At 39.7% G+C, this 72089-nt stretch overlaps 5 protein-coding genes and 1 pseudogene across 5 annotated transcripts; 3 read left to right on the plus strand and 3 right to left on the minus strand.

Annotated features, from left to right (window-relative positions):
• Positions 1–1189: 1189 nt before the first annotated feature.
• On the minus strand, positions 1190–2134 carry LOC125079184 (olfactory receptor 51I2-like). The gene has a single exon (XM_047692643.1). The coding sequence runs from the start codon at positions 2132–2134 to the stop codon at positions 1190–1192; it is 945 nt and encodes a 314-aa protein (XP_047548599.1).
• Positions 2135–16906: 14772 nt separating this feature from the next.
• LOC125079250 (olfactory receptor 51I2-like) lies at positions 16907–17851 on the minus strand. The gene has a single exon (XM_047692737.1). It carries the CDS (start codon positions 17849–17851, stop codon positions 16907–16909), a length of 945 nt encoding a protein of 314 aa, XP_047548693.1.
• Positions 17852–35849: 17998 nt separating this feature from the next.
• On the plus strand, positions 35850–36806 carry LOC125080117 (olfactory receptor 52D1-like; annotated as a pseudogene).
• Positions 36807–49679: 12873 nt separating this feature from the next.
• On the plus strand, positions 49680–50747 carry LOC125078815 (olfactory receptor 52D1-like). The gene has a single exon (XM_047692014.1). It carries the CDS (start codon positions 49736–49738, stop codon positions 50690–50692), a length of 957 nt encoding a protein of 318 aa, XP_047547970.1. The 5' UTR covers positions 49680–49735; the 3' UTR covers positions 50693–50747.
• Positions 50748–64291: 13544 nt separating this feature from the next.
• LOC125079753 (olfactory receptor 52D1) lies at positions 64292–65248 on the plus strand. The gene has a single exon (XM_047693520.1). The coding sequence runs from the start codon at positions 64292–64294 to the stop codon at positions 65246–65248; it is 957 nt and encodes a 318-aa protein (XP_047549476.1).
• Positions 65249–69102: 3854 nt separating this feature from the next.
• On the minus strand, positions 69103–71017 carry LOC125080155 (ubiquilin-1-like). The gene has a single exon (XM_047694017.1). The coding sequence runs from the start codon at positions 70816–70818 to the stop codon at positions 69190–69192; it is 1629 nt and encodes a 542-aa protein (XP_047549973.1). The 5' UTR covers positions 70819–71017; the 3' UTR covers positions 69103–69189.
• Between the last annotated feature and the right edge of the window lie 1072 nt (positions 71018–72089).

Here is a 72089-nt window from a genome sequence, read left to right on the forward strand (position 1 = left end):
AACGGTTGGTTAATTTGACATCTAAGTGTTCACAGGAGATGCAGATCTATATTGCTGCTGTTTAGGGCAATATCATGTCACTCAGTCCTTATGGCTTTATTTTAGAAAAGCTATTTCATGATCTTTTGAGGGGTAAAAACATGGAAAAGGATATTTCTTTAAAATTGATACGTTTCTGCTTCAGTGTCTGCTTTTCCCAATCATCCAACAGAGTCAAATTATGCGATAGCCTGTGTACTATCCAATGAAAGCCGCCATGTTTGTGTGTACCTCTGCCAACTGGTCATATGGCCTGTGTGGGCTGTGCTATGTATGTTTTGCATGACTCTGCCGAGTATTCCTCTCACCTCATGGCTGTTACTCTAAAAGGATTGTGCTCTCTGAATGTCCTGATATTCCTCAGCCACTGTTCTCTATCTAGCAAGTGCTAAAGTCTCTGGACTTGGGTGCTTACTACAGGCCATGAAAATCCATATTCCAGTAAACTGTGGACCAAACTGGCTTTGCCACTGAAGCAGACTCACCCCACCATCCATCACTGGTTCTGTTAGCCTTCCAGTTAGAGGGCTTACTGGCTTCCTAGAAGACAGTCATCCCCTCAGTCTACCCAAGGGATGACAGCATATGATTTTTTCCACGAAACTTTTCTCCTTGTTTGAACTTGTAAGTTTCAAGTATTAACATCACTTATATTGCTTAGTCAGAATGGAGAGCATATACATTCCTTTTTAGAAGACTCGAGAATATTCGTATTTATTTTAATAGTGAAAAGTTGGTCACAGTTACTGTGTATTTTAATTTTTCAAGTTTAAAGATACTCAAAAGAATTACTTCTTTAAAATATATTCAGTTATACCTTTGATCTCAAGTAACATAATCTCCATTTATAGTGTGGTTTACATAAGTTTTTCTCTGTTTTGAGAATTACTGGAAAGCATAGGTGTAATTGGTTATCGGGACAAATAAAAGAGTCTAACTGAAGACCCTTGTTAGCTCTGACAGAAGTCACCTATGACAACCTGTGACACAGTTAATTACAACAGGCTGTACCACACAACTAATGGCAGGCACCTAATCATAGGTCCATTTACAGAAGGGGATTAAAACCCTCCAGGGACAAGTATACCCAAGAATCAGCAATAACAACAGATTCCTAGGGCACCTGGCTTTCCAGAAGATCTCTCCCTGATCAGAGCTTAGTCTTCAAAAACATTTTGTATAGCCTCTTACGAATTTCTTTAGTCTTAATGGAATAGATAATTGGGTTGAGCATTGGAGGCACAAAAAGATATACCAGGGACATGAACTTGTGCACATACTCAGGGGCATGCTTCCGAAACCGATGAACCATGGACACACTAACCATGGGTACATAGAAGATGAGCACAGCACAGATGTGGGACACACATGTGTTGAGTGTCTTCAGCCTCTCCTCCTGGGAGGCAATGGCCAATACAGAATGCAGTATAAGCACATAGGAGATTAGGATGAGCACTGAGTCTACACCAAAGGCAGAGATAACAATGAACAGTCCATACATGCTGTTGATCGTGGTATCTCCACAGGGCAGGCGGATCAGGTCTGGGTGCAAACAGTAGGAATGGGTTAACACGTTGGCTTTACAGAAAGGTAGCCTCTTCAGAAGGAAGGGCAATGGGAAGACCATGCAGAAGCTGCGGATGATGATGGATATGCCCATGTGAGCCACACGGATATCAGTGAGCACTGAAGAATAACGCAAGGGGTTACAAATGGCCACGTAGCGATCGAAACTCATGGCCAGAAGGATCCCAGATTCTGTCCAGGAAAAAAAGTGGATGAAGAACATCTGGGTCAGGCAGGCATCAAAAGCAGTCTCTGGGATATGAAAGCACAAGGCAGCCAGGACAGTGGGCAACGTAGAAAAGGATACACCCAGGTCATTGACAGACAACAGAGACAGGAAGTAGTACATTGGCTGGTGCAAGCTTTGCTCCTCCTTTATGATGAAGAGAATTAGGATGTTGCCCAGGATGGAGATAGCATAAAGCAGCAAGAGGAGGGCAGCTAACCAGTGCTGCAGGCCTTCCATCTCTGGGAAGCCTGTTAGTGTGAAGCTGATAGTGCTAGAGACGTTAGTCCCAAAACTTCCCATGAGGGTCCTTGAGTAGCTTTTGAGGAAATAGAACCAGAGTAAAGTGAAGTCAAACCTTGGAAGACCAGGAGTGGTCACTGCCCTCAGGATAGAAAGGGCAAGATACTTAGCTTCTATGATTGTTAGATCATGAAAGGGTCAGGAAGGAACAGATTAAGGCTGTTTGTTACATCTCAGACTTTCTGCACTTTGACCATATCGACAGATGTGTCTTGGGGTCCAAATCCTTCCCCACAGATATCCTTTGACTCATTTTTTGGGGGGAAGGGGAAATTATCCTCTGTTCATCCTGCCTCTGTGTTCTTTACAGAAAGATTCAAACATTTCTCCATTTGTGGAAGGTGACTATGCCCTTTCTCCCTACCAGTTCTTAGCTATCACCTTCTTCAAGAAGTGAGGTGTGGTATGTCCTTCCATACTCTCTGCTTACTGATGGATTCATTCCTGTGCAGGTGATGACATCTCCATCTAGATGCTGAGCTGTCTCCTCTTTTGCCTGCATTCAACCATCACTCCACATCCTCATCCTCTCTTCGTTGCTCAGGCCCCTCACTTATTCACCAAAGGTCCAGAATCTCATGCTCCTCTACATCTGATTGCTTTAGGTTTTCCTCTCCTGCATGTTCACACTTTTTTGTCCTCTGTTTAGATTAAGGATTCGGAAACTCTGAGATTCACTTGAAGAGGCTTAGAAAACTCCTTTGTCTGGGCCTCACTCATATCAATTAAATCAGAATCTGTCAGTAGGACTCAAGAAACAGTATTTTTTTTTAAATTTCCCAGGTGATTCTGATAGGCAGCCAAGTTTGAGAATCAGGGGTTTTGATCACTCCCATAAGCTTCAGATATGTCCACCTCACACCAATTTCTTTTTTATTATTGAGGAAATATTTCATGATCCTTCATAAGAAATAAACAAGCAAACAAAAACCCTCTCTGTATTGTCCCCCCACAATCTCCTAGTAACCGCCCATTTTTCTGTTTTCTTTCATAAATAATATTTTCAAAATTATTTTCACTCATAATGTTCTTCTTTATCACTTTTCTGTACATCAGTGATCCCAAATTTATTTCTCTAGCTCAGATTTTTTCTAGCTATAGACACAAGCATTCAATTCTCTACTGGAGAATTGTAAAATCAATTGTAATAGCTCATCTGTATCCCAAACATAACATGCAAAGTTGAACTTCTTGTTAATCACCATACTTGATCCTCCAATATTTATCATCTCATGGAAACCCATTGCTATCTATTCATGCACTTAAGCCAGAGCAACCTAGGAAATACCTCTCACCCTCTCCCATTCTGAGATCTAATTAATCTATTACCGTCTTTCCAAAATATACTTAACGTTGCTTCTCCTCTCCAACTCACTTCCAACTGTCATTCACCCATCAGCATCTTCAACAAGGATGTCTGCAGAACCTTCCTTGATGATTACCCAGCTAGGTGTCATGCCCCTTTCTGTTCTCCACAAAGCAGTCAAATTACTTGTTTATAATATAAATAAATAAAATGGTGCTACATTCTCACTGAAAATCTTCCAGTGGCCTCCCTTACTTTTTGAAATAAGAATTCATACGTCCTGGGATGCCTGGGTGGCTCAGTCGGTTAAGCATCTGCCTTCGGATCAGGACATGATCCCGGGGTCCTGAGATCGAGACCTGCATTGGACTCCTTGCTCAGTGGGGAGCCTGTTTCTCCCTCTCCCTCTGTGGCTTCCCACTGCTTGCTCTCTCACTCTCTCTGTCAAATAAATAAATAAAATCTTTAAAAAAATGAATTCATACATCCTTACTGTGAAGCAGCATCAGCATCACCAGGAAGTTGTCATCTTTCAGTTATTTGAATCACTCATTACTTCTCTGCTCATGGTAGTGTGTCACTGTGACACTATCTCATACATAGTTTTCTTCATGACTCATCACACTTCAGAATCATAGTGAATTATTGTGCATCTGTTTGGGTATTTGATTAGTATCTTTCTCTCCCCATATATTATAAGTTAACACAATTGTCTCTTTTACTTTTCTTCTTATTCTCAATGCTTAGCCAAGTCACTGAGCATAGAGCCCTAGGTTAGGACTCAAAGATTACCAGTTCTAGTTCTAATCAGTATTAATTAAGTAGATAAATAAACTATCTGAAGAAGAAGGTATTATAAGCTATACATTCTTAAGTGTAAAATGAATTTGATAAGTTAAGTAACTCACCTAACATCAATAACAGTTTTTATCTCAGCTTTGCCATGTACCAGCTGTGCATGTAGTTTATGTCTTTGTGCCTTATTTTGACATCTACAGTATAGAAAAAAAAAACAACAGAATAAAACACTTAAAATTCATATTCAGGGCCCTGGTAAAAATTATGTACTGAATAAATGGCAACCAAGATAGTGGTGATGAGAAGGGTTCTTAAGGGGGTAACATCCTCTGGTCCTCTTTCCACATTGTTTTTCCATTTTTGGGTTCCCAGACGAAGGCTCTCGCCTTTTGTCTCAGCCTTTATCCACCACTTAATTAGAATATTGGAGTATGAATTAATTACACTGAAGCATTTGCATTGAAAAAGTTTTAAAAGCTGCCTGGTAGGTCTATACATGCTAGGAACCATTGAGTAACTCTGTAAGAAGGAGGCCAAGATAATGGGATTTCAGACATCAAGGGCTACAGATGGGAAGTATGGGTTTGAGGAAGAGGAATGCAGGTAAAATCTCTAAATGTAGATCATAGCCTCTCCTTCTTCAAGTATCTGTATCCTAAATGACTTAGGATTTTAAAGCTTGTAATGAGTGAGGTTCTTACAGACCTCTGTGTGGGAAAAGCTCAAGTCCCAACTTACCTCCCCAGGGCAGCTCTGCTGGAAGGGACGAGAGAGGTGGGTGAAGTATTTACCAGGGAGAAAACACCAAGGACTCTGCACACTCTGCACACAACCTCCCAGACTTGATCTCTATAAAGCTGCCTCTTAAGATTCCCCTGGGCCCAGTGAGTCCTGGGCCTCGGTGGTGGCTGGGGCGGCAGACAATGCAAAAACTCTTGAGAGGGTGGCCCCTCTGTGCCCTAGAATCTCTCTCCTTAGAGGTTTCAAAGAAATTAAGAGTTAGAACTGTGTTGCTCTTTATTTTAGAGAAGAGGAACTGAAGCCCAGAAGGAACCCATTCAGTAAGCCAACAAATAGCCAGATTCTGAACCTCTGACTGACCTTCTGACTCTCACTGCTTCTCAAATTAGAGCTTTTTGTACTAACTATCCCACAACCCAAATAGATTGCAAGAAGCAAAATAGCATAACCACTAAAAACCTAATGATCTATAGTCAGCAAATAGAGTGACCATCCTGGTTTGGCTTGAACTATACAGGTTTTAGCACGGAAAATCCTGCATGGGGGAAACCCCTCAGTCCGGCAAACTGGGACAGATTGTCACCCAACATCTAGTTCTAGATTCAAAACTACCTTCTTCCCTGCCCAATTGCGTATTCTTCAAAAAAAAAATTATTTAATTGGTTCAAGTGCCTAATTCCTTATTTGTAAAATTACAGTACAGATGCCTGTGATTCAGCTGACTATGACACTTAATATCACAAGCTTAGAGTTTATAAAACAAGAACTAGTGTGATGACTTGTCAGTGTTTCGTCTGCCAGGAAAGAACTGGAGTAGAAGATGGGATAACAATGAGTTCTGGAGGCTCTGAGGGCTGTGAGGACAGGTTGATTCCTAAGACACTAACCAAAGGTCTTAAACTAAGAGAGTCTTTGGCCGTCTTGTGTCACCCCCAAACTTCTGCAATGAAGAAATGGAGGCTCTAAGGGGGAAGAGGCTTGTTGTCATGCCCAGAAAAATAGTTATAGAGTCAGAACTTGAACAGATTTTTCCTGATCCAGACCCAAAGTCTATGCCCACTGCCCATGCTGTCTCTCATTACCAGGTTTGGAGAGGGACAGAAGAATAACTCATATGTTGTAAGCTTTCACCAAATGTCTGGAACTATGATAGGTTATTTGATATAGGCTGACTCATTTAATCCTTACAGAAAACCTGATGAATGCATTTTATTATGCCTAAAATCAGTACTGGACTTTTCTGTAGGCAGACTACACATACAAAATACAGCAGTGAAGAAAACACTAAAAATTCTGTCCATCCTAAAAATTATACTATTACACATATTTTAAATAATAAATAAACATTACATTAACATATATTAAAATGTAGTGCTTGCTTCAGCAACACATAATAAAATGTATAAATTTATTTCAAATAACAAATAAATGCATAGGGCTTTATATATATAAAAATCACACATGGCTCCAATGGGGATCTAGAAAATTAGAATAAATGTCTGTTTCTTGAAAGTAAACACTAAGAGAGCAAGAGAGGACATGTTTGTCAGTTTTACACCCATAGTCTCCAAATACTCTGTCATTTGTTTTAAACTAATGATCTCATATGATCCTTTGGCCACACAGTAAACATTTGGGTTAGCACAAGCTTCTGGTGAAGTGGGGTGCAGAGAATGGAAGTTCCACATGCTCTGGGGATATACCAAGTGGGGTGAGTCTCTCGGGGCCACATCAGGTCTCCATAGGTAGTGATGGCATGAGCACTCCACCACCTGGCCCATAGCCACATCTGGAAAGGAATGGCTCCCCTAGGAAAAGGAAGTGGTTATCCCTTGAGATGAGCAGAGCAGAGCATTCGGAAATCGCCTCTGTGGGGATCCAGCAGGGGAACCTGGGCTCAGATTCTGGCCCTGGGAGGCTCAATGCCTCTGTGGACTCTCAGATCCGTGGGACACTCAGATTATTTTCACCTGCCTGCATCTCTCTCTCTTTCCTCTCTCCTTCTTTTTACTAGAAACATAAACATAGATTTTGTAGAAAAGTAGAAGATATAGATAATTAAAAAATAAAGCTTCCCAATTCTCACTAACCAGAGACAACTACTACTATAATTTATTATAGTATTATTATAGTATATTATAAAGTATTATTCTTTCCAAATACTTTCCAAATGTATGAATGTTTAACAGTAATATTACATCAGTGTTTTTACCAAGAAGAAAAGTGCCAGCATGCCATAAATTCTATTTGATAAGATGCTTTATTTGAAATACTACTTTACAGTGGCTTATATATTCTGCCAAACCGTACTGTGCTAGAAATCTGGTGTCCCAACCATAGCCTCTATTTCAAGTAGTATAGCTTTCTAATTTTTTTTTTCCTTCGTGTTTTAACATTTGGGGGGTTGACTCAATTCCTGTCTCATTTGCCACTTTTAAAAAAGATTTATGTATGTATGTATGTATGTATGTATTTATTTATGAGAGGGAGAGAGAGCACACAAGTGGGGGAGGGGCAGAGGGAGAAGAAGAAGACTCCCCCCTGAGCAGGGAGCCCATGCCGGGCTTGATCCTGGGATACCTGGATCATGACCTGAACCTAATGCAGATACTTAACCGACTGAGTCATCCAGGTGTCCCCACACCCCTACCTCCCCCACCCTCCCCAGTTGTTTCCCATATTTAAAATACTCTGTATAAAGTAATCTCCATTGTGTAAAAATTCTAAATGAGCTTTAAAATCATCTTGTTGTATTCCCCAGAATACTCAGAATTAAGTAAATTGAATTGGGAAGAAATGACACTTTCAGTATTTGTTTAACCTTTCAACCTAGGCACATGCTTTTGTGTCCATTCACCCAACTTATTTTTTTTTTTATTTTATTTTACTTTTTTAGGGGGGTTGGGGTAGAAAGAGAGGGAGAGAAGGAATCTTAAACAGATCCCACCTGCAATATGCAATCCAACCCGGGGTTCGTCTCACAACCCTGAGATCATGACCCAGCAGAAATCAAGAGTAACTGACTATGCCACCCAGGCAACCCTCAAGTTTATTTTTAAACACATCAATCATACATGAAGTTTTGTTCCATAACATAGACCATTGCAATATTACTGACAGAAATTAAATTTTTAAGTTCGAGAGTTGAATTAAAATATTTGTTGTTTTTGAAATTGCCAGTTTTGTATTACTATATTTGGCAAATTTTTTCAATTTTTAGTGATTTTTCTCCTCAGATCTTTGTGGGGTTTATAAATTTTTTTAATTATTATGTTAGTACATTATTAGTTTTTGATGTAGTGTTCCATGATTCATTGCTGGTGTATGACACCCAGTGCTCCATGCAATACATGCCCTCCTTAATACCCACCACTGGGCTAACCCATGCCCCCAAACTTTCTCCCCTCTAAAACCCTCAGTTTGTTTCTTGGAGTCCATAGTCTCTCATGGTTCATCTCCCCCTCTGATTTCTTCCCCCTCATTTTTCCCTTCTGCCTCTTAATGTCCTCCATGCTATTCCTTATGCTCCACAAATAAGTGAAACCATAGTATAATTGACTTTTTCTGCTTGACTTATTTCACTTAGTTTAATCTCCTCCAGTCCCATCCATGTTGATGAAAAGTTGGGTATTCATCCATTCTGATGGCTGAGTAATATTCCATTGTGTATATGGACCACATCTTGCCCATTCGTCTGTTGAAGGCCTACTTGGCTCTTTCCACAGTTTAGCTATTGGGGACATTGCTGCTATGAACATGGGTGCATATGGCCCTTCTTTTCACTATATCTGTATCTTTGGTACAATTGCTGAGTCATACAGTAGCTCTATTTTTAACTTTTTGAGGAAGTTCCGTACTTTTTCCAAAGTGGCTGTACCACCTTGCATTTCCACCAATAGTGTAAGAGGGTTCCCCTTTCTCCACAGCCTCTCCAACTCTTGTTGTTTCTTGCCTTGTTAATTTTTGCCATTCTAACTGGTGTAAGATGGTATTTTTTTAAATTCACTTTATTTTTTTATTTTTATATATACACTTTGTATATATATGCATTTTTTAAATTTCTTTTCAGTGTAACAGTATTCATTGTTTTTGCACCACACCCAGTGCTCCATGCAATACGTGCCCTCCCTAATACACACCACCTGGTTCCCCCTATCTTAATGTGCTTTTGATTTGAATTTACCTGATGGTTAATGATGTTGAAAATTTTTTCATGCATCTGCTAGCCATTTGTATGTCTTCCTTGGAGTGTCTGTTCATGTCTTCTGCCCACTTTTTGACTTGAGTGTTTGTTCTCTGTTTCTCAACGGAGTTTGAGAAGTTCTTTATAGATCTTGGTTATCAGCCCTTTGTCTGTAATGTCATTTGCAAATATCTTCTCCCATTCCATAGGTTGCCTCTTTGTTTTGTTGACTTTCCCTTACTGTGCAGAAGCTTTTTATCTTGACGAAGTCCCAACAGCTCATTTCCACTTTCCCATGCCTTTGGAAACGTGTTTTGAAAGAAGTTGCTGTGGCTGATATCAAAGAGGTTAGTGCTTATGTTCTCCTCTAGGATTTTGATGGATTCTTGGCTCAAATTGAGTTCTTTCACCCATTTAGAGTTTATCTTTGTGTATGGTGTAAGTGAATGGTCAAGTTTCATTTTTCCCTATACAGCCATGCAATTTTCCCAGCACAATTCATTGAAGATACTGCCCCCCTCCAAATTGGATATTTTTTCCTGCTTTGTAAAAGATTAGTTGACCATAGAGTTGAGGGTCCACTTCTGGCCTCTCTATTCTGTTCCGTTGATCTATGTGTCCATTTTTGTGACAGTATAATGCTATCTTGGTGATCACAGCTTTGTAATAGAGCTTGAAATCAGACAACGTGATGCCCCCAGGTTTGTTTTTCTTTTTCAACATTTTCTTGGTGATTTGGGTCTTTTCTGGTTCCATACACATTTTAGGATTATTTGTTCCAGCACTTTGAAAATGTCATTGGTATTTTGGATGGGATGGCGTTGAAAGTATAGATTTCTCTGGGAAGCATAAACATTTTAACAATGTTTATTCTTCTGATACATGAATGGATGGAATGTTTTTCCATCTGGAATGTTGGAATGTTTTTCCATCTCTTTGTGTCTTCCTCAATTTCTCTCATAAGCGTTGTTTAGTCTCTAGAGTATAGATCTTTCACCTCTTTGGTTAGGTTTATTCTAAGGTATCTTAAGTTTTTTGGTGCTATTGTAACTGTGATCTATTCCCAAATTTCTCTTTCTACAGTTACATTGTTAATGTATAGGAAAGCAACTGATTTCTGTGCATCGATTTTGTATCCTGCCACATTACTGAATTGCTGTATGAATTCTAGTAATTTAAGGGTGGAGTCTTTTGGGTTTTCCACATGAACTATCATGTCCTTTGCAAAGAGAGAGAGAGAGAGAGTTTGATTTCTTTGCCAATTTGAATACATTGTATTTCTTTTTGTTGCCTGATTGCTGTTGCTAGGACTTCTAGCACTATGTAGAACAATAGTGTGAGAGTGGGCGTCCTTGTCATGTTTCTGATCTTAAGGGAAAGGCTCTCAGCTTTTCCCTATTGAGAATTATATTTTCTGTGGGCTTTTCATAGATTGTTTTTATAATATTGAGGAATGTTCCCTCTATCCCTATGCTCTGAAGACTTTTAATCAGGAAAAGATGCTGTATTTTGTCAAATATTTTTTTCTACATCAATTGAGAGGACTATATGGTTCTTCTATCTTCTCTTTTTGATGTGTTCTGTCATATTAATTGATTTACTAATGTTGAACCACCCTTGCATCCCAGGGATAAATTTCACCTGGTCATGATGGATAATCCTTTTCATGTACTGTTGGATCCTATTATCTAGGATCTTGTTGAGGGATTTGGTCTGAAATTCTCCTTTTTCATGGGGTCTTTGCCTGGTTTGGGGGTCAAGGTAAATGTGGTCTCATAGAATGAGTCTAGAAGTTTTCCTCCTGTTTCTGTTTTTTGAAACAGCCTCAGGAGAATAGGTATTATTTCTTCTCTAAATGTTTGTAGAATTCCCCTGGGAATCCGTCAGGCCCTAGACTCTTGTTTTTTGGGAGATTTTTGATCACTGCTTCAATTTCATTACTGGTTATTACTCTACTCAGATTGTCAATTTCTTCTTGTTTCAGTCTTGATAGTTTATAGGTTTCCAGGAAGGCATCCATTTCTTCTGGGTTGATTAATTTATTGGCATATAGTTGTTGATAATAATTTCTGATAATTGTTTCTATTTTCTTGGTGTTAGTCATGATCTCTCCCTTTTCATTCATAATTTTATTAATTTAGGTCTTTCTCTTTCCCTTTTGGATAAGTCTGGCCGTGGTTTATCAATCTTATTAATTCTTTCAAAGAACCACCTTCTAGTTTTGTTGAACTGCTCTACTGTATTTCTGATTTCTAATTCATTGATCTCTGCTCTAATCTTAATTATTTCTCTCCTTCTGCTTGGCTTATGCTTTATTTGTTGTCCTTTTTCCAGTTCTTTAAGGTGTAAAGTTAGCTTGTGCTTTGGGGATTTTTCTATTATTTTGAGTGATGCTTGGCTGGTTATGTGTTTCCCCCTTAGGACAGACTTTGCCATACCCCATAGGTTTTGAACTGATGTGTTTTCATTCTCATTGGTTTCCATGAATTGTTCAAGTTCTTCTTCAATTTCCTGGTTGATTCAAACATTCTTAAATAGGATGGTATTTAGCTTCCATGTGTTTGAATTTCTTCCAAATTTTTTTCTTATGATTGAATTCCAGTTTCAAAGCATTGTGGTCTAAGATAATGCAAAGGATAATCTCAATCTTTTGGTATCAGTTGAGCCCCGATTTGTGTCCTGTATGTAGTCTATTCTGCAGAAGAATGTGGTCTGTTCTCAAGAAGAATGAGTATTCTGTAGTTTTAGGGTGGAATGTACTGTATATATCTATGAGGTCCATCTGGTCCAGTGTGTCATTCAAAGCTTTTGTTTCTTTATTGATTTTCTGCTTAGATTATCTGTCTATTGCTGAGAGTGGAGTGTTGAGGTCTTCTACTATTAGTGTATTATTATCAATATGTCTCCTTATTATGGTTAACAATTATGTTAACCATAATAACTAATGTTAACTTACATAGTTGGCTGCTCCCATGTTGGGAGCATGAGTATTTACAATTGTTAAATCCTCTTGTTGTATAGACCTTTTAAGAATGATACAGAGACCTTCTGTATCTCTAGCTACAGTCTTTAGCTTAAAATCTAATTAGTCTGATATTAAAATTGCTACCTTAGCTTTCTTTTGAGGTCAGTTGACATGCAAAATGGTCCTCCCAGATCTTTGTGTTTTCTTAATCCACAAACTATATCACTTGCAAATAATAATAATATGATTGCATTCATTCATTTACCCAATCAATAAGCATTTATCAAAATGTGTACTATTTTACAAGGTTAAGCTCTGAGAGTAATTTGGTTATTTTAATGTAAGATTTTTCCTTTTTGAGTACTTATTATATGCAAGCAATGTACCAACTATCTTGCAAACATTATCTCTAAACTTTACAAAAATATAATCTGGTTATTTTGGTAACGATTTACAGATGAGTAAACTGTGAGGTTCAGAGAAGTTGGGATTTTTCTAAGGCTATGATCTGCCTTGTACAAAGTTCACATTGTTTCTAATGTTAAACAATTCATTCTTTCAGGAGGCTTATGATTCAAATAGGAGCTATATATGAAGTAGTACAGAACGATATCTAGCTGCTGTGGTGTAATTCTACACAAATACATTAGAAATATAAAAATAATAAAATCTCTATTTTATCACTATTAGAGACGAGGGGACCAGGTAGCTAGAAGGCAGGTAGTAAAGGAATTCCTTAAAATGTTATACAGAGCAGATAACTGAGAAGCTGAACCACTGTCTGGCTCATTGTATCTGTCTAATACATATTTTTAATAAACAATTAGAATGATATGCAATTTCTAGGCAGATAAAAATGGACAAGATTTTCTAAGTAAAAGTTTTCAGAACAAAGGTACAGAGGCATAAAGCAGCCTGTTGGTTTGGGAATCACATATAGTTCCATATGGCCAGAGCAAAATAACATTGTTTGGTGGGTGGGGATGGTTGAGATATTAAGACATCAGAAATACAGGGGTGATATTATTAAGAGACATGCTAAGGCTTTTGGACTTTACCCATAGACAGTAAGAGCCATTGAAGGCTAGAGGGTTTTGTAATCAAATAGAGTCTTTAAGAAGATTGTTCTGGCTGCAATGTGAGAAAACAAGAGAAAAGATCATTAAACAATAGATCAGTTTGGAAGATATTGCCAAGTGAAGTGAAGATGATACTGAAAGCCAGAATTAAGGTAGCAACAGTTGTTAGGTAGAGGTAAAGATTGGAAAAATCAAAATCTAGAGTTGTCGGGATTTTGTATCAAGTTACAGATACAGAGTAAGGTAAAATACTCATTTCCTTCTTTTTTTAATTTAAAGATTTTATTTATTTATTTGACAGAGATCACAAGTAGACAGAGAGGCAGACAGAGAAGCGGGGGGCAGCAGGGTCCCTACGGAGCAGAGAGTCCAATGCAGGGCTCAATCCCAGGACCCTGGGATCATGACCTGAGCCAAAGGCAGAGGCTTTAACCCACTGAGCCACCCAGGCGCCCCAAAATAGTCATTTCTATTTCAAGTTTCACTTCATCGCTTAAAGATTCCTCCAAAAAGTGGTAAGTGATGACAAAAAAAAAAGCTATATATATATATATATAGCTATATATATATATATATATATATATATATATATATGGCAAATTTCTAAAATTTTAACCAGAAAGTATACAATATAACACATTAAGAAAATATATGGAAAAATTTATTTTATTTTTATATAGTTTTGGGTTTTTGGTCTCATTAGGTACCCTTTCTGGAATCTACTATTGCTTACATATTTTTTTCATGATTCCTCTCATTAATATGATGAATTATATTGATGAATTTCTGAAAAATGAGTCATTCTTTTAATCCTAGAATAATGTTGATTATTCTTGGTTTATATTATTAATTGTACTCACAACTTTCAGTATTTACACATATGTTCCCATTAATGTGTTTGTCTACAGGATTGTTTGCTGACATATGTTTTTTTCTATATTGTTTATCAGAATTATATGTGCTATTTTGTAGTTTTCTAATTTTATTTATGACAAGATATATAAAAAGCATGATCTATTTCTTGAAATGTGGGGAGAAAAGCAAAGAAAAAAGATCTTGTACTATAATATGTTGGAGATGTGAGAGTGTTATTGTTAAGTTTTCATTTCTTCCTCAATTATCAGTTAAGTCTTCATGGGTTTACATATTATAATTTTCCTTGAAACACCCATTCATCCAAGACTTCATATTACTTATAGGACATGCTACTGTAATTTAAAAAGATACCTCTAATCTAGCATTATATATGATTCTTAAGTTTATTTTTCATTTCATTAGATTTTTGGAGGTTGGTCTATTTTGGGAGTTTGTTAAAGATTGATTATTGGACTATTTTTAGTATTTCTTTTTCACTGTCATTCAGCCCTTTTAACATTTTTGTTTTAAAGTAATTTTATGTAATATTTTATTCTTTTACAATGTCTTAAATTAAATGCTTAATTTCTCTTTTTTTAAAGATTTTATTTATTTATTTGACACACAGAGAGAGATCACAAGTAGGCAGAGAGGCAGGCAAAGAGAGAGGGGGAAGCAGGTTCCCTGCTGAGCAAAAAGCCTGACACGGGACTCGATTCCAGGACCCTGAGATCATGACCCGATCCAAAGGCAGAGGCTTAACCCACTGAGCCACCCCAGCACCCTGAATGCTTAATTTCTTATCTTCCTCTCTTTTTTTGTCATAAAAAGTACCATTAACATTTATAAGACCATGGATTTAGGGAGAATATATCATTGCATAGGTCTCATGTTTTGCTATGCAGTGTGCCCTCTTTCATTGTTTCTTTATTGTTTGTTAATAAATGCATTTCTATTGTTCATATTTATATGAACATATATGGTGTGTATGTGAACATATATGGTGTATATTGTAATACACACTTTACTAAATTTTATTTTTGAAACCTAGGTTACTTAGTACAATTTATATCACAATTGTCTCGATTTTATCTTAAACGTTGGTAAGTAGGGGTGCCTGGGTGGCTCAGTGAGTTAAAGCCTCTGCCTTTGGCTCGGGTCATGATCTCAGGGTCCTGGGATAGAGCCTCACATTGGGCTCTCTGCTCGGCAGGGAGCCTGCCTCCCCTTCTCTCTCTGCCTGCCTCTCTGCCTACTTGTGACTTCTGTCTGTCAAATAAATAAATTAAATCTTTTTTAAAAAGTTGATAAATAGTGTGTATTTTATGGAACAAATGCTGACATGAAGAGCTACAACATATATAAAATTTTAACTAATATTCTTTTGCATAATCTTTGTAAAAACCTTTATTTAAACACTTAACATGAGATCTACCCTCTTAACAAATTTTTAAGTTCACATTATATTATTGTTGACTATGGATACAATGTTGCACAGCAAATCTCTACAGCTTATTCATCTTGCTTAACTACAATTTTATGCCCATCAATTAATAACTGGTTATTTCCCTCTTTCCCCAACCCCTGGCAACCACCATTGCACTCTTTGATTCTATGAATTTGACTATTTTCTGTAACTCATGTAAGTGGAATCATGCAGTACTTGTCTTTCTGTGACTGTCTTATTTCACTTTAGGGTAATGTCCTCAAGATCCTCCATATTGTCACATAGTGCAGAATTTCCTTCTATGGATGAACAGTATTCCATTTTATGTATATGACACATTTTCTTTATCCCTTCGTTGGCTGATGGACATTTAGGTTATTTCCACATCTTGGCTATTTTAAATAGTGCTCTGACACAGGCATGGCAATATCTCTTTGACATCCTGATTTCAATTCTTTTGGATAAATATCCAAAAGTGAGATTGCTGGATCATATGGTTATGACAGCAAAAGCACAGGTAACAAAAACAAAATAAACAACTGAGACTACACCAAACTAAGAAGCTTCTGCATAGCAAAGGAAAAAATCAAGTGTAAAGGCAAATGTGAAAATATTTGCAGACCATATATCTGATAAGGGGGGGTTAATCTCCAAAATATATAAGGAACACCTACAATTTAATAGGATAAAAACTAATAGCCTGATTTGAAGATGGGCTATGGAGTAGCATAGGCATTTTTCCAAATAAGACTTTACAAATGGTCAACAAGACATACAATGGCTCAACATCACTCACCATTAGGGAAATGCAGATTGAGACCACAATGAGATATTACCTCACACCTTCAAAATAGCTATTAACAAACAGAACAAAACAAAACAACAATAACAAAAAGACGACACATGTAGAGAAATTTGGACCCATACACACCATTGGTGGGAATGTAAAATAGTGCATCCATTATAGAAAACAGTAAGAATATTCCTCAAAAAAATTAAAAAATAGAACTACGTTTGATATAAACTTGGGGAAACAAATTCCTTTACCCATTATGACAGAGGCTCCACAATTTCTTTTGTGCTGATTCAGTTTCAGCAAAGTTAAGACAAATATACCAAATGAGGGACTAGTTATGAGAATACATATTTTTGGATTAAAAAGGGAAACTGAGCAAATGTTGTTTTGTTTTCTTTATTTGTTTTTGCTAAATTATGACCCAGTTTACCTGGTCAAAACCTGTTGGCTTGGGTCATAACTATTGTCAGGCAGAAATCCTAATATTGCTTAGTGACTAAAAAGAAATTTAAAAAGCTTTGTCAAAGCAGTTTTTAGAAACTCAAATTTGTGGACTAACAACATATATCCTTGGAATCTTGGAATTTTAACATTTCTCCTGCTTAAAACTTTTTTCCTAGTAGTATTTTGCAAAGCTTCTGTCGAATCTCTTTGGTTTTGATGGAATAAATGACCGGGTTGAGCATAGGAGGCACAAAGAGATAGAAAAGGGACATGAGTGTGTGCATGTACTGTGGGGCATGCCTCCCATAGCGAGCAGCCATGGACACACCAACCATAGGCACATAGAACATGAGCACAGCACACATGTGTGACACACATGTATTGAGTGTCTTAAGTCTTTCCTCCTGGGATGCAATGGCAAGTACAGAGCGCAATATGAGCACATAGGAGAGGAGAATGAGTGCAGAATCCAGACCAAAGTTAGAGATGACAATGAATTGACCAAAAATATTATTGATGGTGATGTCACCACAGAGTAAGCGGATCAGATCTGGATGCAGGCAGTAGGCATGGGAGAGTACGTTGGCCTTGCAGAAGGGCAACCTCTTCAGAAGGAAAGGCAGTGGAAAAACCATACAGAAACTGCGGATGATGACAGCCGTGCCCATGTGCACCACACGGGCATCAGTGAGCACTGTGGCATAACGCAATGGGTTACAGATGGCCACATAGCGGTCAAAACTCATAACCAGCAAAATTCCAGACTCCATGAAGGAGAAGAGGTGGATAAAGAACATTTGAGCCATGCAAGAATCAAAACTGATCGTTCTTAAGTGGAAGCAAAATGTAGCCAACACCGTGGGCAGTGTGGAAAAGGACACACCTAGGTCATTAACTGATAGCAGGGATAGGAAGTAGTACATAGGCTGATGCAAAATCTGTTCCTCCTTGATAATGAAAAGGATAAGGGCATTGCCCACAATGGAGACAATGTAGAGGATACCAAGGAGCAGAAACATCCAGTGTTGGGAGGTCTCCAGCCCTGGGAGCCCTGTCAGGATGAAGGGAGGCAACTCTGAGCTGTTGTGGGGCTTACCTCCCATATTGGCACTACTGCTTGGGTTCTAGGACCACTAGTCTGTAAAGAAGACAAACATACAGTTTAATTCAAGGCATAGACCTAATATTTTAAGACTCTCATGTATCATCCAACCCCTTACTTTAGAGTATTAATCAATCTTGTTCACCAAATCACTTATCCCTGTCTCTCTTTGTCACCAGGATTTCTGGAATTGTCTGAGTTTTCTCAGTTTATCCAGTTGGCTAAATAGGTCACATTGCCTTCCTTTACACCTATGCCTACTGCCACAATTCTCCTTCTCATATTTAAAGCGGTGAATTCTTTTCATAGATCTCTGGGCATCACTTTATTCAAGATCTGCGACAAAATGGACCTGATCACTACTTCCTTGCTAATGCAGTCCTCTTTCTTAACATGTCGTTTCTTCCCAAACCATAATCTTTTCCTCGTTCCACTCTCTCATGCTACTGAAACTTTACTACCTTATTTTGGCTCTCCAACTTCTCTACTCTTCTAAAGTCTGTCAGTTCTTCTATCCATTCATCCTGACAGAAGATAAATGGGTAGAAATATATCCATCCATAGAGATAACCTTCCACACATTCAACAAGATGCACTAGACTCCCATATTCCCACTCATCTTTGCATTCTTCTATCCAGTTAACTTGTATCATCACTTTTCTCCCTGGAAAATTTAATTTACTAAAAGTTAGTTCTTAATAATGTCTTTCAGAACCAAATAGCACCTGACTTTTGGATCAATAATCATTTTATTTATTCCATGAAGTTGCTTCTTATCTATGTTCTCCATCTCTTTGCATAATACCATCATTATGCCTAAGATTGAGACTCGAAATCCAAATATCATTTTGACTTTCTTTCTTGTATCTACTGCATTAAACCAGGTAAGACCCAAGGAAAATACTGACCCCAAAAATGCCTCTGTCAGTACCTTCCTCTATTCCCTTTCATCTGCAGTCTCCCCTGCAGACCCAAGCAATCACATTCTTGTACCATAATAACAGCCTCCTAATAAAGCTCACGCCACTCTCTGTTTCATTCTGGAATAGGACTACTTTAATCTATAGTAGAACTAAACTAATACTTTTAAAAGGTAGGATCTGAAAATGGCACCATTCCCATTAGAAGCCTTGAATGCTCCCTCATTGCCAAAGGATCAAATCCAAACTCATTAGCCTAGAAGTTGAAGTCCTTTGTAGTCAGTACTAAATCAGTAGTTCTGGCCTCAATCCTCAAAATTTCCTTCCTTGTACCTCAAGGAAACCAAATGGATAAGAACTGCAGCCCCTCAGCTCCCAAAGGCTGCCCTGAGCATGAGATCATACCCATTCAGTCCATCTTCCATGGTCAGGACCAGCGATGCCCTCTGCCATGAAGACTTGCTGGTCATGGCCAGCAGTAGTAATTTGTCTCTCTGCCACAGCTCTTGTAACTGTAAGTTTGCATCTCGTTTTGTGCCATTTCCCTGCCTGGTCTCCATGAAAGCTTTGTGAATTCTATCTTATCGTTTGACTCGCCAGCTCCAAGAACTCAGCCCTGACTCTCTTTTGTCGTTGAGCCCCTCTTGCACTTTAGTGTAAGGTCTCACACAGGAGACATACCCCCTGAGTCACTGATCTCTCCTGGGTTTTTTGGTCTCTTTGTTGTAAACTAGAGATACTAAGAAACTGAGCTAATGGGGTTGGGAGGATCCAAAAGCGGAGAGGTGTGAAAACTTTCAGGGCTTTGCAACTCTGAGTTCTAGAGCTGCTCTCTGCCCTCACCTCCAGCCATTCATCTACCTTTGCCAAACCTCCATCTGACTCAGGACTCCTCTAACCTTTCCTGACAGGATGCATTTTCCCCTCTCTTCATATTTTTAGGGCTTCTTTGTCTTCCCTACCTGAAAACTCTTCCTAAACATGTTTGTTTGTCTCTGCATGCAATATTTAGATGCCCTTGATTGATCATAGGGTCTTTTAGCACTAAGTTAGGTCCTGCCAAGTGGCTTCCAAAGCAGCCAGTATCTTTTTATATATGCCCCTTGTGCCAGATATTTGGGGGGTGCTTGTTCACATCAAAGCATCTATATCCAGGTATAGCCTGATAGGAAAGTCATGTCTAAAGCAGAAAGCATGGCAAGATTTAGAGAACAAGAGCAACATCTAGCAAATGTAGAACTGGGAAGGTGATGAAAGGAAACATGTGCAGGAAATAAAAAACCTGACTCAAATTAGGGACAGGCTTTCCTCCTTCAGACAGTCATATTATACCACTCAGGGGCAGAGCACCTTAAGGCTTGAGACTGTAGTATCTGACCCTCCCATTGACGTACCTGCGAGAGCTCCACAGACAGAAGGTGCAGAGGAAGGAAGAGGGTAATGGGGGCTCTGCGTGCCTTGCCCCAACCCCCACCCGATTATGTCCACCAACTCCCTGGCCTAAGAATATAAGGCCCCACCCAGGAAGTCCCTTGAGCTTCTATCAGCTCAGGTACTCATGGACTGCTGGGAATATGGAACATCTACATTTGTTTTCCTGGGAGGACAGTAAAAGAAGTTGGGTTTAGAAAGAAGCCCTCAGATTACCTAATGATTGTCTGGGATGAACCAGACTGAAAATACAGTCATCACTTCCAAAAACTCCAACTCGTAGATAAGTCAGACCAAAGGATTCAGTGTGTCACCTAATCCCCTCCTGCACCTTCTGGCAGTCACACAGATGGTCATGGGAAAAGGTCAGGAAACCACCCAAACCCCAATCAATATGCATGAATTTATCAGTATTCTGTGTCTACTGGACTTTTGTCATAACTCTTGCTCTTTAATTTCCCATATTAAAAAAATGCTGTCTTTTCATTTAAACAAAGTCACAATTCTTACCCTAAATTTAGGTCTATGGTATAAGGTATAAGGTGTATGGTAACAAAAGTGATTATAAATCAAGTCGTTTATTCAATGGAAGACATGATTTTAGTCTTGGGGAATGTGTAGATAAATAAGCATAAGAGTTCATAGCCCAGTTAGGAAGACTCCTAAGGAAACACTCATGTTTATTTCAGTGACTGAAGATAAAAGACACAAGGTAGGACAGAACAAAGGAGGGGGATTTGTAATATTCTAGGGCAGTCAGAGATTTTCAGGTGCATCTCTTGACTCTCAAATTATGAGCAAATATTATTTAAGGGAATGTGGTAGGCAGATGCCCCCCACAAAGATGTCCAAGTTTGTTACCTATGAACATACACATCTCATGGCAAAAGGACTTTGAAGATATAATTAAGATTATGGACCTTAAGAATTTTCTTTTCCTTTTAGATGATCCATGCAGACCTAATTGATTTACATGAGTCCTTAAAATTAGGGAACTTTCTCAGGCTGGAATCAGAGAAATATGGCAGAAGAAGTCAGATTCAAAACGAGAGAGGTGGTCTGTCCACAATGACTGGAGGGGGCAGAATGAACAGCATGAGAGTGGTGTGGACAATGTTAAGGAGCATCTGCAAGCCCCTAGCTAATAGTCAGTAAGGAACTTGAAATGTCAGTCCTACTTTTATGAGGCACTGAATTCAACCAACAGCTTAAATGAGCTTCAAAGCAGCCTCTTCCCCAGACTCTTCAGTAGGGAACTCAGCCCTGCCATCACTGTGATCACTTGGAGAGACCCTAAACATTTAAAGTTTCTGGATTTCTGACCTACAGAAACTATGGCATAAGAGATTTTCATTGTTTTATTGTTTGTGATCATTTCTTTTCTTCTTTTTCTTTTTTTTTTTTTAAACATTTTATTTATTTATTTGAGAGAGAGAAAGGCCATGAGCTGGCATAGAGGGAGAGGGAGAAGCAGACCCCCAGCTGAGCAGGGAGCATGACGTGGGGCTCGATCCAGGACACTGAGATTATGACCTGAGCCAAAGGCAGATGCTTAATCGACTGAGCCATCCAGATGCTGCTGTTTGTGGTAATTTCTCAAAGCAGCAATATACAGTGAGTCTCAGGCAGAAGGGAAAGGACAGAGAAGCAACAAAAGAAGGATCATTTCTGGGTGGATGTGACATACCTGTGCAGGTCTGAGGGCTTGAGAAGCAACACTGAGGAGGAGAACGGGAGACAGAAGGGCTTAGAAGGGTTAACAAATAAGTTGGATATTAGTGAGAAATTAATCCAATAATGCCAGACAATTGTGAGTCCAAGAAATTTGGAGAAGAGAGATGCTTATGGCATTGCTATACACAGGAGAAAGTAATGTTAAAAACAAGACAATGTGCTCAACATTGGGTCACTTAGGTTAAGCCCCACACCACCAAATAGAGGCTTAGTTCTAGATTTTTGAAGAAATTATAACTTGTGTCTAAGACTATCGTTGTTCCTAGGAAGGAAAAACAACATAAAGGTTTATAAATTGTGATTACACATAGATTTTATTTCTAAAATACACTGGGAGGATGAGGAGAAAGTCATAAAATGCTGGCCATTGAAAGAAAGACTTCTTTCTTAGACATCTTTCAGAAAAAGAGTAGGTTAACTGTTCTTCAGGGTGGTTGACTAGCTCATTAAGTCTAATCAGTAGCCCTCTGGATGCCTTCCATGTAATCATCACAGCTGTCCTCCAAACATTTAAACTTACATAGCCATGATATTAACTACTCCGCAACAGATGTCCACACTTACATCCAGTCTGACATATGAGGAACCAAGTATCCAAAAAAGGGAAAAGAATTAGTCCAGGTCTTCTTGGAAAGCAGTTACATGGCTTGAACTAGATTTCACTAATCCAGTCTCCACCCTGAGGTGTTTACATGGTCTACAGCCCACATATCACACTGGAAATGTCCATGCAGGACCCTTGGAAAATCAAAATATCTCAAGAGACATCAGAGAATACTAATTAAGAGCGTGGCACCAGAACGCCCTGGGTTTGTGTTCCAGTGACATTAGGTAAATTTCTTAAACTCTCTTCCCCAGTTTCTTTACTTTTAAGAAAGGGGTAAAAGAGAGTTGCCATATGCATGAGGATACAGGCTTATGTAAGATACAAAGAGGGAAATAGAGAGAAGGTGACAGAGAGAACTTGGACTTGAAACAGGTCCTGCCCACAGTAAGCATTATGGAAGCACTCCTATTATTGTTATTATTGAAAAGTTATTATTTTAAAAGCATGTTTAGATGGAAAGTAAATAGTACATTGTGCTTTACAAAAGCACAAAAGTCATTGAATGCATTTATTTTAAATATATATTTTTTAAAACTCTTGTTATCACATAATAGCTTTTGGTATAGACAAGCAGAAGTCAATTTGCAAAATCTTGAGAATTACTAAGAGAGAAAACCTGTAATGCTAAAAACATTCTTCATTCTTTCCATTACCTTTTTTTTTCTATGAGTTGTTAAAGAATTGCATTCTTTCATTTCTGCCATTGCTTTTCGTCTCAGTGTCTGTCAAAATTCAACAGGAGTAGAAAATGAGAAACACTCACTGCCTTACATCAGCCCAAATGAAGTTGTGAGAGGGGATGATAAAAAAAGGGTGGGGCTGTGAAGTGGCATGATAAATGATAATCTATACATCTGTCATCTTTCTTGTTTACTGTGGAATTTCAGAAATAACCATTTGGGGAGGGGGCTACATTTAGGAATATTTTATAATGTCTAAAACCCCTTGCATACTCTGTGATAAGTGGCTTCACCTGTTAGTTTTGGAATTCAGGTGTTAAAGGCTCTCTATCCCTCATGGTTAGTTGAATTAAATGACTCACCACTGAGTAATTTATTATTGTATGTATCTTTGGAGTTGAGGGGAAATTGCTTTCTCTCTCCCATAAAGCCAGCCTTACATCAATGAACAATCAGATTAGAAACCAGAGAGAAATTCCCTGCTAAAGGGATTAAGAGTCTGGGACAAAGTTTCAGAGAACCACTGCAGAAGGCTGGGGATGCTGAGCCCCAGGCCTGGACTGGAAGAGGTAAGAGGATGAACCAGATAAGCCCTGGAAGCTGTGCACATTATAATCATAATGAGCTCTCATTAGAACCACACAAAGAAACTGAAGGAGGATTTTAGAGGAGATGGTCTTAAGGAGATACCATGGGTCACTCTCTTCTTGAGAACCCACCCCTGGATTTTGATCCATCCTGTCACATGTTCCACTCTAAGGAAATCTAAAATTGTCTTAAGTAAGAGCCTCCAGCGGCAGAAGGCCAGTTTCAGTACCTCCTTCCTGTCCTAATTAGAGATATTAGAGTTCAGCTGAGTGTTCTACTCTGTTCCTTGTTTTCTCAGAGTTCATGCAAAGCAGAAAGTGGGCCAAAAGATGAAGAGAGACATGGTAAAGAGAAAGAGGAAAAACCAAAAGGCAGGGAAGAGATAGAGAGAAGTGGATAAAGAATATAGAGAAAACGCTATGGAAAAGGGCGAGTCAAGTGAGGGAAGGGGAATGACAGACCAGAGAAGGAATTTTAGAGAGACAGTAACAAGAACATTAAACATGGAAAGGAAGAAAGAAGAGAAATAAGGCCAAGAACACCTCTTGAGAATAATGAGAACATCACAGGACGATGTGTTCCACGAGGATGGCCTTTCTTTTCCCCAAGCTAGGTCAAGTCTGTCGAAGGCCCTACACACACCACATTTCACAGGACCTACCTGCCAGGCTCTGAGCAGTGGAGGGCCGGCCTAAAGTAAGCCCTTAATATCCCCCAGTCAAACCCTGCTGGGAATAGGTTCCTCAGAGCAGAATCCCAGTGGACTCTGCTTGCTGTCTATTCCCATGGAAGATTCAGATCTGACTGCCAAGGCCAAAGCAACACCTCCTCTCCTCCCAGCTGAGCAGGGCTTACCTGTCCCCACACCATGTCTTCGTGGCTTCTGAGATCTTCTTAAGGATGGGCTTTAAGGTAGCTCTAGCAGATGATGAGAGTGAGCACCAAGGGTCCCAGTGCTAGTAATTGGGAAGCTAAGAATATAACTCAAGCTTCCTGATCCTCAGTTTCAAGGTTTCCTTACCCCACAATAAGTCTCCACTCCAGGACCCTCTTCTTAGAAGACTTTCAGAAGGCAGAATGTAGGGATAGAAATGTAATAGTCATCAGTGATACTGGGTGTTTACCATGTTCCCTAAACTCCAAGAACTTTATGAGCCTTGTCTTGTTCTATTCTGACAATCACACTTAGAAAGAAATGTTCACTTCTTTTTTTTTTTTTAAGATTTTGTTTATTTTTTTGACAGAGATAAAGAGAGAGCACAAGCAGGGGGAGCGGCAGGCAGAGGGAGAAGCATGCTCCCCGCTGAGCAAGGAGCCAAATGCAGCACTCAGTCTTAGGACGCTAGGATCATGACCCAAGCTGAAGGCAGACATTTAACAAACTAAGCCACCCAGGAGCCAGAAATGTTTCTTTTCCATTTTACAGATGAGAAAAATGAGTGCTAAGAGGTTAAATGAGGTCTAAAGTTATACTAGCACTGAGTGGCAGGGCTGCATCCAAACATATAGACTGTTCACTTTTTCACTTAACATTTTCAGAAAACCTAATAAAAATTTTTATCCAGCAGTGCCCCTGGAACATACATCATATACCTGTTAATCATTACCATCTTTATCTTTTTCCCCATTTATCCTTTCTTTCATATTTGATTACCTTCCGTATCTTTGCCTTTCTCTGTGCAACTTCCCTCAAAAACAACTAGAGAACACAGAAGGGGAAAAAAAGGATAAAATAAATGAAAACTATTCTTTTTCATCCTATGACTGTAAATGTCTGGCTTGCTACTGGCAACTATCTGGGAGACAAGCCTGACCCCTTCCTCAGTTCCCCTAGCCAAAGGACTTGCATCTGCTTTAGGTATGGTATCACACCTATGGTGTCACGTAAACAGCTGGGTCCCAGGCAGATGAACTTTTAAGTTTCAAAGATTACATGATTTTATGATTTCCTTTTTAAAACTTTGCTATCACTGTATTATACACACACAGACACACACATTTGCTAATGTATTTATTTATTTATATATTATATTACCATACATATTTTAAATATCACCATATTTGTATATATATTTGTTATAGTTATATAAATTTATATATAACAAATATATATATTTGTTATATATGTTATAAAATATATAATGTGTTATATATATGTTATAGTTATAAATATATATATATTTGTTATAGTTATAAATATATGTATATTTATAACTGGGTTATATGGTAATAGAAAATTATATAATATATATATATATAATATATATATAAAGTTCAATTTTTAAGTGTAAAAGTCAGTGATCTTTAGTGTATTTGGAAAGTTGTGCAGTCATCATCAATACCTAAGTGCAGAATGTTTTCATCACTCTGAAAAGAAGCTTCAGCACCACTAAATTCAGTGCCCATTCTCATTTATCTTAGCCCCCTGGCAACATCTCATCCACTTTCTGTTGCTTTGGACTTGACTATTTCTGAACATTTCACTTAAATGCAATGAAATGTGAGTCTGGTTATGTCTGGCTTCTTTCACTTAGAATGTTTCCAAGGTTCATTATGTGTCAGTGCTTCATTTCCGATATAATTTTCCATTGTATACGTAGACTACATTTTGTGTATTGGTCACTTGATGGATATTTGAATTATTCTCAATTTGGGGCTACAAATAATGCTTCTTTGAATATTAATGTGTAAGTTTTTGTGCGGAAATATGTCCTCAGTTCTTTAGAGTATATACCCAGGAGTAAAACTGCTGAGTCATTTGGTAACTCTACGTTCAACTGTTTGAAGAAAAGCCAAATGGTTTTCCAAAGTGGCTTCATCAATTCACATTTTACCAGCAATGTTTGAGGGTTCTGATCACTCCACATTTTTACTAATATTTGTTATTTTCTGTTTTGTTTTCCTAATATATATGCAATGGTATCTCATAGTGATCTTGATTTGCATTTGTCAAATGACTAATGAAACTGAACATCCATGTGCTTACTGGCTCTTTGTATGTCTGTTTTTAGCAGAAATGTCTATTCAAATCATTTGCCCATTTTTAAATTGGTTCATGTGACTTTTTGTTGTTGAGTTATAAGAGATCATTATACATTTTGGATATGAAACTACTGTCAGACATATGATTTGCAAATATTTTCTCCCATTTTGTTGGTTATCTTTCCACTTTCATGATACTGTCCTTAGAAGCACAAAAGATTTGCTGTTGTTTTTTTATTAAGTCCAATTTATATATTTTTTTCTTTGGTTACTTGTGCTTTTGGTATTATATCAAAACAACCATTATCTAATACACCTAAGTTTTCTTCTAAAGGTATTAAGTTTTATATCTTACATTTAGATTTTTTAATCTATTTTGAGTTAATTTTAAAAATTTTCCTTTTTTTTAAAGTTTTTTTGTTTGTTTGTTTGAGAGGGATAGAGAGACAGAGAGAGAGAGAGAGAACATAAGCAGGGGAAAGAGAGAGAAGCAGATTCCCCACTGAGCAGAGAGCCTGATGTGGGGCTCAATCACAAGGCCCTGGGACCTTGACACAAGCCAAAGGTAGATGCTTCACCGACAGAGCCACACAGGCACTCCAATTTTTTTTTTAAATTTTGAGTTAATTTTTATATGTAAGTTGAGAGATGGGTCCCACTTCAGTCTTTTTCATGTGGCTATCCAATTATCCCAGCAACCTTTGTTGAAAAGATTATATTTACCCATTAAGCAGTCTTAATACCATTGTCGAAAATCCATTGACCATAGATGTGTGGGTTTACTTGTGAACTGTTCACTCTTTTCTATTAGCCTAGATGTTTACCCCTTACATTACCATACTTTCTTTGTTAATCTAGATTTGTATAGAGAAAGCAGACAGCATGGGAATTTGAGACACTGTTTCCAGTCAGCACAGGATTTGGGGGAGTGCTCAGGCATGGACAATAAGAACCAAAAGGGGTCTTCTGATTTTACCAAGGAAGGACAGTCAAAGGCCCACTATTTTTTTACCCCTGATTTCTTATTAAGGGCACTGACATTATCAGCCATGGCCTGAACATTTCTACGCATCATTAACTATTTTGTTTCAACCGTGTTGTCTGATTAGTTGTCACATCTTATAACATTTCTTCAAATTGCTTTGCTATTTCACGATACTATATCTGCCCAAGAGTAAACCTTCAACATCTGAATTCCCAAAACAGACTTCTGTTGGCCCCTGCACCAAATCTGCCAGGACCCATCCATTCTTTCCCTCCATTGGCAGAGTGATTTTTAAAAACCCGAATCTTTTTGCTTTAGCTCTTCAAAACAGATCTCCCTTAGTTTAAAAGCTAAACAATGATGGGGACATGTATAGTTCTTTAGGTATTGGTCTTAACTCATCTCTCTACTTCTTCTGACCTATTATCTTTTTTAGCTGGAACATTCAATCCCTTCTATTCCTCAAGTCTTATAAGGAGAAGTGGGCTTTTTTTTTTTTTTTAAGATTTTATTTATTTGTCAGAGAGAGAGGAGAGCGAGCGAGCACAGGCAGACAGAATGGCAGGCAGAGGCAGAGGGAGAAGCAGGCTCCCCGCCAAGCAAGGAGCCCGGTGTGGGACTCGATCCCAGGACGCTGGGATCATGACCTGAGCCGAAGGCAGCTGCTTAACCAACTGAGCCACCCAGGCGTCCCGGGAAGTGGGCTTTTTATAGCTTGGGGAAAATGGTTACATTGTGACCGACTAACCGACCCACACATAGGCCACCCCTCTTCTCACCTTCTCTTCTTTCTTGTTCCTTGTTAACTCCATAATGGAGTGTATTTTAGTGATGTCGCACCACAAAACTATGCTTCCAATGTCACTGCTGATCTCAGCATTACTAAATGACTCTCAGTGCAGAGACAGTCAACCTCACTTCTTTCTTGATTTTTTTCCTCCTTTCTTGGATCAGTCATGTCACTCTTTCCAGGTCATCCACCTATGTCCAGTGCTGTTCTTCAGTTTCCTTTACGATTGGCTCTCCCTCTATTCTCTCCTAAGTATTAACATTATCCATGGTTCTTTCCTAAGCTAGCTTCAGTTTTGACTCTGTGTAATCACTCTGCATGACCTTGGAAGAAAAATCAGATTTTCATATCTTTGAAACACACTAATCAACTCATCTGTGTATCCTGCTCTAATTTACTTCTTGTTTTCCAGCTGACCGCTTGGCATCTCCAATTGGCTGTTTCATAGGAACTTTAAGATCAAAAAGTCCAATATATGAATATAAGTTTTTTTCCTTTCTTCTTCTCAGTGAGTGGCATGACTTTGATAGCTAAGGCTAAAACCTAACCATCATTCCACACATCCTTTCTCTCGTGCATTTTTCATAAGTAGTCGCCAAAATCTAAATATTCCTCCTGCTTATTATAAATGGTGCAGCAAGTTCTAGGAGAGGAGTGGGTGTTTGAAATGGCAGTTAATAGGAATGATAGAGACAATTAACTGTATCAAATAGAATAATTGCTTGGTAAAGCTGAAGTATGAAGCTGCATATTCACATTGTGTTACTTTGTGGCTATTTGTGATTTTTTTCTAGAGTATTAGGTAGTCCTAGGGCTACCATCAGAGAAGCCTGATAATATTGGTCCAGAATAGATACCAAGGAGCTAGTTTGATGGAAGAACAAAGCCTAAATTGCCAGGAAAAAAAAAAAAAAACCACCTCTGGTAGAAAAAGATCAGTCTTTATGATATTGATTTTAACTTTCTTCAGATTATGATTATAAACTTAGTTATAAAAATTCAGTTATCTGAAAAGGAAACATTTAAAATTCAATTTCATGCTTTCTTGTGTTCTGCTCTGGCTTTTAAGCAGCAAGTAATGGGAAAATTTCAATAACTGACTCAGAGCAAGCCACTTTATCAGTTACATCACCACATATCAGCTAGGGTTTGCTTTCCCTGCCTTATACATTTTATTTTAAGAATAATAGGTGGTGATATGAGGGAGAGGAGATGCAACATGAGGGGTTAAGGGGGTAGGAGAAGAGTAAATGAAACAAGATGGGATTGGGAGGGAGACAAACCATAAGTGACTCTTAATCTCACAAAACAAACTGAGGGTTGATGGGGGGAGGGGGGTTGGGAGAGGGGGGGTGGGGTTATGGATATTGGGGAGGGTATGTGCTATGGTGAGTGCTGTGAAGTATGTAAACCTGGCGATTCGCAGACCTGTACCCCTGGGGATAAAAATATATGTTTATAAAAAAAATAATAATAATAGGTGGCTTTGGATTATAGTATTTTGGCAGTATTTGAAAGTTCTAAAATTAAATATATTGTTGGGCTGTGCCAATAGGAGCCATTAGGAGCTGACTAGAAGCTGAGAAAAGGGATTTACTTTTCCTATTAGCTTTCTGTTTCTGTCTTATCACCCAAGCAACTGTTTTATCCTTGGCAACAGCAGTTGATTCTTATAAAAGCAGCTGGTTCCAGTTTGTGGTGTTTTTTTCTACACTTACCTCCAAACAACCTTGTCATACAAATCACATATACCAGAGTCAGCTTCTGGTGGCCCATTCTTGAAGTTCTTGGCCCCAGCTCTTTGGGCACTCTCCTTTAAGCTTCTAAAGCAGAATCTCCTTTCTTTCAGCAGAAATTGATTCCAGCACTTACTGAATCTCTATTAAGTCAGTGTGCCAGGCAATTCAAACTCCTTACACTCATAGCTATTGATTTAAAGACAAGGGTTCCTAGAACTTAGTTTTATAGAAGTTAAATGGAGCTAACTATGGGTGAAACTTGTCTCATACCATCAATATTGATTTTTTAATATATAAATTCCCTGAAGGAATTATAAGAAAACCCCCATCAATCTTATTAAAAACTTTGCATTAAAAAATGTTTATGTGGGGGCGCCTGGGTGGCTCAGTGGGTTAAAACCTCTGCCTTCAGCTCAGGTCATGATCCCAGGGTCCTGGGATCGAGCCCCGCATCGGGCTCTCTGCTCAGCGGGGAGCCTGTTTCCCCCTCTCTCTCTGCCTGCCTCTCCACCTACTTGTGATCTCTCTCTGTCAAATACATAAATAAAAGCTTTAAAAAAATGTTTATGTGTAATAATTCATGAAATTGAAGCTTCTCTATATTGCTTGTATTAATGCATACTTAAAATAATTATAATTGTAGAACATTTTAACACTCAGAACCTAATGATTGAAGAAAATAAATAATTCCAATTTGCATATATATTTTTACTGCAAACAAGGAAATAAGGGTGATCACCACAAGATTTTTAAGCACAAAAATCAATATGTAGGAAAATGGACCAACTTCAAGTAGACAAAGCATTAATGTTAAATTTATGACAGTTACAGGGAGCCTGGGTGGCTCAGTAGGTTAAGCATTCAACTCTTGATTTCAGCTCAGGTCAAGATATCAGGGTTATGACACTGAGCCGCACATCAGGCTCCATGCTTAGTGCACAGTCTGCTTTGACTTCTCTCTCCATCTGCCTCTACCCCATACACCACCCCCACTCATGCTCTCTCTCTCTCTAAAAAAAAATATATATATATATATATATACATATATATATGTATATATATACATATATATATGCATTCATTTTTTCATTCATTCATTTCATTCATATATAATATATATATATTATATATGAATGACAGTTATGGAAAACTTATTCATTTGTTCATGTATTTTAAAATGGATAATAAATGAGGGGAAGAAAATTTCAAGGCTGTCTATCTTCCCTAGGATACACTTAAAGACTGATGTGGTATTTTTATCTTAAAAAAAAGTCAATATTCACACTATACTGTATGTTATATTTTTTCTAATATTTAAATAGTAAATGACAATTTTTGATGTCAATTTAACATTTTTGAGGGAGTGTATACTATTGAAAAATTCTTTTGGAAATTATCTGGGCAAAAATTTTTGAAGACCACTGCTTTGTATTAACACGAGAAGAGGGGTACCAGAGTGGTTCAGTAGATTGAGTGTCTGTCTCTTGGTTTCAGCTCAGGATGTGATCGTGGGTTCATGGGATTGAGCCCTGCATGGGGCTGTTGCTCAGCATGGAGTCTGCTTGAGATTCTCTCTCCCTCTGCCCCTCCTCCCACTCCCTTGTGTGTCCTTGCTCTCTCTTTCCAATAAATAAATCTTTAAAAAAATTGAAAGGAAACAAGAATGAACAAGGGAAAAGAGTGCAGCACTCTGAAGGTTTTGATGGATGGAACCCTTTGTGTGAAGGCTTGATAGTTGTGGTAATGTCAAAGGATCTGAGTGCATCTGGCTAGAGAACTGATGGCTTCACTTCTAGGGCAAGGTCTGTGGGTGTGAAACCTGCACAGTGGCATAATGCCTATGCTCAGAAGGTCCTGTATTTGGTTTAATATTCTACTGCCATGTTCTTCAAATTCTTAGTAACTTATTCTTGAAATTATGGAAGTTAATGGGACAATGGAGCCTGAGCCTCTCCAACACCATTTCTTACCACCATATTTACATATAGCATTGATGATGCCATGTGTACCCAGAATACCATGGGCCACTATATATGTAAATTCAGAGAGATACCACAATCAAGGGCGGGGGGGGGGGGGGTGGAGCAGAGAAAAAGAAGAAAAGGAAAGAAAAGGGAAAGTAAGAGAAGAGAAGAGAAACACAAAACTTAATAGATTTTATTGCTACTTTCCTTGAAAATTTCCTGGGGAAATGTTCTTTTCTCATTTCTTTCTCTTTTGTCAACCCCGCCCTATTGTCTCCCTAAGAATGAGCACCATGAATCAAATCTCTAGAGCAAACAGCCTTGGGTTTTCATAATTAACATCAGAGAGAGTCAATAAATAACCTCACCTATCAAATCTCTTGACCAGAGGAGGCTGGAAGTAAGAACTAAGCTGAAGACCTCAATGATCTCACAAAAGTGAGGGAAGATCAGACTTTTGAACTCAGATTCCACACTCAGCCCTGATCATCCCCCAAATCACGTCCATCCATCCTGCACAAGAACACAGCTTTCACATCCCTGAAGTACTCTCCACACAGCCCCACATTCACAGGTGACACCCATCACAGAACTCCAGCTTCAGCACGCTCAACTTGTAAACAAATGTCACCTGACACAGGTATGTTTTTGAAATCAAACTACAGAAAAAAGAATATGTGCCAGAAAGAATTCAGAGTTCAGTTATTAAAGTCTAGGTCTCCAAGGCATCATAGTGACCCAGAGCCAAGGCCAAGCGGGATGAATTTGGAAGGATGCCTGCATTCCACCCAGAATGTTCCTCCAGCTCAGTGTCTTTTTCACATTGTTCCCCTGGAAAACAACCTTGTTTGGACCTAGGCTTTCTGGTACCTACGTAGAGTGTCAGAGTAACTCACAAAGTAGTGACTTCCTTACAGTAGTCTTTGGAAATCTTCCTTTGCTGGCAAGAATAGGCTGGGAAGGGAGAACAGGAAAAGATGGTACTGACTCCAGCTCTCCACTCCCCCACCCATTTTTCTTTCCTCCAGGGCCTGTGGCCATCACTGGAAGTCCCCAGGCAAATAAGAGGAGCTTTCACTAGTATCTGTCTCTTTGAAGTCCAGATAATGAGTAAAGGGTTGCCGCATTAGATACTGATATTAGAGTTATCTGACAAGGAAAAGAATTCAAGTATTGGCCATATAAGTGAGGCTACTGTGAGATGAAAACACCAAACTTCTTTTTTTTTTTAATTTTTTTATTTTTTTAGCGTAACAGTATTCATTGTTTTTGTACCACACACAGTGCTCCATGCAATCCATGCCCTCTCCAATACCCACCACCTGGATCCCCCAACCTCCCACCCCCCGCCCCTTCAAAACCCTCAGATTGTTTTTCAGAGTCCATAGTCTCTCATGGTTCACCTCCCCTTCCAATTTCCCTCAACTCCCTTCTCCTCTCCATCTCTTGTCCTCCATGCTATTTGTTATGCTCCACAAATAAGTGAAACCATATGATAATTGACTTTCTCTGCTTGACTTATTTCACTCAGCATAATCTCTTCCAGTCCTGTCCATGTTGCTACAAAAGTTGGGTATTCATCCTTTCTGATGGAGGCATAATACTCCATAGTGTATATGGACCACATCTTCCTTATCCATTCGTCTGTTGAAGGGCATCTTGGTTCCTTTCACAGTTTGGCGACCGTGGCCATTGCTGCTATAAACATTGGGGTACAGATGGCCCTTCTTTTCACTACATCTGTATCTTTGGGGTAAATACCCAGAAGTGCAATTGCAGGGTCATAGGGAAGCTCTATTTTCAATTTCTTAAGGAATCTCCACACTGTTCTCCAAAGTGGCTGCACCAACTTGCATTCCCACCAACAGTGTAAGAGGGTTCCCCTTTCTCCACATCCTCTCCAGCACATGTTGTTTCCTGTCTTGCTAATTTTGACCATTCTAACTGGTGTAAGGTGGTATCTCAATGTGGTTTTAATTTGAATCTCCCTGATGGCTAGTGATGATGAACATTTTTTCATGTGTCTGATAGCCATTTGTATGTCTTCATTGGAGAAGTGTCTGTTCATATCTTCTGCCCATTTTTTGATATGATTGTCTGTTTTGTGTGTGTTGAGTTTCAGGAGTTTTTTATAGATCCTGGATATCAATCTTTTGTCTGTACTGTCATTTGCAAATATCTTCTCCCATTCCATGGGTTGCCTCTTTGTTGTTTTTTTTTTTTTGACTGTTTCCTTTGCTGTGCAGAAGCTTTTGATCTTGATGAAGTCCCAAAAGTTCATCTTCACTTTTGTTTCCTTTGCCTTTGGAGACATATCTTGAAAGAAGTTGCCATGGCTGATATCGAAGAGGTTACTGCCTATGTTCTCCTCTAGGATTCTGATGGATTCCTGTCTCACGTTGAGATCTTTTATCCATTTTGAGCTTATCTTTGTGTATGGAAAACACCAAACTTTTTTTTTTAATTTTATTTTTTATAAACATATAATATATTTTAATCCCCAGGGGTACAGGTCTTTGAATCGCCAGGTTTACACACTTCACAGCACTCACCATAGCACATACCCTCCCCAATGTCCATAATCCCACCCCCCCTCCCAACCCCCCTCCCCCCATCAACCCTCAGTTTGTTTTGTGAGATTAAGAGTCACTTATGGTTTGTCTCCCTCCCAATTCCATCTTGTTTCATTTACTCTTCTCCTACCCCCTTAACCCCCCATGTTGCATCTCCTTTCCCTCATATCAGGGAGATCATATGATAGTTGTCTTTCTCCGATTGACTTATTTCACTTAGCATGATACCCTCTAGGAAAACACCAAACTTTTAATCGGAAGATGTGAGATGTAATTTCAGTCTGACAATAACACATTTTGTGATCTGAACTGCATTAGTTTATTTCTCTGAACTTGGACTTCCCCTTGATAAAACAAATGTAGAATAATTATAATACTCTCTATCACTCCAAAATATGACTACAGGAAAAAAAAGCTTGCACAAATGAGAAGGACATTATTTTTGGTGTCTAAACATTTTAATCCTACCATATACCTAAGGCTTTCCTACCCCCAAAAAAATTATGTGAGCTAAGGAAGCCAGGTGTTGTCATTTCCAACTTATAAATAAGAAAATTGAGTATCAAAAATATTGTGGAACTTATCCAATGTTAAATAGTGAATACACAGAAAAGCTGTGACTAGGATTCCAGACTCATTATTCTTCATACTTGGAGACTATCCAGAGAAAAGATTTTTCCCAAGGTTCAGCAACATTTTTGTGACAGGTTATGACTAACGTTTTAGGGGTGCAGGTATCCTACAAAGATTCTGGTAGGTATGGTTGGCACTTGGAATGTGGAAATCAAAAAATAAATTTTGACTATAGAAAATAGATGAAAACAATGGATTATATGTGATACAGTATTTTAAGATTTGGAACAAGTTAAAAGCAATATGTTTTTCTCAGCTTAAACAAGATTGTTTCAGAGAAGGGTCATCATTTTATGTGAATGAACCAAAGAACTGATGTGGCAGGGCAGTCATACCATGACCCTTTGGATAGAGCCCTTTATTTCCACACAGAATGCCTGCTTCCAACCTCAGTGATGATGGTCTCCCAGCCACTCTGTTCCTGACAGGGATCCCAGGGCTGGAGTGGGCCCACGTCTGGATTGCCATCCCCTTCTGTGCCGTGTATCTGGTAGCTCTGGCTGGGAATGCTGCTCTCATCCTGGTCATTGCGACAGACAGTGCTCTTCATGCACCCATGTACTGCTTCCTGTGTCTTCTCTCACTCACTGACCTGGCTCTCAGCTCTACCACTGTGCCCAAAATGCTGGCCATTTTGTGGCTCCATGCTGGTGAGATTTCCTTTGGTGGATGCCTAGCACAGATGTTTTGTGTCCATTCTATCTATGCTCTGGAGTCCTTAGTTCTTCTTGCTATGGCTTTTGATTGTTATGTGGCTATCTGCAACCCACTGAGATATACAACCATTCTCAACCATACCATCATAGGCAGAATTGGCCTTGCCGGCATACTCTGGAGTACAGCCGTTGTCTCTCCATTCATCTTCTTGCTGAGGCGACTGCCTTACTGTGGTCACCATGTCATGGCACACACATACTGTGAGCACATGGGCATCGCTCGCCTGGCCTGTGCCAACATCACTGTCAATATTGTCTATGGGCTGACTGTGGCTCTGCTGGCCATGGGTCTGGAAATCCATCCTCATTGCCATTTCCTATGGCTTTATCCTCCATGCTGTCTTCCACCTGCCATCTCAAGATGCCAGGCACAAGGCTCTGAATACCTCTGGTTCCCTCCTTGGAGTCATCCTGGTCTTCTACATTCCTGCCTTCTTCTCCTTCCTTACCCACCGCTTTGGGGAGCACCGAGTCCCCAAGAATGTGCACATCTTTCTGGCAAACCTCTATGTTCTGTGCCTCCTGTGCTCAATCCAATCATCTATGGGGCTAGAACCAAGGAGATTCAGAGTCGACTTCTGAGACTGCTCCACTTGAGGAAGGGCTCAGTGTGAGTTCTGAGTAGCATTTGGAAATGATAAAGAAAGGTAAATGAGAAGAATAATTGTCTAGAAGCTTTTACATTAATGGGAGCCTATGATGTTAGATAAGGGAGGAAGAGAAATAGTCATATAAATTGGAAATGTTGAATATGATGGTGAATGTGCTCCTTCAGCAATTCTGAATTGCCCAGAATGAGATTATATTTTTTAGTCATCTCAGTTAGGGGCTATAATTTGTCAAGAAGAAAAACATTCCTGTCTGGAATTCACACTATACCTCATGGTTGCAATATTCTACTGGGAAGTGAGGTGAGAAACAAAAGGGAGAACATTCAGAGTACATTTGAATCTGAAATCCAAGACTTTGGGCAGTGACTAAGAGCATGAAAACTAAAATTAAATCAGAGTGATTATGCTTAAATGGTGTCTCCTCTGTTTATCAGTTTTGTGCTTTGAGCAAGTTGATAAATACTTTTCTCCTTATTCTGGTTGACTGTTAATGGGGATAATGATCATTTTTAATTCTTGAGGTTGTGGTGAGGATTGAAAAATTACTGAATGTATGTAAAAATCTTACAATAGTGTCTGAAACATAAAATGCTAAATAAATACATAAGTGTAAGATGTAAAAGTTGTAAGCTTCTCAAAAGATGTAACTTCTCAAAACATTTCATTTTTATAACTTATGTAAGTCTTGTAGTATCTGAGCTCACACAATTGTAATAACTGGTGTCTGAAAGTTAGACAGTACTGGGATATGATTAGTGCTCAATAAAACCATATTATCCACCTTTACTATCCACTCCTCTGATGGGTTCATTTCCATTTTGCCATAATTTTACCCCTTATTATTATAGAAGTCTGATTAGAGTTCCAGTACCTTTATGGATAGTCCCTTGTTGACATCAGTAACTGTGTCTTTTTAAAGTTTCACACTTGGAATCTGTTGAAAATTTTGTATGTAAAAATTAGTGTTTCTCAGCAAAAGCATCTGTTTATATTTTGTGATAACAATTGATTCTAATAGAAGCAGTAGGTTCTGAGTGGAGATTTTTTTATTGTTCCTTACTTTGAAACAACCCTGTAGGCCCCTCAGATAGACCACCTGACTGGAATCCCTCCTCACAGGTCTGGGTCCAGACATAAGGACACTCTCCTTTGCCCAAACCTCCTCTCTAGGACCATTGCTATTTACAGCTGTTACTCTCAATTATGATTCATTGTCACAATGCAGAAACAAAACTCTCTCCACTCCCAACTATGTATTTACAGAAACAAGGGTCCTCAGTGTTTATTTTTATAAAAATAATATTACAAATAAATAAATATGAAAACACTACATTGACTCCATATTGACTTGTGAATACATGAGGTAATTTGGAAGAAAGTATCATCCATCCACCTCACTGAGGAACAGACACTTCTCCAACACTGCTTGAAAGAAGACATACAAAAAGCTAACAGAAACATGAAAAAAAAGTTCATCACAAGCCATCAGAGAAATACAAATCAAAACCATAATGAGATACTACCTTACACCAGTTAGAATGGCAAAAATTAACGAGGCAGGAGACGACGAATTTTGACAAAGATGTGGAGAAAAGGCAACCTTCTTACACTGTTGGTGGGAATGCAAGCTGGTATAGCCACTCTGAAAAACAGTCTGGAGTTTAAACAAGATGTTAAAAATGGAGTCTACCCTATCATCCAGCAATTGCACTACTAGGTATTTACCCAAAAGAGACAGATATAGTGAAAAAAAAAAAAAGAGCACATGTTCGGAGCTACAATGTCCACAATAGCTAAACTGTGGAAGGAGTCAAGATGCCCTTCAACAGATGAATGGATAAAAAAGATGTGGTTCATATATACAATGGAATATTACTTAGCCATCACAAAGGATGAATACCCACTATTTGCATTGACATGGATGAAACTGGAGGGGATTATGCTAAGTGAAATAAGTGAAGAAGAGAAAGACAATTATCATATAGTTTCACTCATATGTGCAATATAAGGAATAACACAGAGGACCATAGAAGAAGGGAGGGAAAAGTGAGGGGGTAGAAATCAGAGAGGGGCAGGAACCACAAGAGACAGGGTTTCAGAGGCGGTGGGTGGTAGGGAGATGGAGTAGCCAGGTGATGGGTATTAAGGAGATGGGATGTGTTGGGATAAGCACTGGGTGTTATATGAAACTAACGAATCATGGAACACTACATCAAAAACTAATGATGTACTATACAGTGGCTAACTAAACAAAATTTTTAAAATGGAATAATATTTTCAAAGCAAATTTAAAGATTTTCATATTGCATTTATTAATGTGTGATTATAATTATTATAATGAAACATTTGAACACTTGGAATCCATTCTTTTTTTTAAGCTTTAATTTATTCATTTGAGACAGAGATACAGAGGGAGAGCATGAGTACAGGTAGAGGCAGAGGGAGAGGGAGAAGCAAAATCCCTGCTGAACTGGGAGTCTGGCACAGGGCTCTATCCCACGACCTGGAGATCATGACCTGAACTGAAGACAAATGCTTAACCATCTGAACCACCCAGGTGCCTCTTTAGAACCTATTCTTAAAGGAAATAAAATCATTCCTGTATTATTACAAATATGTAAGAGTTATCATCCTGAGATATTCAAGCAAAAATACACACATGGGAAAGTGGACCAACTTCAAAGAACAAGGCAATAATTTAAAGTTTCTGAAAGTTGGGGCACCTGGGTGGCTCAGTGGGTTAAGCCTCTCAGCTCAGGTCCTGAGATCAAGATCCTCATCGGGCTCTCTGCTCAATGGGGAGCCTGCTTCCCCCCACCACCTGCCTCTCTGCCTACTTGTGATCTCTGTCAAATAAATAAATAAAATCTTTTAAAAAATAAAAATAAAGCTTCTGAAAGTTAAGAAACTTGTTTGTATACTTTTTAAAAATTAACATATAATGTATCATTTATTTCAAGGGTACAGGTCTATGAGTCATCAGTCCTATGAAATTCACAACACACCATAGCACATACCCTCTCCATTGTCCATCACCCAGACACCCTATCCCTCCCACCCTCATCTCCTCCAGCAACCCTCAGTTTGTTTTCTAAGATTAAGAGTATTTATGGTTTGTCTCCCTCACCAATCCCATCTTGTTTCATTTTTCCCTCTCTTCCTCCCATGACTCCCCACCCTGCCTCTTAAATTCCTCATATCAGAGGGATCATATGATAATTGTCTTTCTCTGATTGACTTATTTCGCTTAGATAATACCTTCTAGTTCCATCCATATCATTGCAAATGGCAAAACTTGGGGGTTTTTATGGTTGCATAATATTCCATTTTACATCATCTTTATCCATTCATCTGTTGGTGGACATCTAGACTCTTTCCATAGTTTGGTTATTGTGGACATTGTTGCTATAAACATTCATGTGCATGTGCCCCTTCAGACCACTACATTTGCATCTTTAGGGTCAATACCCAGTAGTGCGATTGCTGGGTCATAGGGTAGCTCTATTTTCAACTTTTTGAGGAACTTCCATACTATTTTCCAGAATGGCTGCACCAGCTTGCATTCCCACCACTAGTGTAGGAGGGTTCCCATTTCTCTACATCCTCACCAACACCTGTCGTTTCCTGGGTGATTATTTTTAGTCATTCGGATTGGTGTGAGGTGGTTTCTCACCATGGTTTTGATTTGTATTTCCCTGATGCTGAGTCATGTTGAGGATTTTTTTTCATGTGTATTGGCCATTTGGATGTTTTCTTTGCAGAAATGTCTGCTCATGTCTTCTGCCCATTTCTTGATTGGATTATTTTTCTTTGGGTGTTGAGTTTGGTAACTTCTTTATAGATTTTGAATACTAGCCCTTTATCTGATATGTCCTTTGCAAATATCTTCTCCCATTCTGTTGGTTGTTTTTTGGTTTTGTTGACTGTTTCCTTTGCTGTGTAAAAGTTTTTGATTTTGATAAAGTCCCAAAAGTTCATTTTTGCCTTTGCTTCCCTTGCCTTTGGTGATGTTTCTAGGAAGAAGTTGCTGTGGCTGAGGTCAAAGAGGTTGTTGCTGTGTTTTCCTCAAGGATTTTGATGGATTCCTGTCTCATAATGAGGTCTTTCTTCCATTTTGAGTCTGGTTTTGTGTGTGGTGTAAGGAAATGGTTCAATTTCATGTTTCTGCATGTGGCTGTCCAATTTTCCCAATACCATTTGTTGAAGAGACTGTCTTTTATCTATTGGACATTCTTTCCTGTTTTGTTGAAGATCAGTTGACCATAGAGTTGAGGGTCCATTTCTGGGCTCTCTATTCTGTTCCATTGACCTATGTGTCTGTTTTTAAGCTGGTACCATACTGTTTTGATGATTACAGCTTTGTAACAGAGCTTGATGTCTGGAATTGTGATGCCACCAACTTTGATTTTCTTTTTCAACATTCATCTGGCTATTCAGGGTTTTTTCTGGTTCCATAAAAATTTTAGGATTATTTGATACATTTGTTTGAAGAAAGTTGATGGTATTTTGATAGAGATTGCTTTAAATGTGTAGATTGCTCAAAATAACATAGACATTTTTGCAATATTTGTTCTTCCAGTCTATGAGCATGAATTTTTTTTTCCATTTCTTTGTGTCTTCCTCAATTTCTTTCATGAATACTTGATAGTTTTCTGAGTACAGATTCTTTGCCTCTTTGGTTAGGTTTTTTTCCTAGGTATCTTATGCTTTTGGGTGCAATTGTAAGTGGAATCAACTCCTCAATTTATCTTTCTTCTATGGTCTATAGAAATAAAACTGATTTCTGTGCATTGATTTTATATTCTGACACTTGACTGAATTCCTGTATGAGTCTGGCAGTTTTGGAGTGGAGTCTTGGGTTTTCCACATAAAGTATCATATCATCTGCAAAGAGTGAGAGTTTGATTTCTTTGCCAATTCAGATGCCTCTTATTTGTTTTTGTTGTCTGATTGCTGAGGCTAAGACTTCTAGTACTGTGTTGAATAGTAGTTGTGATAGTGGACAGCTCTTCATGTTTCTCAGCTTATGGGAAAAGCTCTCAGTTTTTCCCCAGTGAGAATGATATTTACTGTGGGTTTTTCATAGCTGGCTTTTATGATATTGAGTATGGACCCTCTATCCCTCCACTGTGAAGAGCTTTGATCAAGAAAGGATGGTGTACTTTGTCAAATGCTTTTTCAGCATCTATTAAGAGTATCATATGGTTCTTGTTCTTTCTTTTATTAATGTATTATATCACATTGATTGATTTGTAGATGTTGAACCAACCTGGCAGCCCAGGAGTAAATCCCACTTGGCTGTGGCAAATAATCCTCTTTTTTTTTTTTTTAAAGATTTTATTTATTTATTTGACAGAGAGAGATTACAAGTAGACAGAGAGGCAGGCAGAGAGAGAGGGAAGCAGGCTCCCTGCTGAGCAGAGAGCCCGATGCGGGACTCGATCCCAGGACCCTGAGATCATGACCTGAGCCGAAGGCAGTGGCTTAACCCACTGAGCCACCCAGGCGCCCCGCAAATAATCCTCTTAATGTACTGTTTGATCCTATTGGCTAGTATTTTGGTGAGAATTTTTGCATTCATATTCATCAGGGATATTGGTCTGTAATTCTCCTTTTTGATGAGGTCTTTATCTGGTTTTGGGATCAAGGTAATGCTGGCCTCATAAAATGAGTTCAGAAGATTTCCTTTCATTTCTGTTTTTTGCAACAGTTTCAGGAGAATAGGTATTAATTCTTCCTTAAATGTTTGGTAGAATTCGCCTGGGAAGCCATATGGGCCTGGGCTTTTTTTGGGTGGGGGTAGATTTTTGGTTACTGCTTCAATCTCCTTACTGGTTATGGGTTTGTTTAGGTTTTCTGTTTCTTCCCAGTTCAGTTTTGGTAGTTTATATGTCTTGAGGAATGCATCCATTTCTTCCATATTGTCAAATTTGCTGGTGTATAGTTGTTCATAATATGGTCTTATATTTGTTTGTATTTCTTTGGCTTTGGTTGTGATTGCTCCTCTTCCATTCATGATTTTATTAATTTGAGTCCTTTCTCTTATCTTTTTATAAGTCTTCCAGGTGTTTATCAATCTTATTAATTCTCTCAGAGAACCAGGTCCTAGTTTCATTGATCTTTTCTACTGTTCTTTTAGTTTCTGTTTCATTGATTTCTGCTCTGATCTTTATGATTTCTCTTCTTCTGCTGGGTTTAGGCTTTCTTTGCTGTTCTTTCTCCAGCTCCTTTAGGTGTAGGGTTAGGTTGTGTATTTGAGACCTTTCTTCTTTCTTGAGAAAGGCTTGTATTGCTATAGACTTTCCTCTCAGGACCACCTTTGCTGTATCCCACAGATTTTGAACAGTTATGTTTTCATTATCATTCGTTTCCATGAATTTTTTCAATTCTTCTTTAATTTTCTGGTTGACCCATTCATTCTTTAGTAGGATGCTCTTTAGTATCCATATATTTGAGTTCTTTCCAACTTTCTTCTTGTGGCTGAGTTCTAGTTTCAAAGCACTGTGGTCTGAAATATGCAAGGTATGATCCCAATCTTTTGGTACTGGTTGAGAGCTGATTTGTGACCCAGGATGTGATCTACACTGGAGAATGTTCCATGTGCACTAGAGAAGAATGTCTATTCTGTTGCTTCATGGTGGAATGTTCTGAATATACCTGTGATGTCCATCTGATCCAGTGTGTCATTTAAAGCCTTTATTTCCTTGTTGATCTTTTGCTTACATGATCTGTCCATTTCAGTGACAGGGGTGTTAGTGTCCCCTATTATTATTGTATTATTACCAATGTGTTTCTTTGATTTTGTCATTAATTGGTTTATACAATTGGCTGCTCCCCTGTTAGGGGCATAGATATTTAAAATTATTAGATCTTCTTGTTAGGCAGACCTTGTTAGACAGACCTAGTGTCTTCCTCATCTCTTATTATAGTATTTGGCTTCAAATCTGATTTATCTGATATAAGGACTGCCTCCCCAGCTTTCTTTTGATGTGCATTAGCATGGTAAAAATTTTTCCACTCCCTCACTTTAAATCTGGTGGTGTCTTTGGGTCTAAAATGAGTTTCTTGTAGGCAGCATATTGCTGGGTTTTGTTTTTTAATTCATTCTGATACCCTGTGTCTTTTGATTGGGGGATTTAGCCCATTTACATTCAGGGTAACTATTGAAAGATATGACTTCAGTGCCATTATATTGCCTATGAGGTGGCTATTACTGTATATTGTCTCTTCCTTTCTGGTCTGTTACTTTTAGGCTCTCTCTTCACTTAGAGGACCCCTTTCAGTATTTCCTGTAGGGCTCATTTAGTGTTTGCAAATTCTTTTAATTTTTGTTTGTCCTGGAAGCTTTTTATTTCTCCTTCTATTTTCAATGACAGCCTAGCTGTATATAATATTCTTGGCTGCATGTATTTCTCATTACTGCTCTGAATATATTATGCCAGTCCTTTCTGGCTGGTCAGGTCTCTGTAGAGAGGTCTGCCGCCACTCTGATATTTTTACCATTGTATATTACAGACCTCTTGTCCTGAGCTGCTTTCAGGATTTTCTCTTTGTCACTGAGACTTGTAAGTTTACTATTAGATGATGGGGTGTGGACCTATTTTTATTGATTTTGAGGGGGATTCTCTGTGCCTCCTGGATTTTGATGCTTTTTTTTCCCTTTGCCGTATTAGGTAAATTCTCTACTGTAATTTGCTCCAGTACACCTTCTGCCCGCCTCTCTCTTCTTCTTCTGGGATCCCAATTTTTTCTAATATTTTTTCATCTTATGGTATCACTTTTCTCTTGAATGCTCCCCTCGTGGTCCAGTAGTTGTTTGTCTCCCTTTTGCTCAGCTTCTTTACTCTCCAGGATTTGATCTTCTATGTCACTAATTCTTTCTTCTGCCTAATTTATTCTAGCAGTAAGAGCCTCCAGTTTTAATTGCACCTCATATTGATTAGGTCCCCAGCCATTGGTACTGCCTCTTGTTCTTTTTTTTTTTTTTTGAGGTGAGTTTTTCTGCCTTGTCATTTTATACAGATAAGAATAGATGAATCAGAGAACAAAACACTAAAAAGATAGCACTGATCCCAGAAAAATATACAGTAACCAAATCAGAAGAGACATGAAATGGGAGGGAGAAAAAAGTAAAGAAAAAAATATAGATATAGATATAGATTGGATATAGATATAGATATAGATATAGATACAGGTGAATAGAACAGAGCCACACACTTGATTTTGGGGGTATTTTGGTCTGTTAGAAGAAACTGCTTTCCAAAATTCTAAAGAAAGAAATATATATATATATATATATATATATATATATATATATATACACACACACACACACACACACATATATATATATACACACATATACACACAAAAAAAATTAAGGTAAACACAATGAGGTGATGGAATATGACTGTAAAGATGAAAATTTAAAAACAATTTAAAAAAGGAATTGATATGATAAGAAGTTGCTTGATAAAAAGGAAAAAAAATTAGGAGAGAATGTGATCAGACTGGAGACTAGAACAAAGCCATAAGTGAGATTTAGGGTATATTTTGATCTGTTAGAAGAAACTGTATCCCAAAATTTTAAAGAAAGAAAAACATACATGTACACAAAAAATAAGGTTAAATACAACAAAGGGATAAAATGAAAATTTAAAAAGATTTTTAAAAAGTTATTGATAAGATAAAATAGTTTAAAAATGTTAAAATGGAAAAGAGTAAACATTTTTAAAAAATAGAATAAGAAAAAAATAAAATTTAAAAAGTTTAACTTTGAAATATTAAAGAATCATGGGGAAAAAGCCATGAATTCTATGTGTTGTATTTCCCTAGCTCTGAAGTTTTGCAGTTCTCATTGATCAGTGCACTTGGTCTTGGCTGGTTGTTCTTGCTGATCATCTTGGGGAGGGACCTGTTGCAGTGATTCTCAAATCTCTTTGCCTGAGGTGGAATTGCACCATCCTTGCCAGGGTCCAGGCTAAGCAATCTGCTCAGTTTTGCTCTTGGTAGCTTTTGTTCCCTGAGTGCCTTCTGTACATCTTTGGAGGACAGGAATGAAGATGGCGGCCTTCCAATCTCTGGCCCAGAGGAGCCGAGAGCTCAGGCCCCCTCTTCAGTGAGCCCTCAGAGAAAAGCAGTCAATCACTCCTGTCTCTCTGGTCTCCAGCCACACTCCAAACTCACTTGGCCTATGATTGGGCATTTCTATCTCTGGTGCATAGCCCTGTTTTGAGTCTCCAAACCAAGTAGATTCCTACATTGCACTCCCACGCCACTCCCCCTAGGGGAAGAAGGTGAGTCTCCCCAGATCTGCCACTTGTAGTGTCCCTGCTACAACTGTGCCAGGCATCACTGTTAAAAGTAACCCTGAGCTGAAAACCCCCTCCTTCATTCTATCTCTGCATGTGGCTTCCCTGCTTCTTTACCTGGGAGATCTGATGCACTTAGGCACCCCAAGTCTTTCTGTGACCCTGAGGGTCCTGAGACCACACTGTCCCCACGAGGGCTCCACCCTCCCCTGCCCCCGCTTAGACTTTGGAGTTACATCCCTCAGTGAAGCAGACTTTTAAACATTCCAATTTTGTGCTCTGCTGTGCTACTACTTCCCAGGAGCCATCCATCCCCTCTCCCCACTGTCTATCTTCCCATATATTGCCTGAGATTCACTTCTCCACCCGTCCTACCTTCCAGAAAGTGGTCGCTTTTCGGTTCATAAAATTGCTGCTCTTCTTCTCTTCAATCTCCTGTGGAGTTTGCAGGTGTTCAAATGATTTGATTACTATCTAGCTGAACTACTGGGATGGATGATACTTAGATCTTCTACTCCTCCACAATCTTGCTCCTATCTGTTGTTCAAATACTTTAAATGGGTAATGATGAGTTGGAAATTTCTAGGGCATAGAGTTTCCATAATATACACTAAAAATTATCATATAGGACTTCTATTTTTAAATGACAATATTTACAGCATACTAGAAATTAAAACTTTTCTACTGATAATATCTACTGATATTTTAATGATAATTCTTAGACTCAACTCAAAGTTATGAAAGGGGAATGTAATGTTTTGAAAATTCTTTTAGGAAATCATCACATAAAATTATTTTTTAAAGATTTATTTACTTACTATTTTAGAGAAAGAGAGTACATAGGGGTGGAGAGGGGCAGTGGGAGATGGAGAGAGGATCCCAAGCAGATACCAAGCCCAGTGCTCCTAGTGCATAGCCCACTGAGGGACTCCATCTTATGAACCTGAGATCATGACCTGAGCCAAAATCAAGAAGAGGATGCTTAACTAATGCAGGCAACTGGGTGTGACAACAACATAAAATTTCTGAAGAACATTAAATTGAAATAATTTGAGAGGAGGGAGGTATGTTACAAGGGAAGAGAATAGTGTACTCTGAAGTCATAGAAGAAAAATCAGTTAATCCTGGAAGGTGCTTTGACAGAGGGAATCTTTCATGTAGGGACCTGATGGATGGCTGAAGTTCAGGTATCTGAGGGGATCCACCTACAGTATGAATGTCATTTCTTACCAGGTCCAGCTTCAAGGCAATGAATCAGGGCACTTACAAGGTGCCCATGCTCAGAAGGTCTTTGTGCTTTCTTTAACACTCTGTTGCTATCACCATGAAATTCTTGATAATTTTATCTTTGAGGTTGTGTTTTGTAAGTGAAGCCTATGGTACAATGATGTATGTACATGCCCACCACCATTATTTGCTGCCCATGAGCACAGAAGTGTGGTGGATTCACAGTGAGAGGAAGTTCAGCAAAACACACAAAATAAAGAGAAGAGAAGAAATGGAGGAAACAAGAAAAGAAAAGAGAAAGCAAGAGAGGAGAAGGAAGGATAAAACCTAAAATGAAATACACCAGATGTTTCAGTTCCTCTTTCCTAGAAAAGTCATCAAGGAAGATTTTCCATAATATTCCTCATGTTATCAATGCTCCTCCTCATTCTTTCTCTCAAAATGTGCATCACAGACCAAATCCCTGGAGGAGGCCAATTTGGTTTACACTCCTGAGCATCACAGACAGAGGCAATAAATAAGCTTGTTTATCAAGCCCATTCACCAGCGGAGGCTGGGACACAGAGCTGAGCTGAAGACAATCACTGAGCCCTGAAAACAGAGGGCAAACAAAGATCAGTCATTTCAGCCCAGATTACACATTCAGACCCTTCTGTTCCCTCCTACCACACCCACCTGATCCTGCACTGAAACACAGCTTTCACCTCCTTAACTAACTCTGTGTGTTCAGATACCCACCTCCTGCACAAGCTGTCACTCGGGCACCCTCTGCCCACACAGTCTCACACTCAGCACACCCTCTCACAGAGCTCCAACTTCAGCGGGCTCCACCTGCAAATGCGTGTCTTCCATACAGGTATGTTCTTCTAATCGGGTTGCCCAACAACTGTGTTCTATGACAGAACACAGAGTTAAATTTTTGGGGTCTAGGTCAGAGATGGGGACCTCAAAGGCCAGACCCGGAGACAGTTTCCAGAGGATGCTCGCATTATGGACCAGAATGGCACTCCCTCAGTATCCATATCCCATTGTTTCCTAGGGGAAAAAAAATTCTAACTCTACTCTAACCATAGGTTTTCTGTCCCTCACATCCCAGATGGTCACAGAGTACTAGTACCTTATAATTCCACTTGGAATTATAATAAGAATGGACTTATTATAATGGAATTATAATAAGAATGGACTGGAAAGAATAGGGAAGGGAAGACAGTAGCGATTCCAGCTCTCTGCCCACCACCATCCAAGTCTCTCTCCCCACTGCAGTCAAAGCATGTGTCAAGTCCAAGCCCAAGACCTTCATCAGTGAAGGTCTCTATACAAATAGGAGGGCCTCCCTAATTCTCTTTACATTTGGAATTCAGATAATTAGGAAAGTGTTTGCAGCCTTATGAATTGATATTTGACAAAATGCCTTGTTTGAGAGAGAGAGGAATTCAGATATTGGTCATAGTCATGGACATCTGGGTCAGGTAAAACTTGAAACTCGAATCAGGACCCCTAATTTCAGGACCCTCGGCAATGAACATGCTTTGTGATCTGGATGACATCAGTTTACTTCTCTGGACATTGTCTCCCTTCGATTAAGCGTGCTAAGGATTATGACACTCTATTTTCTCCAGAAGGGTGTTAGTAGATAAAGAGCTTGCCAAAAAAGGGGGCAATGATTTCGGGTGTTGAAATTTTTAACTCATCCATACTACTTTTTGGTCAACTATAAACTTTGTGAAGGTAATAAACCCTATGATGTCATTTCAAATTTAGACTTGGAAAAAAGAAGTCCCAAAGAGGTTGTGGGATTATTCCAATGCCACATAAGGAACAGATGGGAAAGGAGAGAATGATTATAGAGTCATTGATTTTTTTTTTCAAATTAAGACAAGCCAAAGAAGTAGAAGATTTATTCTCATTCACAGATCAATTTTGTTAAAGAATTAGGACCAAAATTCAAGTTTCTTAGAATCCCACACAGGTTTCTTTTAAGTAGACAGTGTGCTTACTAAGGGGAATGTTTTTGAATAGTAGCTAGCCTTCCACAGCAAAACCAGATTCCCTTCCCAGAATATCTTCACTGTGTCCCCGGGACAATAATTTTCTGCCATAATCAGCCTTTATCAGCCCTTGGTATGCTCATCAAGCCTCGGTATTCAGCCATCACACTGCTGGGCATGCAGGACCTCTAGCTGCCTTTACCACAGTACTGACTGCTGTCTCTCAACTAGACTGTCTGATAACATCTTTAAGATTCTTGAACGAGTTAATAACGAATAATTTTCTCAGCCTAAAAAATATTGTCTCACAGAAATATCATCATTTTATGTGAATGAACCAAAGAACTGATGTGGCAGGGCAGTCATACCATGACCCTTTGTATCGAGCCCTTTATTTCCATGCAGAATGGCAGCTTCCAACCTCAGTGATGATGGTCTCCCAGCCACTCTGTTCCTGACAGGGATCCCAGGGCTGGAGTGGGCCCACGTCTGGATTGCCATCCCCTTCTGTGCCGTGTATCTGGTAGCTCTGGCTGGGAATGCTGCTCTCATCCTGGTCATTGCGACAGACAGTGCTCTTCATGCACCCATGTACTGCTTCCTGTGTCTTCTCTCACTCACTGACCTGGCTCTCAGCTCTACCACTGTGCCCAAAATGCTGGCCATTTTGTGGCTCCATGCTGGTGAGATTTCCTTTGGTGGATGCCTGGCACAGATGTTTTGTGTCCATTCTATCTATGCTCTGGAGTCCTCAGTTCTTCTTGCTATGGCCTTTGATCGCTACGTGGCTATCTGCAACCCACTGAGATATACAACCATTCTCAACCATACCGTAATAGGCAAAATTGGCTTTGCTGGGCTTTTCCGTAGTGTGGCCATCGTCTCCCCATTCATCTTCTTGCTGAGGCGACTGCCTTACTGTGGTCACCATGTCATGGCACACACGTACTGTGAGCACATGGGCATCGCTCGCCTGGCCTGTGCCAACATCACTGTCAATATTGTCTATGGGCTGACTGTGGCTCTGCTGGCCATGGGTCTGGATTCCATCCTCATTGCCATTTCCTATGGCTTTATCCTCCATGCTGTTTTCCACCTGCCATCTCAAGATGCCAGGCACAAGGCTCTGAGTACCTGTGGTTCCCACCTCGGAGTCATCCTGGTCTTCTACATTCCTGCCTTCTTCTCCTTCCTCACCCACCGCTTTGGGCAGCACCGAGTCCCCAAGAATGTGCACATCTTTCTGGCAAACCTCTATGTTCTGGTGCCTCCTTTGCTTAACCCAATCATCTATGGTGTTAGGACCAAGGAGATCCGGAGTCGATTTCTGAGACTATTTCAATTGAAGAAGGGCTCAGTATGAGTTCCAAGCAGCACTTGGAAATGATAAAGACTGCTAAATGGGCAGGGTAATTGTCTAGGAGTTTTACATGCAGGGGAGCCCATGATGTGAGACTCGGGAGAGGGCAGTGGAAGAGAAATGATCAGATAAATTGTTGTATATGATGGTGACTGTGCTTCTTGAGCTATTCTGAATTGCCCTGAGCAAGACTGTATTTTTTTCTGTCATCTATAACTTGACTATAATTTTCCAAGAAGGAAAACATTCTTGTCTAGAATTCTCACTGCATCTCATGTTGGAAATACTCTACTGGGAAATAAAATAAAAGCAAACAAAAAAAGAGAACGTTCAGAGTGCATTTAAATAAACTCCAAAGCTTTGTGCAGAGATCAAGAGCACAAGACACAAGTGGAATAATCAGAGTGCCTGGGTTGAACACTGAATCCTCCACTCTCTAGTTTTGTGTTTTGAACATATTGCTAAATCTTTTTATGCCTATTTTTGTCAAGTGTATAATGAGAATAATAATATCTAACTCTGGGGGGGTGTGGTGGGGATAAAATAAATTATTGAATGTGTAGAAATTTTAGAAGAGTGAAGCATAAAATGCTTAATAAATAAATGTAAGATGTAAAAGTTACATAACCTCTCAAAACATTATTATTTTTGGTTTGTAACTCATCTAAGAATATTTTGTGTTTTCTACTCTCACATAATTTTTGTTACTGTATTATATAACTGTTGCATAAATTTAGGCATTGCTTGGCATATTATTAGCACTCAGTAAAACCATATTTTCTTCCATTACGATCCACTCCTCTTATTGCAAGGTTCATTTCCTTTTAGCCACAAATTTATCCCTTATTAAGGATATACAGAAGTCTGTTCAGAGTCCCAGTGCCTTTCTACATAGTTGCTTGTTGACTTTGGTTACTCAGTGTACTTTTAAGTTTATCATACTTGAAAATTGTTGAGCTTCTGTAAATTAATATTTTTCATCAAATTCAAATAGTTTTTTTAGAAGATTTATTTACTTATTTTAGAGAGAGAGCATGAGCAGGAGGGACAGAGGGAGAGAGAATCTGAGGCAGACTCCACACTGAGTGCAGAGCCTGATGTGGGACTTGATCTCATGACCCCAGGATCATGACCTGAGCCAAAACCAGGAGTCCAATGCTTAACCAACTGTATCACCCAGGTGCCCCTAAATTCAGAGAGTTTTGAATGTTAATTCTTCAAAAATTCCTTCCTTCTTTCTCTCTCTCTCTCCTTCTCCATTCCTTCTTAGACTTTCATAAATACATATTGGCACTCCTGATGATGTCTCACAGGTCTCTGAGGCTCTGCTCATTTTACTTCATTCTTTTTTCTTTCAGTTACTCAGACTGAATAATCTCCATAGACCAATTTTCATGTTTGCTGTTTCTTTCTTCTGTATGGTCAAATGTACTCTTGAAACCTTAGAGTACATTTTTTATTTCAATTATTGTACTTTTTAACTCCAGAATTTATGATTTTTAAAAATATTTTTTATCTCTTTACTAATATTATCACTATCACAGTTTCCCTTAGTTCTTTGGCATATTTGAAATAACTCATTTAAAGTCATGGTTTAGTAAGTCCAATGTTTTGGTTTCCTACAGTTCCTCTTGATATTTTTTTTTCCTGTGCATGGGCCTTAATTTTCATTTCTTTTGATGTCCCATAACCTGTTGAAAACTGAAAATTTTAGTTTATTTATTTTTATTTATTTACTTTTAAAGGTTTTATTTATTTATTTGATAAAGAAAGAGAATGCACCCAGGAGTGGGGAGAGGGGCAGAAAGAGAGGGCAAAGGGAGAAGCAGGCTCCCAGCTGAGCAGGGAGCCCAATGTCAGGCTCCATCTCAGGATGCTGGGATCATGATCTGAGCAAAAGGCAGATGCTTAACCAACTGAGCCACCCAGGCAACCCTGAAAACTCAACATTTTAGATAACATAATGTGGCAACTTGGAGAATCACACTGTCTTTCCCCAGAATTTGTTTTTGTTGTTGTTACTGCTGCTGCTATTTGCTTAGTGATTTGCCAAATTAATTCTGTAGCATCAATTATTTTTTATGTGTAGCCACTGAAGTCTCTGCTGAGCTAGCTCAGTGGCCAGTTAATAATTGGAAAGAGATTTCCTTACATACCTGGAAACAGTAAGTCTTTGTCTTTACTCAGAGTACTATATGCAGGCTGGAGCAAAACTTCAACACTCAGCCATTCAATGTGGGACTCTATGTTAGCCTTCCTTTTCCTTCTCATGCAGAGCTTCAAGTCGAGACAGGGATGTTAGGGCTTTCTCAGATCTTTTCTGGTATATCTACAGCCCTCAGGCTGTGCAGAGATCTGGACATGCTCATGGCTTTCTATATTTTGACATGTGTCAAAAACACTCAAAGCTCCTACAAATATAATATTTTCCTCTTTAACTTTTTGGCTAGTTTCTTATTTTTCCCAACTGTTATCTGCTATCATAGGCAGCTACAAAGTTAATTGCCTGTAATTGTTTCTGACAATTACCCACAGGAAAAAATAATGTTTACACAAAAAAAATCTATGGATGAGAACAAATACAGATAGCTTGCAAGAGTGGTCTTCAGTGAAACTATCATATAGGACAAATAATGACAATATTCTGAGAAGTAGGTTTTGAAAGAATTCCAGCCCCTGTCTGCTCCCTTTGGATGTCACTGGCTACTGGTTTTCACTGTGAACTCAGCTTGTTATTTTTTAAGGCTACTGCAAAGCTGGAGAGTGGGAGAATGGCATTAGAGCAAATTGAAATGATACACAGCCACTGATCCTACAAAAAATTAACCATTTTTCTTGAATAAAATCTCCCTGAGCATAACCAATGAATTCTGGAACACTGAAAAGAAATTTTAAAAATAAATAAAAAATTAAAAGAAAATACTATCTCCCTGAATAGATAGATACAAGCCTTTGGTTAATGTCTAGAATTTTGAAATATTTGATTCAGGCCATTTTTTTTTTTTTGCCAGAATTCTCATTGTTTCAGTGGAAGAGGAAATTTTTCAATGTCACTACTCTGTCATTTTCACAGATGTCACCACCATAGTCCATATTATTTCTTTACTGGCAGGCATGGAAGCCAAGAAATCCACTCAGGAAAATGGGAGGAAGTGTGTTATATTTGAGAAAATGACTTTGGATCAGACCTGTTATGAATATCTGGTCAGTCATTTATCGGTTAGATGATGTTAACCTAAAGCATGATTTAAACTTTAATTTGCTCATCCTTAAGAAGAAATGATATCTTAAAACTTCCTCACTGTGTAGTTGTTTGTATTATATAGATTATTTTCTTAGGTTGTAAGATGGCAGGAGTGCAACAAATGTTAATTCTCTTCACCATCGTCTACTCCCCTTTTGGAACAAAGAAAGGACAGACAATGGAGCACCTGGGTGGCTCAGTGGGTTAAGTCTCTGCCTTCGGCTCAGGTCATGATCTCAGGGTCCTGGGATGGAGTCCCGCATCTGGCTCTCTGCTCAGTGGGGAACCTGCTTCCCTGCTCTCTCTGCCTGCCTCTTTGCCTACTTGTGATTCCATTCTCTTTGTCAAATAAATAAATAAAATCTTTAAAAAAATAAAGTTTATTTTAAAAGAGAGAGAGAGAGAAAGGACAGACAGAATACAATCAGGGAACCTGTCCCCAGTTAGCTGTGGATGTTCTCAGGCAAGGATGTTAGGGCTAAGGAGGGAAATTCCAACTTCACAGGGGAAGGATAGGCAAATGCTCATTTGTCTTCCAGAAACTTTTCTCTTAAAGGCATTGCCATTCTCAGCCCTGGGTTAAAATCTTCTACTCTTCTTTGACTATTTATTCTCATCCCACATCCATTTAATTTTCAAGTTTCATTGCCTTTCTACAAACGTTTCTGCCACTCCATTTATACCATATCTGCCTGAGTTTAGACTTTCACCATCTGAATTACCCAAGCAACCTCCTAATTGTTCCCTGCACCAACTCTGCCAGAATATATAAATTTCTTCCTTTGACTGACAGAGTGATCATTCTAAAATCCAAATATTCCTGCTTAAGTTCTTCAAAACATACACATTACCCTTTGTTTAAAGATTGGAAATGGATGGAACTGGAGGGTATTATGCTAAGCAAAATAAGTCAATCAGAGAAAGAAAATTATCATATGCTCTCACTGATATGAGGAATTTGAGAGGCAGTGCAGGGGGTCCTAGAGGGAAGGGAGGGAAAAATGAAACAAGATGGGGCCAGGGAGGGAGACAAACCATAAGAGACTCTTAATCTCAGGAAACAATCTAAGGGTTGCTGGAGGGGAGATGGGGTGGGAGGGATGGGGTCGTTGAGTGATGGATGTTGGGGAGGGTGTGTGCTATGGTGAACACTGTGAATTGTGTAAGACTGGTGAATCATAGACCTGTACCTCTGAAACAAATAATACTTAATAAGTTAAAAAAAAAAGGAAAAAAATTAAAATTGGGAAATGACTCAAGCATTTCTCATCTTTGGGAGTTGGTCATAACTCATCTCTCTACTTCTTCCCATTGATTTTTTACTGGAATACTCAATCTTCTCCCATTTCTTGGGCAGTACAAGGAGAAGTATGTGTATTACAGCCTGGAGGGAGTCACTAAACCATGAGTTGTCCGAGGACATGCTTATTTGCTATCTGATTCCTCTATGCCTTCTTTCCTCTTACTCATTCACTCCCTAATGGACAATGTTTTAGTTGTATCATACCAGAAAACTGCACTGCCAGTGTCACCACTGACCTCAATATACTAAATATATCAGATTCTCACTTGAGAGACTGATACAGTTGACTATTTCTTATTTACTGATTGTTTCTCCTTTCTTGAATTACTAAATGCCACACTTCCCTGGTCCTCTGCTTATCTCCATGTTCACCACTCTTCAGTTGCCTTTACAAATGATTTTCCTATTCTCTCTCTCAAATACTACTATTCTTCACAGTTCTTTATTAAGTCTGATTCAATTTTAACTCTATGTAAAGAGTTGGATGATTTTGGAAAAATCATATTTGAATCTACATCTTTAGTTATAATTACTTTCCAACTAACAGTTTGGTATCTGTAATTGGGTACTGCATAAAATTTGAAAGTCAACAAGTCCCAAATGTGAATGTAGACTCGTTCTTGCTAGTTTCCCTTTCTCAATAAATGACATGAGTTATTTGATCAGTATGACTTAGGCTACTCTGGAGAAGCAGAATCAATAAGATGATAGATAGATAAATGACTGATAGATAAATAGATAGTTATAAGGTTGGGTTTATTATAAGGAACTAACACATGTTCATATAATTGTGGAGGTTTGAAAAGTCCGATGATTTGTCATCTCCAAAATGAAAACCCAGGGAAGCTGGTGGTGTAGTGCTGTTTAAATCTTAAGGCCTGTGAACCAGAGCAGTTGATGGTATAGACTCCAGTTCAAATCTGAAGTCCTGAGAATCAGGAGCACCAAGGACTGGAGAAGATGATGTCTCAACTAAAGCAATTAGACAGGAAGAGCCTAGGTCTTTCTTCTAAATTTTTGCAGGCCTTCAGTGGATTGGATATTGCTCACAGATGTTGTGGACGGCAAATTGCTTTACCGAATCCAGCAATTCAAATGCTATTTATATCCAGAAACACTCTTAGAAACACAACAAAAAGACCATTTAGTCAACTATCCAGGCATCCTGGGAACAAGTCAAATTGACACATAAAATTAATCACAGGGACACCTGGGTGGCTCAGTGGATTAAGCCACTGCCTTCAGCTCAGCTCATGATCTCAGGGTCCTAGGATCAAGCCCCACATCGGGCTCTCTGCTCAGCTCAGCAGGGAGCCTGCTTCCCCTTGACTCTCTGCATAATTGTGATCTCTCTCTCTCTCTGTCAATAAAATCTTAAAAAAAAATTAACAATCACCCTGACTAAACCAAAAAACCAGGTGCCATTCTGAATACATTTTTCTCATTGAATCCCTTTATCCATTTAAATAGCCACGAAATCCTAAATATTCTACATCCTGAGTAAGCTCCAAAGGTGCAATGAATGTTTGAGATGATACCTACTGGGGAAAATAGAGGAAATTAACCAGATCAAGCTGGATAAAGCTAAGATTTGAGGCCAGGAACTTACATTGTGTAAGTTCATGGACATTTATGGTTTTTATCCACAGTATTTGATATGGACTGAGTGTATCCCTTCCCCTCCCCCCAAATTCATATGTTGAAGCTCTAACCCCCAATATAACTGTATATGAAGACAGCATTTTTAGAATATAATTAATGTTAAGTCAGGTCATAAAAGTAGGACTCTAGTCTGATATAAGAGAGGTACCAGAGAAGCTCTCTCCCCCTGCTCGTGCTCACAGAAAAAAAAGGTCAAGTTAACGCAGAGTGCTGTCTGCAAGCCAGGAAGAGTGTCCACATAGGAAATTCAACCCTAGCAGACTTGATCTTGGATTTTTCAGCCTCCAGAATAGTGATAAAAGAAATCGATGTTGTTTAAACCATCCATCCTATGGCATATTGTCATGGTAGTCCCAGCAGATTAATATAGTATTCCACAATAGGAGGAATAGAAGCATAGAGGCTGCATGGTAAGATTTATCAAGGTTAGGAACCAGAGAGCTACTCCAATGAACAAAGCCTCAGCTGCCAGATAAACAATCTCTGATTTATCATTAGTTTTTATAGTTCTTGCTCTGTTAGGATTATGATTACAGAGTTATAAAAATTCTGTGATCTTAAATGTCATTTATACTTGAAGCCTAATTTTCTCACCCAGTCCACTCTCTCTTCTAGGTAACAAGCAAGGGACAATTTCAAATCCTGATTTAGAGCAAGTATTTTTTTTTAATTATTTTTTATTTAAATTCAATTTAATAAACATATAGTGTATTATTAGTTTCAGAGGTAGAATTCAGTGATTCATCAGTTGCATACAACACCAGGACACCAAGTACCCTTCTTAATGCCCATCACTCAGTTACTTCATCCCCCTGCCCAGCTCCCCTTCAGCAACCCTCAGTCTGTTTCCTACAGTTAAGAGTCTCTTATAGTTTGCCTCCCTCTCTGTTTTCATCTTATTTTGCCTTCCGCTCCCCTATTTTCACCTGTTTTGTTTCTTCAAGTCCACGTATAAGTGAAATCATATGGTATTTATCTTTCTCTAACTGATTTATTTTGCTTAATATAATACCCTCTAGTTCCATCCACATCATTGCAAATGGCTTCTTTACCCATTCATCCGTCAATAGACATCTGGGTAGAGAAAGTCCCTTCATTAATTTATTTTTTATTAACATATAATGTATTATTAGCCCCAGGGGTACAGGTCTGTGAATTGCCAGGTTTACACACTTCACAGCACTCACCATAGCACATACCTTCCCCAACGTCCATAACCCAACCACCAGCTCCCTACCCCTTTTCTCCCAGCTACCCTCAGTTTGTTTTGTGAGATTAAGAGTCTCTTATGGTTTGTCTCCCTCCCAATCCCATCTTGTTTCATTTTCCCTTCCCTACTCCCCAAAACCCCCCACTTTGTCTCTCAAATTCTTCATATTAGGGAGATCATATGATAATTGTCTTTCTCTGACTGACTTATTTCACTCAGCATAATACCCTCTAGTTCCATCCACGTCATTGCAAATGGCAAGATTTCATTTCATTTGGTGGCTGCCTAGTATTCCATTGTGTATATATATCACATCTTCTTTATCCAGTCATCCGTTGATGGTCATCTAGGTTCTTTCCATAGTTTTGCTATTGTAGACATTGCTGCTATAAACATTCAGGTGCACATGTCCCTTCTGATCACTACATTTGTATCTTTGGGGTAAATACCCAGTAGTGCAATTGCTGGGTCATAGGGTAGCTCTATTTTCAACTTTTTGAGGAACCTCCATGCTGTTTTGCAGAGTGGTTGCACCAGCTTGGATTCCCACCAATAGTATAGGAGGGTTCCCCTTTCTCTGTATCCTCACCAGCATCTGTCATTTCCTGACTTGTTAATTTTAGCCATTCTGACTGGTGTGAGGTGATATCTCATGGTGGTTTTGATTTGTATTTCCCTGATGCCAAGTAATGTGGAACAGTTTTTCATGTGTCTGTTGGCCATCTGGATGTCTTCTTTGCAGAAATGTCAGTTCATGTCCTCTGCCCATTTCTTGATTGGATTATTTGTTCTTTGGGTGTTGAGTTTGATAAGTTCTTTATAGATTTTGGATACTAGCCCTTTATCTGATATGTCATTTGCAAATATCTTCTCCCATTCCGTCAGCTGTCTTTTTGTTTTGTTAACTGTTTCCTTTGTTGTGCAAAAGCTTTTGATCTTGATGAAGTCCCAATAGTTCATTTTTGCCCTTGCTTCCCTTGCCTTTGGCGATGTTTCTAGGAAGAAGTTGCTGGCCTGAGGTCGAAGAGGTTGCTGCCTCTGTTCTCCTCAATGATTTTGATGGATTCCTTTCTCACATCAAGGTCCTTCATCCATTTGCAGTCTATTTTTGTGTGTGGTGTAAGGAAATGGTCCAGTTTAATTCTTCTGCATGTGGCTGTCCAAATTTCCCAACACCATTTGTTGAAGAGACTGTCCTTTTTCCATTGGACATAGAGAAAGTCTCTTCAATGAGCCATTAAATCACCATATACTTGACTAAGGCTTGCTTTCACTGCTTATACATACTTATTTTAAGAGCAATGCATGGCTTTAGAGTTGAGTATTTTGACAGTGTTTGTATGTTCTGAATATAAATATATTATTGAAAACATAAAATAGTGGGAGTGGTTTTGTTTCTTTCATCCCCAATCTTAAGTTAAAGAAGTCAAATTTCTTAATGGGGAGTTACATGAAAGAAAATTAAAGAAAGATTCAAGCAGAAAATATTGCTTTTTTCATATGCTCAACTTTGAGGAATTTTTGCAATTGTAATTAAATATCTATCATTAGATTATGTTGTTAACTAGAAAGAAAAGAACCCCAAATATGTGATTCTTACATATAGTTATCCTGAATATAACTGAAACATTTAATGGACTACTGTATTTTTCAAAATTTACTAGGTGACCTTCACAGATGAAAAAAATATGTCATGTGTATATATGTGTTTGGTTTTAGAGAAGATGTGTGTTAGAAAGCTAAGCATTATTCAATTAAAAACTATTTTCATCAAATTATATAAAATATTTTTGAGTTACATTCAATCCTAAAATTATTTAATCTCATGAAATATTCCCTGTTTCCTTAGTGATGTAACATTTCTCTTACATTTAATAATAATTTAAAAATTATAGTAAGTTACAACAAAATGAATGAAATTATATCTGATTTTTATATATAATTTACACTTCCTCAATCACCAAATATCAAACAGGTTATATCACATGCATGCAGACATGTGAACTATAGGATACTGTGTTAATTGCTAAGCTATTGCCTCTCAGCTTCAAACCCTTCTGAGGTCAGCTTGGGGATGCCTGGGATGGTACCATCTTTGTCCTCTACCTGCTGGCTGGCTGTTAGACTCTGCCAGTAGAGGGCAGTAGAGGTTAATTAGAGGGCTGAGACAGGGACAAGGGATTTGTTTATCTTATGCATATTCTGTCCTGCCGGTGTCACCCAAGCATTTGTTATTTTCATTGGCAATAGCAGTCGATTCTAACAGAAATGGTAGGTTCCAAGTGGCATTTTAAAATCGCCCCTTGGGACACCTCGGTGGCTCAGTGGGTTAAGGCCTCACCTTCGGCTCAGGTCATGATTTCAGGGTCCTGGGATCAAGCCCCGCATTGAGATCTCTGCTCAGCGGGAAGCCTGCTTCCCCCTCTCTCTCCGCCTGCCTCTCTGCCTACTTGTGATCTCTCTCTGTCAAATAAATAAAACCTTTAAAAAATAAAATAAAATTGCCCCTTACTTCTACCTAACCTTGTTATGTCCTTCAGATAGACCAGCAACACCTGGCTGGAATCCCTCCTCAAAGGTCTGAGTCCCAGCTATGATGGCACTCTCCTTTGCCAGATCCTCCTCTCTTAGGACCATTGGTTGTTACAGCAGTTACTCTCAATCATGCCGTGATTGCCACAGTACAGAAACAAAACTCCATCCACCCCAGCTAATGTACATACAGAAACAAGGGTTCTCAGGGGTTACTTTTATAAAGATAAAATTAAGAAAAATTAAGTATGAACCACACTTCATTGAACCAATATTAACTTGTGAATACATGAGATAGTTTGGAAGAAAATATAATCTCCATCAATCTCATTAAGGAATAATATTTCCAAAACTAATTAGGCCTATGTTTACAATTTATAAAATTTAAAGATTTTCATATTACTCTCATTAATGTATGATTATAATAGTTTTTATAATTAAACATTTTAACATTTAGAGCCTATTGTTATAGGAAACAAAAATAATTCCAATAGTATTACTAGTACATAAGAGTTAACATACTGAAATATTAAAAAATATATATACATGTGAGAAGATGGTCCAACTTCAAAGAGGCAAAGAAATAATTTCAAATTTCTGACAGTTAATAAAAGCATGTTCATACATTTTTAAATGGGTAGTGATGAGTTAGAAATTCTAGTGCATACAGCTAACAAAGGATAAGTTAAATTGTTATATGGAGGTTTTATTTTTAAATGCCAATATTCACAATGTACTGTATTACATCATTTTCTACTCTGTAAACGTTTAATGACAATTGTTAGAATCAACTTAAAATTATGGAAGGGGAATACAGTCTTTAAAAAATTGTTTTAGGGGTGCCTGGGTGGCTCAGTGGGTTAGGGCCTCTGCCTTCGGCTCGGGACATGATCTCAGCGTCCTGGGATGAGGTCCCGCATCGGGCTCTCTGCTGAGCAGAGAGCCTGCTTCATCCTCTCTCTCTCTGCCTGCCTCTCTGCCTACTTGTGATCTCTGTCTGTCAAATAAATAAATTAAAAAAAAATTGTTTTAGGAAAGAGCCAGATAAAGTTTTTGAAGACCACTAGATGGAATTAATTTGAGTGGAGAAAAGTATGTTCAAAGGGGAAGAGAGAAAAGTACTCTGAAGTCATGGAAAAAAGATCAATTAAACCTGGGAGGTGCTTTGACAGAGGGAGTCCCTGGCTCAGAGACCTGATGGATGGCTGAAATTCAGGCATCTGAGGGGATCCACCTACAGTATGAATGTCATTTCTTACCAGGTCCAGCTTCAAGGCAATGAATCAGGGCACTTACAAGGTGCCCATGCTCAGAAGGTCTTTGTGCTTTCTTTAACACTCTGTTGCTATCACCATGAAATTCTTGATAATTTTATCTTTGAGGTTGTGTTTTGTAAGTGAAGCCTATGGTACAATGATGTATGTACATGCCCACCACCATTATTTGCTGCCCATGAGCACAGAAGTGTGGTGGATTCACAGTGAGAGGAAGTTCAGCAAAACACACAAAATAAAGAGAAGAGAAGAAATGGAGGAAACAAGAAAAGAAAAGAGAAAGCAAGAGAGGAGAAGGGAGGATAAAACCTAAAATGAAATACACCAGATGTTTCAGTTCCTCTTTCCTAGAAAAGTCATCAAGGAAGATTTTCCATAATATTCCTCATGTTATCAATGCTCCTCCTCATTCTTTCTGTCAAAATGTGCATCACAGACCAAATCCCTGGAGGAGGCCAATTTGGTTTACACTCCTGAGCATCACAGACAGAGGCAATAAATAAGCTTGTTTATCAAGCCCATTCACCAGCGGAGGCTGGGACACAGAGCTGAGCTGAAGACAATCACTGAGCCCTGAAAACAGAGGGCAAACAAAGATCAGTCATTTCAGCCCAGATTACACATTCAGACCCTTCTGTTCCCTCCTACCACACCCACCTGATCCTGCACTGAAACACAGCTTTCACCTCCTTAACTAACTCTGTGTGTTCAGATACCCACCTCCTGCACAAGCTGTCACTCGGGCACCCTCTGCCCACACAGTCTCACACTCAGCACACCCTCTCACAGAGCTCCAACTTCAGCGGGCTCCACCTGCAAATGCGTTTCTTCCATACAGGTATGTTCTTCTAATCGGGTTGCCCAACAACTGTGTTCTATGACAGAACACAGAGTTAAATTTTTGGGGTCTAGGTCAGAGATGGGGACCTCAAAGGCCAGACCCGGAGACAGTTTCCAGAGGATGCTCGCATTATGGACCAGAATGGCACTCCCTCAGTATCCATATCCCATTGTTTCCTAGGGGAAAAAAAATTCTAACTCTACTCTAACCATAGGTTTTCTGTCCCTCACATCCCAGATGGTCACAGAGTACTAGTACCTCATAATTCCACTTGGAATTATAATAAGAATGGACTTATTATAATGGAATTATAATAAGAATGGACTGGAAAGAATAGGGAAGGGAAGACAGTAGCGATTCCAGCTCTCTGCCCACCACCATCCAAGTCTCTCTCCCCACTGCAGTCAAAGCATGTGTCAAGTCCAAGCCCAAGACCTTCATCAGTGAAGGTCTCTATACAAATAGGAGGGCCTCCCTAATTCTCTTTACATTTGGAATTCAGATAATTAGGAAAGTGTTTGCAGCCTTATGAATTGATATTTGACAAAATGCCTTGTTTGAGAGAGAGAGGAATTCAGATATTGGTCATAGTCATGGACATCTGGGTCAGGTAAAACTTGAAACTCGAATCAGGACCCCTAATTTCAGGACCCTCGGCAATGAACATGCTTTGTGATCTGGATGACATCAGTTTACTTCTCTGGACATTGTCTCCCTTCGATTAAGCGTGCTAAGGATTATGACACTCTATTTTCTCCAGAAGGGTGTTAGTAGATAAAGAGCTTGCCAAAAAAGGGGGCAATGATTTCGGGTGTTGAAATTTTTAACTCATCCATACTACTTTTTGGTCAACTATAAACTTTGTGAAGGTAATAAACCCTATGATGTCATTTCAAATTTAGACTTGGAAAAAAGAAGTCCCAAAGAGGTTGTGGGATTATTCCAATGCCACATAAGGAACAGATGGGAAAGGAGAGAATGATTATAGAGTCATTGATTTTTTTTTTCAAATTAAGACAAGCCAAAGAAGTAGAAGATTTATTCTCATTCACAGATCAATTTTGTTAAAGAATTAGGACCAAAATTCAAGTTTCTTAGAATCCCACACAGGTTTCTTTTAAGTAGACAGTGTGCTTACTAAAGGGGAATGTTTTTGAATAGTAGCTAGCCTTCCACAGCAAAACCAGATTCCCTTCCCAGAATATCTTCACTGTGTCCCCGGGACAATAATTTTCTGCCTTAATCAGCCTTTATCAGCCCTTGGTATGCTCATCAAGCCTCGGTATTCAGCCATCACACTGCTGGGCATGCAGGACCTCTAGCTGCCTTTACCACAGTACTGACTGCTGTCTCTCAACTAGACTGTCTGATAACATCTTTAAGATTCTTGAACGAGTTAATAACGAATAATTTTCTCAGCCTAAAAAATATTGTCTCACAGAAATATCATCATTTTATGTGAATGAACCGAAGAACTGATGTGGCAGGGCAGTCATACCATGACCCTTTGTATCGAGCCCTTTATTTCCATGCAGAATGGCAGCTTCCAACCTCAGTGATGATGGTCTCCCAGCCACTCTGTTCCTGACAGGGATCCCAGGGCTGGAGTGGGCCCACGTCTGGATTGCCATCCCCTTCTGTGCCGTGTATCTGGTAGCTCTGGCTGGGAATGCTGCTCTCATCCTGGTCATTGCGACAGACAGTGCTCTTCATGCACCCATGTACTGCTTCCTGTGTCTTCTCTCACTCACTGACCTGGCTCTCAGCTCTACCACTGTGCCCAAAATGCTGGCCATTTTGTGGCTCCATGCTGGTGAGATTTCCTTTGGTGGATGCCTGGCACAGATGTTTTGTGTCCATTCTATCTATGCTCTGGAGTCCTCAGTTCTTCTTGCCATGGCCTTTGATCGCTACGTGGCTATCTGCAACCCACTGAGATATACAACCATTCTCAACCATACCGTAATAGGCAAAATTGGCTTTGCTGGGCTTTTCCGTAGTGTGGCCATCGTCTCCCCATTCATCTTCTTGCGGAGGCGACTGCCTTACTGTGGTCACCATGTCATGGCACACACGTACTGTGAGCACATGGGCATCGCTCGCCTGGCCTGTGCCAACATCACTGTCAATATTGTCTATGGGCTGACTGTGGCTCTGCTGGCCATGGGTCTGGATTCCATCCTCATTGCCATTTCCTATGGCTTTATCCTCCATGCTGTTTTCCACCTGCCATCTCAAGATGCCAGGCACAAGGCTCTGAGTACCTGTGGTTCCCACCTCGGAGTCATCCTGGTCTTCTACATTCCTGCCTTCTTCTCCTTCCTCACCCACCGCTTTGGGCAGCACCGAGTCCCCAAGAATGTGCACATCTTTCTGGCAAACCTCTATGTTCTGGTGCCTCCTTTGCTTAACCCAATCATCTATGGTGTTAGGACCAAGGAGATCCGGAGTCGCCTTCTGAGACTGCTTCACCTGGGGAAAATTTTAACGTGATATTTGAGCAGTTTGGAGATAAGGAAAATAAGTGGGTATGGTAGCTGTCTAGGTGCATTTACATGGATGGAGATCTCTGATATACCAGAAATGTCTTACAGGAGATGAAGCACTGGAAAAAAAGAGAAAGTTAGATGAATTGAAGGTTTCAAAAATTATATCGAACACACCATGATCCTAAGGCTCCCAGTATAACTCTGAAGAGCTTAGAAAGATGATAGTATTTTTACTCTTGGGAATATTTTACAATTAGGAATAAGCACGCCTTGGAGAAAACTCAGCAACTATGATATGCCAGTGTAGAATGTGCCTAACATTTTTTTCTTTTGCTGCAAATGTTTCTGTGACTTACTAACGATCAAGTCAATTCCTCTTCTTAATTGAGTCCAGGCTTCATACTGGAATATTCTTCTGTGAGTCCAAGTTTAAAAAAAAAATGAACATTTGAGGTAAATTTCATCTGATTTCCAATGCTTTGGGTAGCCATGAAGAACACAAAGTCTAAAGTTAGAGTACCTGGGTTTGAGTCCTTGTTCCTCTGCTTACTAGTTTTCTGGCCTTGAACATGTTGCTCAATCTTTCTGTGTCTCGGATTAACCAACTATCAAAAGGATGATGTTAATATCTGACTCTTTTTTTTAAATATCTAACTCTTAATGCTATTTCTAAGATTAAGTAAGTTAACAAATGTAGGAAACTCAAGATAGTGGATACATGTAAAATTATCAATCAATAAATAAGAGAATCTTATATAAACTTGAAAATTATTAGCAAACTCATAAGTTATTTAGGACTATTTTTCATTACATTATTTTACAGGGTTATTATAATAACTATGTTATACAACATCTCTAAAATATTTAGATAGCGCTTGGGATATGAATAGTGATCATTAAAACTGTATTTCTCCCATCCCTCCTCTGGTCTTCCACTTGGAAGTCCCTTTCCTTTTAGCCATAAAGTTATCCCTCATTCAGGAATCAGAGAGACTTGGTCAAAATCCAAATTGCTTTTTTGATAGCCCTCCTTTGCCCTAGTTACCTCAGTTCTAAAGTACCCAAGTAAGTCCCCAATTACTGCTCCCAATAATTCAAAATGTGATTATCACCTGCAATTTAAATTAAGAGTCTGTGGCTCAGAGAGGCTACTATTCCTAAGGTTATGCATCTATATGGGCCATAACTCATGCATTATCCAGAATGCAGTATGTGTGAGGACACCAACCTGCACGAACACAGAGCAACAAAAGTGAAGACCCTTTGTCTCTTGAGGTAGTAAATGGTAAAGAGACCCAGCAGTGTAATGATTTCAGGAACAGAGAAAAAATATATAAAAAGAAACTGAAGGTGGAGATGGGCAAGGGCACGGCTGTTCTGCCCTTGGAAATGCTTCTTTGTGGGTCTTGTGCCTGCTCCCCTTAAGATGCTGGCTTCATTTGATCAAAAGGTCCCCCTCAAAGGCAACTTGTCACCATTCACACTAATTATCCGTCATGAAACTCACATTTTCCTTAGAAGAAAGTGGGGGTCAGGAACCCAGGAAGTTAGTATCAAAGGCAGGGCCAGGATTCAGGACTCTGGACTACATAGTAATATTTAAAATCCTACCTGTGGACTAGATTTCCAGGACCACAGAGCCATAAGGGACTTGATGGACTGGTAAGGAAATTCAGGTGCATGAGTAGGCAAATGATGTGTCTGGTATTGGGCCACAAGTCCCATAGCTTGCAGCCTAGTGCTCCCTCATCTCACCTACAAATTCATTAACCATTCATCATAACTCTTGGGCTATCCTCCTCTTCTAGCTATGTCTGTGGCCTCAGAGGAGGTCAAAGGAGAAAGGCCAAACGGATAGCACAGAGACAAGAAGAGGAGAGGTGCAGGATCCCACAGAGGATGACACCGTAGCATAGGGATCTAGCTGCGACCTATACTCTGGACTGATACCCTGTGGATACAGCACAGGGCCTTCTTCCCCATGGTTTTCCCTTATTGACCAAACTCCAAGTTTCACATACCATAGATAACAGACAGGTGGAGGATTCTGCAGCCCTGACAGCAAGCTCCACTCCCTAAAGCTCTGGTTTAGGCTTTTTTATCATCCTGAAGCTAAAATGCAATAGTTCCTAGAAGAGAAGGGTGATGTGTAGAAGCCAATAGGCCTTCTAGACGACTGCAGGTAGCAGGATCCAGTCCCTAGGAAGACTATTAACCTTATTGCCAAGATCTCCCATCCCACTCAGGTGTCTAGCTATAGGAGCCCACATGATAAAGGAGAAAGCGTGCTTCTAGAAGCCCAGGAGACTGCCCTGCCCATTACACCCACTTCACCCCCAGACTCCTTCTCTTCCCTGGGAAGAATTAGTGTACAACACTAATCTCAGAAATTAAGACCAAGATCCTGGTTCCACAGGAAAGTGAAAATTAAACTGTGTATCAGGATCATTGATGGGCCATGCAGTCCCAAAGATATTTTATGCACGGTCCCTGACTGCCACAATCTTCAGGTCTCTAGGCTCATGCAGTGTCACAACACAAGTCACAGTGTGCAGCTCAGAGATGTCCATCTTTCCAAGCCCCCAGGAAGCATGAGATTCAGTTGTTTTTCAGCCCAGGCTCCTAAGGCTGGCTCTGAATCTACAGTCTCTGGTGTCCCCAAAGTAATGTCTCCAATATGCTTCCCACCTCTCTTTCATCAGGTGGTATCCTGCTACAGTTTCACATGGCCCTTGGTCCTCTGGGACACATTTTGTGTGCCTGTACTGTGAATCACCTCAATGAATGATCAGAGTCTACAGAAGAGACTGGGTGGATTGGGAAAATATTGGGAACTTTCACCAAGACACAGGGACCCCAGAATGTAGAGTTGGAATGGGGCCCGGGGAAAGATGTTGAACTACATCTGGCCATGCTGAGCAGAGGTTCCTCTGTGACACCCAAGAGAAGGCTGGTAGGCCTTGGAAAGTACAAATAGACTCAGAGATGAAGGAACCACAAACTCAGACATTAAGAGTCACAGCCAAAGATATGGTCAAACTCCCTGAAAGATTAATAGAGAAAGAATCAGTGTAACATACTCTCAGGAAGCACCACTATAAAAATAAAACCAAAAAATGGATAAGAAAATAGATTAAATAAAACGCTTAAAGAAAAAAAAAAAAAACCAGCTTAAAGAAATACGGGTCAGTATGTCAGATTCTGTACAAAACTGAAAAAAAATGGGAAGACGGGGAATGAGAAAGTTTTGAGAAAGCTTCTACACCATCCTGGGGGTGTCTGACTACAGAGGATGGGGAGATGGGGTCACTTTTGAGAAATTCAGGGATGAAAGGAGAGAGAAGTTCGGTGGCTGAGAGGGCGGCAGAGTCAAGGATTTTACAGTGTGAAAGGAAGAAGCCTGCCCAGGAGGAGAGGATGGGGCTTCAGAAGTGGTGGGGGTTCACCTCACAAAGCATGGATCCTGACACAAGTAGGTAAGAGAGAAAGAGTCCGAGCTGAGACCGGGGTTGGCCAGGTTTTCTATAATATGGAGAGACTAGGTCTGAAGATGGAGATATTTGGTGAAAGAGAGTGTGGCTTCCTGGGGGAACAAAATCCAGGATTCTTTCAGAGTCGTTCTGGAGTTGGACCAGAGGTGGCTTGTGATGATGATGACAATGTTGGTGAAGCATTAGATTGCTGAAAACACTCAGGATATCCCCACCTCACATTTAAATTTGGAAAACACTCCGAGATTAGGCGTATGAGAATATGTGCAGCCCAGACCCAAGACCCTATAACAGGATCAATCTCTTTCCCAAACAGCATTCTCTTCACCCACCTACCCCCAAACTGACATCACACATGAGATCCAAGCAATTTTTTTTAATGTAGAACAGGCTTGGGCAGTGAGGGAGGGGGCTGTTCAAGTGTGCACATGATCTAAGAGGAATTCAAAATATGTTACTTCCCCTCCCCTCCAGTTCCCCTTCCTTTTCCTCCTTCTCCACTGTGGGCATCCACTGGAGGGACCTGGGCCTCTGGTACACCCAGCAGCCTCTCAATGGCAGCGTGAATGTCTCCTCCTGTGGCCATGAGGGCCTGTAGATTGGCATCATGATTAGCAAAACCCATGGCCTTCAGATGCTCCAGTTCTTGCTGGTAGCAGCCTTCAATGAGGAGGGATGAGGATAATGAGGCTTGTGTGGACTGGGAGCAGGCATTGGACAATGCATGGAGAAGCTGAAGAATGGCCAAGGTGGGCTGCACAGAATCTGCTCTCTGACTCTGCCCTCCACCCCTGGTTTCAGGGGGTTCTCTAGTCCCATGTGACCTATCTGGGCCCCATAAGCAAGGTTCCAGCCCAGGCACCTCCTTGGACAGTGTCTGCAGGCCCTTTTCTATCTGGATCAATGCCTGCAGTGCACGTGGGTTGGTCAGGATGGGAAGTAGTGGCATATGATGTCGCAGGGGGCTTCCACTTGCCAACTGGTGTAGCAGAGCTGGATTTTGCTGCAGGACATGCAAGGCTCTATGCAAGGCAGAGGGTGAGGGTCTCAGCTGACTGGTGAGAGGGGCTCTCCCTACAGGCTGCTGGATCTCCTGGGAGAGAAGATCCTGACTTGAGTTGACATCTGGCACACCAGTCCCACATCCTGAATTGGCCTGATTTGAGGCCACGCCCCTGGCCTGGGTAACATCTCCTACCCTGACCTTCTGCACCAATGGCCTTGCTGGGGCCAAGGCTGTGGGGATGGTGGCAGTAGTGTCAGTATCGATGTGAGCACTGGCCACCTCTTTGCAAAGCTCTGAACCTGGGTTGTGGCCTTTGGAGGTAACCAGTGGGGCCAGAGTGAAGAGCATAAGCTGCTGGATATCAGAGCAGACTGGACGCATGGCATTGTCACCGCCCGGCACTACCTTCAGTGCCTCTAGCCCCCGCTTATCTTCCTGCAGGAGTTCCTGTTGCCGGGACGGGTCCTGCAAGGTTTCCAGAGCCTTAAGAGCTGGTTCAGGTTTCTGTACTAGCCTTGAGGATTTAGGAGTATGGCTAGTATTGGCTGGTTTCTCATTTGCCAGGCCTTGAACCACAGGGCTTTCCAAGAACTGCACCACCGACTCAGGTGCGGCCATCAGGAGTTGAGCCAGCTGGCCAAGAAAGTCGGCCAGCTCAGGAGAGCTACGGGCCAGCCGGCCCAGCCTGGCCAGCATCCCAGCGCTCTCCGACGTGGATGGTTCAGAACGATGCATGCAGTGGCCAGCAGAGCCTGACAGAGTTCCAGGACCAGGCAGAGTTCCTTTCAGACGGGTCCTCACCACCAAGTGGACTGTAGTGCCATCCAGGATGCCACGCTGGCTCAGGATGTCTTGATCCCGGAGGATCTTTCCAGTGAAGATGAGCACCAATCGTTCGGTGTCACAGTGAAGGCGTTTGGAGATCTGTTTCTTAAAGTGGTGGACACTGCTATTTTCTGCCAACATAAATTCCTGGCAGTCCAATGGGGTCTTGACAGACACTCTGATGATGTGTGAGGACAGCTCCCTACCAGATACCAGCCGGCTGTCCCCTGCTTCTTCCCTAGCCTGAGCCATATTTCTTCAAAAGAGGAATGCAGGACTGCAGGACCACTCGAGGACCTGTCGAAGCCCAGGTGCAGGAATAAGCACACCTTGGTGCAGGGACCAGTAGGTGTTGAGGAAGGTCCACTCACCCACGACCTCCAGACACTGCTTCCTAACGTAGCCTCAAGGTCACCTGGCTCCCATAGAGGTGTTGGCTGTCCTTCTCCAGGGCCAGACTTAAGGGATATGACATCAGTGATGATGTCACAGTTAAGAAGTAGACCCTCATGGGGGAAGGGCAGAGGTCTCTCCTACCTGCCAGAGGTTGGCTCTCTTCACAATTTGACTTCAAGAGCAATAGAGAAAAATTAAATGTTTCTGTCTAGAAACCTGCTGTGCACCAGCCTATTTCACTGTTGAAAATCATACCACCTGAGATTGGTAAACGAGTATAGCTAAGTAGGAAAGTATGGGTCTGAGAACTGGCTCAGGAAGTGCTGGTTCTAGTCACCTACCTTGCGATGAATGGGTTGTATACTGACCATGCCCCAGTCAAGGCCACAAGTTCCCTTGTTTCCATATGAATAGAATGAAGATGTGTACAGTTAGTCCATTCAGCTTCAGCGGGAGCTTGAGGGCAGCTTGTGTCTCCAAGGCCCACCAGGCTGATTAACTTATCCACGCAGTTCTAAGGAAAACAGCATCATGTTCCCAAAGAAATTCTGGACTAAGTTGTTCTCAAAGACAGAAACTATGATCTCAAGTCTCCGGGATTAGAGCTAAGGCAAAATAAGTTATAAGAAAGTAATAATTTTACTCTAGGTCTTTATGACTTAATAGTGGTTAGATTTAAGATCTATTTGAAGAGGAAAACTGTCGCTTGGAAGCTGACATATTTCAGCTGCAAAAGCAGAAAAGTTATGATTTTCTAAGGCATTGTTTTGGCCATGCCAGGCAGGTGGGACTCCAAGTAAAGTCTGTCAAATCTGCACCAACTGTATTTTTTTTACATGAAGATGGATACATCAGACTGCCAGGCATTTGCCATTATATCCTTGACACTTCTTCTGGTTCTGGAATTTCCAAGAACTACAAAATTAGCACTTGGCTGTCTACAATAGCACCTTCAGAAGGTCGTGCAGGATGTGGAAAACACGAGCCTCTAGAGCCCTTTACTACAAGGATTGATAGATGTTCTTAAACCTGGGCCAGTCTGAGTCAGTGTCTCCTGTACCCAACTGATATTAAGACTCTCATAAGTTGTAATTCCTGAGTCTAAAAGACCTTCTCAGTCTGAGGAA

This window comes from Lutra lutra, chromosome 10 (assembly GCF_902655055.1).
Source record: "Lutra lutra chromosome 10, mLutLut1.2, whole genome shotgun sequence".
Taxonomy (NCBI): Eukaryota; Metazoa; Chordata; class Mammalia; order Carnivora; family Mustelidae; genus Lutra; species Lutra lutra.

What these genes read in the sequence shown, in the direction of transcription:
- LOC125079753 (XM_047693520.1), top strand. Translation starts at nt 64,292, where the DNA reads ATGGCAGCTTCCAACCTCAGTGATGATGGTCTCCCAGCCACTCTGTTC.
- LOC125080155 (XM_047694017.1), bottom strand. Translation starts at nt 70,818, where the DNA reads ATGGCTCAGGCTAGGGAAGAAGCAGGGGACAGCCGGCTGGTATCTGGT.
- LOC125079184 (XM_047692643.1), bottom strand. Translation starts at nt 2,134, where the DNA reads ATGGGAAGTTTTGGGACTAACGTCTCTAGCACTATCAGCTTCACACTA.
- LOC125079250 (XM_047692737.1), bottom strand. Translation starts at nt 17,851, where the DNA reads ATGGGAGGTAAGCCCCACAACAGCTCAGAGTTGCCTCCCTTCATCCTG.
- LOC125078815 (XM_047692014.1), top strand. Translation starts at nt 49,736, where the DNA reads ATGGCAGCTTCCAACCTCAGTGATGATGGTCTCCCAGCCACTCTGTTC.